The 72,089-nt window shown below is 35.0% G+C and overlaps 1 protein-coding gene across 1 annotated transcript; it reads left to right on the top strand.

Annotated features, from left to right (window-relative positions):
• The first annotated feature begins 20,432 nt into the window (after nt 1–20,432).
• LOC148949499 (small ribosomal subunit protein uS7m-like) lies at nt 20,433–51,818 on the top strand. Its single transcript, XM_089092992.1, has 5 exons — nt 20,433–20,515; nt 36,997–37,264; nt 40,081–40,251; nt 41,405–41,542; nt 51,696–51,818. The coding sequence occupies exons 1-5, from the start codon at nt 20,484–20,486 to the stop codon at nt 51,774–51,776; spliced, it is 690 nt and encodes a 229-aa protein (XP_088949118.1). The 5' UTR covers nt 20,433–20,483; the 3' UTR covers nt 51,777–51,818.
• Nucleotides 51,819–72,089: the final 20,271 nt, after the last annotated feature.

Below are 72,089 nucleotides of genomic sequence, written 5' to 3'. Positions count from 1 at the left end.
TTGTTCATACAACTGAGTTCTTCGTATGGTAATACAAAATATGGATATTCAAATGAATTGATCTTTTGTATTTTATGTTTTATGTCGAGTGGCGGCCAATCGTATGGCCTAATTTGTGTATCATATACGTGATCTTTTCTCGGGATGTCAAATGTATTTTTGGAGAATACTGTCGACAAGAGCAATTTCATAAGCACCATCAAATTTGATGATGGGAGAGAGTCTTGTCCATAAATCTCTTTTTTTATTAAAATCATTGCACAGTAAATCAGATACATTAGACATGAATGTCACATATAAATCATTGGGCTTTGTTAATGTCTTCAACTGCAACCCAAGAATCAAAATTAGAGTTGTATCCTAGCCAACGAACAAGCAACTGTTTCTTCCCCCTGCGAGTACGACTCTTTAATATTTTTTAAATTCGATAGATTTCACTACTGTTTCTCACTTTTCGTTGTTCATAATCATAAAAACCACCGAGAATCCCATCATCTTTGGTGTCTCACAGACGATATGTTATGGATTTGGTGTCTAGGATTTTTGACACTTTGAAAGTTTTAGTGGACCATTTATAATTCCCCTTTTCAAAAATATTAGCAGTTCTATTAATTTCGAACAGTATCGCCAACATTGAATTTTTTCTTCACATTTTTTTTTTACTGGAATAATTTTTAAGAAAAGTGTCAAATGTATTTTCACTGTGATGAACTTCCTGATGGCTAACGTTGGACAGAGATCGATGGGGTCGATGGTTATATATTTGCAAGATTTTGTCTGAATCACGAATAAAAGCAGCAGTATTTTTCAGTGTTTAATATCTCGAAATTAATAGACGAATCGTTTTTATCAATCGCTAAGCCAGTGCAGCCTTTATCGGACTGTAAATATGATAGAGCTTTGTATTATATTTCAATAGAACATTTTCCAGATGTGGATTAACAAATACGCTACCACGATTACTTTGAATTTTCTATAACTATCTTGTTCAAGAATACTTTCTAAAGCCTGAGCAACTTCAACACCTCTCTTTGATCGCAAAGGAACAGCATATGCATAGCAACTAAAGACACTGATTGCCACTAGAATATATTTGTAGGGTGTATTGTGTCGTCTTTGAATCTCATCTGGAGTTAAAAGATCTGCTTGCATCATATGCTGTGGGAAAAAGGCTTTAGTTTGTCGATAATGTTTGCCACTAATCCTATGATTTCGATATAGAGTGTAATTCAGTTCATTTTCTAGATACTCTTTTGTATTTTTAAAGTGTTGACACCGCCACTGACAACGACTTTAGAAAGTGTTGTGGGGGATCTTAGACTTCCCACTTCACCAATATTTTCATAAACATGTTTTAAAACTTCATCCATATTGAACGCAAACATGTAGTGTAATGCCCGTTACCCTTTTGCACATTTGAGGGCGGTGCTTGTGACGGTGAGTTGATATCAATACGTTTTCGCTTTTGTCTAGCCATCGTTGGTGTTATCAAATCATTGCTGCTACTACTACTGCTAGGAGTGCTAGTATTTTCCAAGATTAATTTAAAGTCTCCATCTCTTTTTTAAATGGTGTTACTTCCAACAAAAAGTCTAACTAAAAGAAAGAGAACATTTTCGATTTTGAAACAATTTTATTGTGTGTGAGTACAATTACAACAATAATATATGACACATACAATTACTGATATAACGTATTCTCCTCAATATGTTTCACTATTGCATTTAAAGCACTTTGAAGTCTATGTATATGTACTATATCAACTTTCGCAGCAAAGCATAATTGTTCCTCCAATTTAAATTTACACAAAGATATCACGTTTCTTGCATACACTTCATCGCATTGAAGACAAAATCGAGATCCTCTTGTAATTTCAACTGCAATGTTTGGTACTCTTGTATAATTGCTGCTGCTGCCACTATCAACTTCTAATAGTGTAAACATTTCACTCATTATTGCAAATATATATTTTGACAAATAAATAAACGAGTATAGTCAAACTGTTTTCACTCCTTGAATTCAAGTCACGCACTAATAACACAATACTGAAAATCCTTCCTTATATTAGTTGTGGTTGCAATGAGTGGCTGCTAAGACCTCTTGGGGTTATTGCGTAACTTCATGCTAAAATTCCTGGAAGTACAGGTCTGATATCAATCCCGCTAGTATGCATTATGCTTAGAAACATCTCTGATTGGCCTAGAAATGGGCGTCTGGTCTTGTACTGGTAGTATCTCAGTGTCGACCTCTACTATTAGAAAAATAAGTAACTTTTTTTAAAGTACCGTCAAACTGTAGCGTGAAGAGCGAGGTATTGAGGAGGGGGACAACCCTCCTCGTATACGTAATAGTTTCTGTTTGTTTTAAGGTTTATTGTTGCTCCTTATTTTCGGTCGAAAAAACTTTTTTTTATTTAATGAAGCTTAGAGACAACCATTTTTCTAAAGGCAATGAAAAAAGTATATCAATTAAAGTAAAAGTATATAAAAATCGAAAAAGTAATTAATTAAAAAAAAATATAGAAAACAATAGCCTACTTACAAAAACTAAGATATAAACTCCCAGCATTCAGATATGTTGAGCAATGTCGAAGCGTTGGAGGGATATTTTTTAAAAATATCGACAGTTTTGAACTTGGTTATCAAACACCGAAAGATTTAATACCTTTAGACTCAATTGTTTATAAAAAGTAACGAATAATCAGAGTAGTTTTGTACAAAGTAAAACATTAAAACTAAGATCAACAAAATCAAATATAAGTTTTTCATTCAATATTTGTAATTTAATATTGAATACCGAAAACCAATATATTTGACACCTTTATACTTCATATTTGTAAAAATTAAATCTTTTTCTAAGTGACAACTGATGAAAAATATGAATGAAAATATAATACTTTATTAAAAGAAAATTATGGAAATTACAGCAGAAAATTATAGAAAGCAGGCCGCCCAGAACGCATTATATTAAATACCTAACCTAACCCCAATACCAAATCTATATATTAAATGTTTAATTAAAATATACCTAAAATGTAGTTTATCTCATTCAGCCAAAGCTAATTATCTCCAAATGCAAACGGAGAAACCGGTTTTAACAGACCAAACTTCTTCAGTGTGGTCGGGATATGTAACAAGTACCTTTGTCAAGATTTTGTTTTTAGACTTCATTTTCAAACTTCTGTAATTATTCCAAATTAAGGGCTCCTCAGAAGAAGACATCTTCATAAAATAAAAGTAAGCCAGCCATAGTATTCTACATTTTATGCTCTTTTTTGGATATCATATTTACGTTTCTGATATCGCATCTCCTCCCTTGATGGCCCCATTTATAGCCATAGGATATATATGAAACTAAAACAAAACAGCAAAACCAAATTTTTGCTTTATAATATTCAGCATGTTATTATTAGTGAGATTAATATTTCTATTAGTAGGCTACCAATTTTATTAATATTATCTATTAATAGAATCCCATTGATATTACCTGACAATTAATTTCTGTTAATCAATATTCCTTCAATTTTTATCCACATCCCTATATCCTTTCAAATAATATTCTATGCAAAATTCCATTGCAGCAGCTAAAACAAAATTAGATTTCAAAGAGTAAAGGGCTAGAGCTGCCTATTATGCGACGGATCATGAGATGATAAACAACGAACAAATTTATTAAGGCTATATATGAGATGACCAGGGGGAGGATAAATTGTCGGAAATGTGGATATAATATTCGAAAAAGGCACAAAATGTGAATTCTGATGGTACCATTTTATTTTATGAAGATTTTCCCCTCTGGGGAGCCCCTAATCTAGAACCTTACCGCAAATTGCTTTTTATGACACTCGCTTATTATTTTGAACATTAATTTATTCAGAAAATTTACTTAATTTATAGTACGAATTAGTATTATAATTTCCTGAAAGTAATTAAATTAAAAAACAAGTATTTTTCAAATAAAAGCAAAGAAGAACATTTAAACTTACAACAAAAAAAAGCTATTCCGTACATGAAGGGGACTATCCTCTCCTCAACCTTAACCCCTCCCCCTTCTTTTCTTACATTAAAGTCTTATAGTGCTTTTAAAATTTTTCTCACGCAATTTTCACGGTCCTTTTGTTTGACCTCCTGAATACCCTCGTCCTTCCGGTTGGACAAACGGTTTTGAATTTTTGGCTGGGCATCAGTTTGCACTGGAGCCATCTAACTGCCACAGTTCGATTCAACGTACTTTGTTTGCCATCTATGAATTCTATTGGTCTTGTATGAGCAGATTAAAGTTTGATAACAGGACTTGGAAACTGATCAAAGCTCAGAAGTCAAGAAGAGACGAAGACAGAAAAGTAAGAAAATTTCTTTGAAGTAATCCAGTAAAAGTAGGAGTGTGGAGAGCTGTATTTCAGACGAGGCTTTGTAACAAAAGGCAGTAATGTCATCTGGTCGGAGAGAACTGAAGTTCCTTGTCCACCCCAGTAGATATTGGTTCTCAATCCAGAATGTCCCAGGACTATGCCATAGCCAAAGGACCAATATATTTCATGTCATTAGTTTACTTTCTCTTTATTTGAATTAACTGCGTAATTTATTAATTCATCATAAATTAGCTTAATAATCCTGTCACCCATTCCGATGCTTAATTTCTCTTTTGGTGTTACTTATTATCTGGTGTGAGTGAACTACAAGTTTCAATTAATTTTACTAGAAATGAACAGTTGCTTTTTAGCCATTTTTTGAAGGTAGATTTTTAAAATGTTTGCGTTTGCGTTTCATTTGGAGTAAAGTTTTTTTTTGGAATGTGGGAGTACTTTTTTAAGGATTAATGTGAGAAAACAATCGTTTTGAAATTGTAATAATTGGCTTAACCATGTGGCATGACTTTGGCGTATAAGCTATAATACAAGGATGTGTCTACTAGTTTGTGCTGCAAAAAAAACAACACAGTTTCACAGTTCTCTCTCTCTCTTTCTCTCTCTCTCTCTCTCTCTCTCTCTCTCTCTCTTTCTCTCTCTCTCTCTCTCTCTTTCTATCTCTCTCTCTTTTTCACTCTTTCTCTCTCTCTCTCTCTCTCTCTCTCTCTCTCTCTCTCTCTCTCTCTCTCTCTCTCTCTCTCTCTCTCTCTCTCTCTCTCTCTCTCTCTCTCTCTCTCTCTCTGTCTCTCTTTCTTACTTTCTTTCTTTCTTTCAAATCTCTCTTTTGAAAAGAAAGCAGTTATTGGGCATGAATTGGTGTTTTATTTCTTTTCCATGATTACTTACGGTTGGTAGAGACGGCCAGAACTTTAGACTTTCAGAACATATTTTGAGGATGGGGGCTGATTCTTTGACTTTTTAAATAGGGCTCGGCACCGTTTCTGTTTTTGGTTAAAATAGAAACTGTAAAAAAGCGGCAATTAAAAAACGGAACAGAAACCGATTCTAAGAGAAACGAGGGAAAAAATAGAATTGTGTTTTTTTACGTTTTTTTTTACAGAAAAAAAGAAACGGCCCGTTTTTTTCTTTTTAACGGTCGTTTTAACAGATATTTCCTTTTTTCAATTTTTTAGGCTTATGAGAATAAAATAAACATTGACAAGCATTGATTAATAAAAGAGACAAAATATAAAAAAGACCAAATATTAAAAATGGCCACATAATCAAAACTTATCACTTAGAAAAATTCGAACTTCAAGTGACTTTGCAATCAATCGTTAGCACTGTTTTCGAGTAAACTACCCAGCAACACTAAATGCACTCTCACTTTGTACTGAAGTTGCAGGCACTGTGAGATGCATACAAGCAATTTCACTTGACTCTGGGTAAGTGTAGAGATAGTCAGTCCAAAATTCTAGCGGATCAGAATTATTTCCCCTGATCTACGTCTCTCACTCATGAACACTGGAACTCTCTTCATATGCCCTAATAATAGGGGCGTTTTTTCACTCATCAATGTGCTAAGATCTTACATCTTTTGTCAGAAAGCGCTTAAAAGTGAAATCTTTGAACAAAGATCTTACATCTTTGGTCGTTTTTGTGCAAATGTCTTTCATCATTCTGCTCTGATCAGTGGTCTGAGAACAATGATGAGTAGATCATCAATGTTGTCTCATCGTTGTTCAATATGGCAGAACAGTGGCGGTCTTCACACTTTTTTCTAACATCAGTGAGCTGTAAGATCTTAGAACAAAGATGAGTTAAAAAATGATAATCTTTGCAGAAAGATGTAAGATCTTAGATGTAAGGTCTTAGTGCTAAAAAACGAGCCTAATATTTGCTGCTGCGCGGGCAGTGCTTATATTGTTAGCATTTCGATTTGAAGAGTTCTTCTGAAGCCCAGTCGTGTCGAGAAACTTAGCAACCAAGCTGTCTTCTTGATGTGGAGTCGGTGATGCATTTTCGTTAGTCTTTGTCTGATAGGAGTGACGTCAATTGGGAAAAATGCAGAGTTCAATTAGATTTGAAGGGGTTCTTCTGTATCCCTCTTCTCGGAAATGAACTGCTGGAGAAGTGAAAAGACAGACTGACGAGCTGAATTTCTGTCTATATCGTTCATTTTGTCGTAGATTGCAGGGTAAAAAAACAGCTCTTATGAAGAGTAGCATATCAAAGCTAGGACTGTTAAAAAAATATCTCCTGGGTTGGACAGCTAATAATTTCTTCAGGCCATTGGCTGACTCGGGAATAGCACTACTATCTGGCGTCTCACAAAATAACTGAAGTCCTTTAATCATCAGCACAGCTTTGCTTGCCGAAATATAATTATACCCACTAGCTATCACCGTTGCCTGTTTGAACGGGCGAAGAACCTCAATGACAGCATCCACAATAAACCAAGTTCGATCTCTCTGATTTTAGCGGGCACAATACATTTCTATCATAGTAAGGGTGCTGTTCCATCGAACATTCATGTCTTTTGTGATGGATGGACAAAGATTATGTCTCTTTATATGACAAATATCCAAATCCAGTAAAAGTCGCAAGAATGAGATATGATTCTTTCGCAACCAAATCACGTAAAATGAATAAAAATGGGTTTCAGAATATCATAAACGGTAAAAACAATAACGAAAAAAACGGAACAGAAACAAAAAGGATAATTAAAAAACGGCTAGCTGTTTTCTGTTATTTCGGTTTTCTAAAATAAAAATTTAACAGAAAATGGAGAAAATGGTGGAAGAAAAACAGGAACAGAAACAGAAACGGTGCCGATCCCTATTTTTAAAACCGACTCTAGCGTTGTCTTAGGCAGCACAAAAATGCAACCTAAGTAAAGAAAGATGTCGGCACATTGTATTTTTTTTTTCCTTTAGACCAGGGCACTTCGTATCGAAGGAGTTGTCGTAGAAACTTCGAAAAGGGCTAATAGAAATTGTGAAAAACACAATAGAAATTATGTTTTTTAGAAGGACACTCCCCTCACAGCCCTCAGGGCAATTGTTGCAAGTTATGCTCTGGGGGCATATAAGGTTTTTATAGAAAGCTTTGTCGTAGAAACTTCAAAAAAACTCTTCAAAGAAACTTCAAACATCAAAAAATTGAACTTAGTCGAAAGTGATTAGAGGGCTACTAATTCCCCTCTCACTCCCCCTTTTCCCCAAACACATCCTATCAAAATTTTTAGATAGCCATTTTGTTCAACGTAGTTGAAAGTTTTGGAAATTAGGTCTTTGACGATGACAGCCCCCTCAGGGCAAGGGTTGTAAGTTATGCCCTGGGGGCGTATAAGGTTCTTATAGAAAGCGCTGTCGTAGAAATTGAAATGGTCAGTGCTCTTTTTAATAGTTGAAAATTATAGGAGGGCAACTAACCCCCTCCATTTTTTTTCAACGTAGTTGAAAGTTCTGGAAATTATGATTTTGAGTATGACACCCCCCCCCACAGCCCTCAGGGCAAGGGTTGTCAGTTATAACCTGGGGGCATATAAGGTTTTTATAGAAAGCAATGTTGTAGAAACTTCAAAAAGGGCTCATTTGATTGGAAATTGAAAGGGCTAGTGCTCTTTTTAATAGTCAAAAGTGATTGTAGGGCAACTATCCCCCCTCACCCCCACCAGTTCCCACAACACATTCAAACAAAATTTTGATATATCCATGTTGTTCAACTTAATTTAAAATTCTGGAAATTGGGTCATTGAGGATGATAACCCCCCTCAGAGCCCCCCAGGGCAAGGGTTGTAAGTTATGCCCTGGGAGCATATAAGGTTTTTGTAGAAAGTTTTGTCATAGAAACTTCAAAAAGGGCTTATTTGACTGGAAATTGAAAGGGCTAGTGTCCTTTTTCATAGTCAAAAGTGAATGGAGAGCTACTAATCCCCCTCTCACGCCCATCATTTCCCCAAACACATTCAATCAAGGTTTAGAGAGAGCCATTATGTTCAACGTAGTTGAAAGTTCTGGAAATTATGCATTTGAGGATGAAAGACCCCCCAGAGCCCCCAGGACGAAGGTTGTAAGTTATGCCCTGGGGGCATATAGGGTTTTGATCGTTAGTGTTGTCGTAGAAACTTCAAAAGGGGCTCAATCAATTGGAAATTGAGAGGGCTAGTGCCCTTTTTAATAGTCGAAAGTGATTGGAGGGTAACTAACCCGCTTCTCACGCCCACCATTTCCCCAAACACATCTATTCAAAATTTTCAGATAGCCATTTTGTTCAACGTACTTGAAAGTTCCGGAAATTAGGTCTTTGAGGATGACACTCCACCCAGAGCGCTCAGGGCCAAGGTTGTAATTTATACCCTGGGGGCATATAAGGTTTTTATTGAAAGCTTTGTCGCAGAAACTAGAAAAAGGGCTCATTCGAATCGAAATTCAAAGGGTTAGAGCCCTTTTTAATAGTCAAAAGTGATTGGACGGCAACTATCCCCCCTCTCACGCCCACCTTTTCCACAAACACATCCAATCAATATATGTAGATAGCCATTTTGTTCAACGCAGTTGAAAGTTCTGGAAATTATGTCTTTGAGCAGGAATCTCCCCCACAGTCTTCAGGGCAAGGGTTATAAGTTATGCCCTGGGGGCATATAAAGTTTTTATTGAAAGCTTTTTCATAGAAACTTGAAAAGGGGCTCATTTGATTGGAAATGCAAAGGCCTAATGCCCTTTTTAGTAGTGGAAAGTGATTAGAGGGCAACTAAGCCCCCTCTCACCCCCACCTTTTCCCCAACACATCGAATCAAAACTTTTAGACAGCCATTTTGTTCAACGTAGTTCAAAGTTTTGGAAATTCGGTCTTTGAGGATGATGACCCCCCACAGCCCTTAAGGCAAGGGTTATAAATTATGCCCTGGGGGCATATACGGTTCTTATAGAAAGCGTTGTCGTAGAAACTTCAAAAAGGACTAATTTGATTCGAAACTGAAATGGCTAGTGCCCTTTTTATAGTTGAAAATGATTGGAGGGCAACTAACCCCCTCTCACGCTCATCATTTTCCCCAACACATACAATCAAAATTTTGAGATAGCCATTCTTTCAACGTAGTTTTCAGTTCTGGAAATTATGTCTTTGAGGATGACAACCCCCACCCCACAGTGCAGTAAGTTATGCCCTGGGGGCATATAAGGTTTTTATAGAAAGCGATGCTGTAGAATTTCAAAAGGGCTTATTCAATTGGAGATTGAAAGGGCTAGTGCTCTTTTTAAAAGTCGAAAGGGATTGCAGGGCAACTAACCCCCCTCTCACGTCCACCATTTCCCCAAACACATCCAATCAAATTTTTGAGATGGCGATTTTGTTCAACAGGTTGTAAGTTATGCCCTGGGGGCACATATTGTTTTTATAGAAAGAATTGTCTAAAAAATTTCAAAAAGGGCTCATTCGATTGGAAATTGAAAGGGCTATTGCCCTTTTTAATATTCGAAAGTATTCAGAGGGAGAATCCTCCCTCCCACGCCCATGCTTTCCCCAAACATTTCCGATCAGTATTTTGACATGGCCATTTTGTTAAATGTAGTTTAAATGTCTGGAAATTATGTCATTGAGGATAACAATCCTCCCCCCATACCCTTAGGACAAGGGTCGTAAGTTATGCCCTTGGGACATAGGTTATAATGTTTTTATTGAAAGTTTTGTCGTAGAAGCTTCAAAAAGGGTTCATTTGATTGGAAATTGAGAAAACTGGGGCCTTTTTATTAGTAGAAAGTGGTCAAAGGCTACACCCCCCACGCCCATAATTTACTCAAACACTTCTAATCAAAATTTTGAGATAGGCCTAGCCATTTTGTTCAGCGTATCAGAACGATCTGGAAATTATTTCTTTGAGGATAACAAAACCCCAAGCCCTCAGGGTAAGGGTTGAAAGTTATGCCCTGGGACATATAAGGTTTTTTATGGAAAGCATGTTCTTATAAACTTCGGAGGGGGCTAATTGGATCGGTAATTAGACGCTCTAGTGTTCTTGTTAAGAGTCAAAGTGATTGGAGGGCAGCTACCCCCCCCCCTCCCCGACACGGTATTGTCCCGAAATGTATCTAATAGAAATTTTGAGATAGATATTATATTCTAAATGGACTAAATGTCATATAACAAGTCCTTTGGGGTTGAAAGAATCCCCAGAGATTAGGGGTAAGGGTTGTAAGCTATGCCCAAGGGGTATTCAAGGTTTTTATGGAAGGAATGGTTGTTTAACTTTAGAAGAAGCTCAGTCCTTCTACCTGAAAAAGACTATGTCGATATAAAACGAACAGTAATTAATTAAAAAAAAAACTTTTCAAAAAAATATGTTTTTTTTTAAGTAAAGAACTCCATTAGACCAAAATGAAAAAAAATAGAATCAAATAATCTACCAAGGATACAGCTACCACAAATCAGTATCAATAAACAAATGAAACCCAAAGCAAACAGAAATTAAAATAAATAATAGAGAATCAAATTCAAAATGAGCAGAAATTAATATGAGTAGGGTTCTAAACCCCAAGCTTTCTAAAAGCCGGAATATAATTTGTACTTTACTCAAATAATTCTTTTAAATGTTTCCACTTATCTAACTTTAAGAAATCAATTAAGATTTTAAGGAATAATGTATATTAAACCGACATTTCAGATTTTTTCTCAGTAATTTCATTTGATTTTTTTTCAGGAATGAGACTTTACAACATCTTGTCATCTAAAACTAATATTTATTCGAACCTTTTTCACTTTATTTTGTGTGATACTCGAGACGACATTTTTTCCTTGTTGTAGCACAGAAAAACACTTGAAGATCGACAATAACTGTTTGGACAAGAGCCCTTCTTTTACTTTCGCAGTCTTCACCACGAGATCTGGATCGTTCAGATGACCAAAGACGTAAATCTGTTCCCATATTCGCTAGCAAAACATCTTCCACTACAGTGAAAGTTCCCTTCCTCCTTTTCAGCTTCTTATTTTTATCAGCCACTACCTGAGCTTTGGAACGGGGTATCCCTTGTCGTCTCCATTGGTAGCTTCACAGATATCTGAATTGTACCTCTGGGTAACCTTCTTCTAAATTATATCAGTAGGAATCGTGACCCCCCCCCCTGGCTTCATTTCTTGATAAGAAGCATAAGTGTTTGTGATGGCCATATTTAAAAGACGAATGAACAGCCTACGGCACACTTATAGTACTGGATTGTACACGCTAATTCCATGCAACATGTCAGCATGATCGACTCCTCCCATATATGCGTTATATTCACTAACCAGTTTTGGACGATAAAAGGTCAATTTACTTCCGTCCTTGTTCTTCCTAACAATTACCGTCAGCTCAGTCGAGTGCCAATTTGACGCCAAAAAGACACTTTTAGTGTCTTTCCACCTTCTTGCCCTCGATATGCTCAGGGCCATAAGGTCTTGTATCCCTTATTGTCTCACACGAATACTGGAACAAACTTTGAATAATACCATACTCTTGCCAATTGGGAGAGCCTCTGTCTCATTCCAAGCACTTGATAACTGTATGTTCAGCTTTTCAATCAATAGTTGAATCTTGAATAGTTTGTCCTTACACCTTTCTGGTATTGCGCGGCTGTCATTGAGATGGATAAATCGTTACATTTGGCACAAACTGTCCTTAGTCATTTTCTTACAGAAATTTGGGGTCTGCATGTTTTCAGAGCTCTCCCAGTACTTTCTCGCATCTTGGAGTAAATGGTATGACATAATTATGTTGATGCTTAAGAAACCCAGGAGTTCAGTCAAGATTAGGGACTTGAAGGTCTTGGCGCAAACTAACTTATCCATCGTTTTCTGGAAATACGGGTTAGTTTTCTCAACAGTCAGTTTCAGTATCTTCCTGTCCCGTAACCGAAGAAAGAAGTCAGTTGGGGTGTTACAATCATCAAAAAGGTCAATTTTTGGTCCACTTTCTTCCAAAAATGCTACCATTGCTGGGGTACATCCATTTGGGTACAATTCGTACAAACATATTGAAAGAAGCATTTCCATTTGGAGCTTTTGTGACAATAGAAGAGGCAAAAGGGCCAGTTGAAGATCTAAGAGCTCTTTTTATAAGGTTTGCAGGGCTATTGTCAAACTTGAAACCAACTGGAATGGCCATTGGTATGGTTTGAGTTCAACTGTTTGTGAGTAAATTTTAGTTAGATGACCCTATATCACTTTCTTGTTTTATCTCAAACAATTTTACTATTTGAAGAAGATTCATCACTTCAATGCTGAAGCCAGAATGAGATACGACATCACATCATTGGAGAGGTCGCAATCTGACTCTAAGCTGATGTCGGAGTCACCAGATTGTAATTCGTTTAGTAAAGTTGAAAGATTTCCTGGAGCTATCTTTTTTTATGTTCTGAAAAACAACCATTCTGTAACAAAACACGAGTAATAAGCATAAAAAGTAATAAAAAAAATAATAAAAATAATATTGAGATATAATAATTCAGACAAAAAGTATTAATAACATCATTGAATTAGATAACCAATAAATAATAAAATAGAAATAAGACTGTCCAAACAAAAGACTCTCATAAACAGTGGCAGATTCGTAAATATTTAGAAGGGGAGGGGGTAAAATTCATTTTCAAAATCTAGGGAAGGTATTTTGTTGGTTTTTCTCATTTTTTAAAAAAAATGCCAAAGAAAGGCATTTTTCCAAGGTTATACAAAAAAGTTATATTTAAAAATTTAAGGAAGTAAACAAATAATATAGGGGGTGTTCCCCCTTGCCCCTCTCCGCCACTGCTCAGGCATCTTGCTGTAAATTAGCTAGTTTTAAAGATAGTATTTTGCTAATTTTTCAAAAACACATCTAAAACACACTTCACTCAGCAAGCACTGTTAATGACTGACAGAACATCAGGGTCCCTGAGAAAAATAGTCCTGTCATTCCTAGTCTAAGAGGTTTGCCCCAATTTTATGTAATCTGAGCTACAATTGACTGTTTGCTACCTTCGGAAAAAAAATTATTTTTACCTACCTATATAAGAACAGCCAAAACACCTAATTGCGAATTAAGATATTTTCGTATCTAACTTTCTTATGTATGAAGAGCTTCTTGACTATGTTCTGCACTCTGCATCCAGTTTTTACAGGAAAATGGAGTTTCAGTCTAATCGTCCCTGAAGGGATTAATCAATAGCATCTATAAAGTATCGCTATTCTTACTTTGACATGTCTAACCCAGCTTATGTTCAACCGGGGCCAGTAAATCCCGCCATTCCCGAAAGGGTTAACTGCAGAAATATCGTTTTTGTGCACAGCAATAATCACTTTACGGTAATGTTTTTATTTGGTATACCATACAATGATATAACCTTTGCTAAGGCTCTTCTATCAGTTGAATCAAACAAATGATCGTGATACATAAAATTCAGGACCAAATCGTTGATGACTCGGGCACTTCTCAATTATTAGTCAAAGAGTGAAACTTGGTTGATCCATCCTCTACCCTTCCTAGGACCACACTGTTCGTCTCTTAAAACTTTGCCTACAGAATCTCTATTTTAAAAAGTATCAAAATAGTATCAAAAGTATTAAAAGTAATTTGTTTCGTAGAGGAACCAGGAGGATGCCTCTATAGTTACCACAATCACTGTGATCACCTTTATTATGGAAGGGTTTAATTAGAGTTTTCTTAAATTGCTAGGTAGGCTACTTCCCTTTTTTCAAAAATCATATTTTCTAACTTATCTCTAACCTCACAACCACCATATTTAAAAAAATATATACCACACTTTCAGCACCTGAAGTCTTATTATTTTTTGATCCTTTTAGTACTGTCACTAATTCTTCCTCAAAAAATTAATATTCCTTCACGTTCAAAGTCTAACAAACTTTTGCATTCTTTTAAGATCTTTTCCTGTAACACTATCCCGGTTTCCCACGTTCTCAAGATGTTCTGCTCATGTCTATTTAACTCTTTCCTTCTCACTAAATGTGGCCTTGGCCCTTTCTTTAACTGGGACAAATCTAGATTGTCTGTTCCCTTTAAGTTTATTAGCATGTCAATACAATATTTTACTATTATGCCGTCTGGCTGCGTGTTTCATATTTCGGCAATATTATCCAAGGCCTACACTTTACAAGTCCTTATTTCTCATTTTAATACTTTCTCCCCTTTCTTCCCATTTCTCTAAGTTACGTATGACCTATTCCTCAAACAATTCTTATACAGGCCCCTCCTCCTCTCTATTAAACATAAAGAATTTTCACTAATATAAGAGAGAGAGAGAGAAAGAAAAGCAAGCAGGGGAGAAAGAGAGGGGGAGTAAGTGAGAGAGAGAAAGGGGAGCGATAGAGAGGGGGATAGAGAGCAGTGGTGCCAATTCACGAAAATGTAGGGGCGGGCAAGGATTTTTTTAATGAAGATTAAAAAAAAACATTGAGCAAACATACCTAAGACAAGGAGTAGCGGCGACTTCACTGCTTGGCAAAATCGTCGACTAATCTATCCAAATCCAGTTTCTTTACCTCCTCCTTTTTAATGGCTATTATCAAGGGATCAATGAATGTATCGTTTGCCGTCATGAGTTACAGATAGTCCTTCACACGCCCTAATAGCGAGAAGAATTGTTCATTGCTAGCAGTGGTCACAGGCAAAGTAGCAACTAGTTTCATCAGTTTTAGCACTGCAGAATAGGCAGCTGGGAGGTTGGATAAGATTTCGATAGCTCGGAGAAGATCCATCTTTGAAATATCACTTTTTCACAGATGCAGCTTTGCAAGAGGAAGCTGAGAATCTATGCCATGGTCATCGACATCGAGGATCCCTTGATAATGACACATAAACCTTTCAAAAGTTCGAGAAAATGGGAACTTGAGGGGTCAAAGGTAGATAAAATGTCGAGCAGAGGCATATTTTGCATGAAACGTTAGTCCATCTCACTCGTCAAACAATCCATTACCTCAAAGTACAGAAGTTTACCGGAGCCTTATTGAGCTGGCTGACTAGTATTGCGTTTACCGGTTGTTGAGTTTGAAAGAAAGTCTTTGAGACGAATGGAAATGGCTCGACTTCTCTTGCTTCAAGCACTGGTTTTAGATTGTGGAGATTTGGATTCCTGGATATCGTGTAAAGCCGAGAGTTTGGATATATTTCTGCTTAAGTTGTTCCATTCGTTATCATTTATTAGCTTTTGGAGTGTCTCATATGTCCCAGAAATCAATGCAAATGCCTGATATATCAACAGACTTTCAGACTGAAGTTGCTCTGATAAACAATTTACAATGACAAATACTTTTTCCATTGTGCAAAGTTGAGACAAAAGAGGCAGAGTTGATCTTGTCTAGTAGTCCTTTTGACTCACACGCTGCCTCGCCGTTAGAGCTATCAGAGACTGTGGCAAGCACAGCAACAATACAATCAAATCTTGCCTTCACCTTCGAAATAGAGCGGACTGCGTAAAACCAGCTAGTCTGGATGGTCCTCTCAAGTCCCAAGACTTTTGCCCGCTTATACGCTGGAATTCCACAAATAGCTCGTGTCGAATATTGCTGCATGATATAAATGCGTAAAGTCATTGCACTACAGAGAAAAATTCTGAACGTTCACTGATATTTTTTAGGCAGTCTGTCAAAACCAAGTTTAATCTGTGAGCGTGACAGTCTACATAAACTGCATGAGGTACCTTCTCCCTAAACTTTGCTTGAACTCCGTTAAATTCCCCACACATAACGGATGCGCCGTCGTAACATTTGGCAATACACTTCATCAAATCTACACCATACTTTTCTATAGTTTCACAATCGAGGTGGACTAGCTCTTGGCGTCTAATTTGTGCATGTGATAGCAGCCTATTGGTCGCTCCACTACTTTTCCGTTTGAAAGGTAACTGAGTAGGATCGCTAATTGTTATTTTCTAGAAACATCTTTTGTCTCGTCGACAAGAATAGCAAAGTAAGTAGCTGATTTTACTTATGAAATAATGTCTTGGCGCAAAGCATTTCCTATTAGTTTAATTGTGTCATTTTGCTACCGATGACTGCAATAGTGACCATATCGGCGCTGTAACTGGGCCTTCAGATTTTCGTTACCTTGGTTTGCAGATGTTTCTGATTCGTCATGACCCCTCAAAGCAAGACCCTGGCAGTCAAGAAAGCAAATAGCACGAAAAATGTACTTCACATGATCTCTATTTTCTTGAACCTCTTGAGATCTGGATTGAATTAAGGCATTTGCTACAGATCTCGAGGTATTAGTACTATTTGTCTTAAGTCCTGTCCATGCTGACATACAATGCCTGTGTCTTTCAGAACCATTATGTAGCTTTAATAGAGCAGAACTTTCTTTCCACTTGCAAAATCCTGACTCAATGAAAGCCCTTTTCCAGCAGTTCCTCCAGCCCTTAGAGTCCCCATAGAAAAATGGCGGCAAGCAAAACAAAACACGGAATTCAAGTTCTTCGAGTATTCAATCCCTTCATATATCTTATAGTAATTTGCACTGAATTTCCTACCGTTAGAAGAGGAAGCCGGATATCTCTCAAGAATAGGTTGAGCTGGTTTGTCGTGACGAGTCAGAGAGATATCTGAGAGAGGTTCTTGACTGCTACAGCTACTAGAATCCGCAAGGGGTTCAGGGATGCAGACCAAACTTTCATATTGACTTGAGTCAGTTATTGTTCCACTTGTTTCTGAAGGACTGTCACAGGTGGAGGTGGGGGAATTTATCTCCGCTAACCCGACACTTTGAGCGCTGTCACTATTGCCAGTTTCTTCATTTTTCTTCCGCATTTTCACCGTAAAAAAATCCAAAGTTTGTTCTCGCTTTTTACTCATAGTTTGATTACGAATTCTTCACTTCACAAGAAACAGTAAAGAAAGACTGACCAGCTGACGTTTGGTTTTGAATAAACCCTACTCAGAAATCACGTTTCCGGTCGAAGATTGGGTAATAAAATAACGTAGAAACGCTCTTAGACATTTTAAAACAAGAGTGTCTCCTAATGGTAGAATTAGGGTGGTACAAGAGTGGGAAAGACGGGACATAGCTCTGCAAAACGATGCACCGGGGCGACAAAAAAAAACGACCAGTTATCCTGTCTCTCTGGTTTAATATAGCACATAACTAAGATAGAAAATAGTTGTTAAATATAAATGAAAGGTAATTTTCGAAGTTTAGGGGGGGCATGGCTCCCTCTGCCCCTCCTAATTGGCACCACGGAGAGAGAGAGAGAAAGAGAGAAAGAGAGAGAAAGAGAGAAAGAGAGAGAGAGAGAGAGAGAAGAAATAAAGAGGACAGTGAAACTATGCGGTTTTTTGCACACAGACTAGATGACACAACCTTGTATAATAGCTTATATGCCAAAGTGATGCCACATGGATAAGTCAATTAATAAAATTCTAAAGGATTATTTTCTCATATTAATCTTTAAAAAAGTGTTCCCCAACTCCAAAAATAAACTTTACTCTAATAAAACACGAAACTTTTTTCAAAGTTTGTGTGTAAAAAAAAAAAATTAAAATTCATGTTTCAGAGGTCTGCATGCACAAAATGGCTAAAAAGCAACAATTTATTCTTAGTAAGATGAAGTGAAACTTGTAGTTCAGTCACACCAGATAATGAATAACACCAAAAGCGAAATTAAGCATTGAAATAGATGACAGGCTTGTTAAGTTTATTTATGACGAGTTTATTAATTACGTAGTTAATTCATATAAAAAAAAGGTAAACTAATGACAGAAAATATTTTGTTCCTTTGGCTGTGGCCTTTTTCTGAGGGATTTACTGGATTGGGAACCAACAGCCAAAGGGGAGACAAGGAACTTCACTCCCTCCGATCAGATTATGTTACCTTTATTAATGACAGAGCATCATCTAAAATAAAGCTCTGACCCTTCTACAGTACCTTAATTTTCCCACACTCCCCCTTTTAACGGATTGCTTTAAAGAAATTTTCTTAATTCATTGCCTCTGTCTCTTCTTGATTTCTGAGCTTACATCAGTTTCCATGTCCTGTTACCAAAAATTTGAAGCCGCTAGACCTACCGAAAGGACGAGAGTATTGAGGAGGTCAAAAACAAGGACTGTTGAATTTGTATATGAACTATTTTAAAGGCCCTATTAGAATTTAATTTAAGGAGTGAAGGGGGAGGGGAAAGTTGAAGAGAGTACATCCCCATCACATACGGAATAATTTTGTTTGTTTTCAGCTTTAATGTTTCTCTGTACTTTCAGTTGAAAAAATACTTGTTTTTTAATAAACCTTCAAGAAATTATTATACCAGTTGCCACGAAAAAATTAAGTGAAATTACTGAATAGATTAAGATTCAAAATAAAAAGCGAGTGTCGCAAAGACAATTTGCGTTTAGGTTCTAGATTAGGGGCTCCTCACATGGGAACATCTTTATAACATGAAATGGTACCATTGCATTCCTCCTTTTTTTTAATGAATTCAATGAGGCTTCATTGAAAGCTAATTTCAAGTAACTTCTTGGGTCATGGAGTACTTTCCCATTATCGTTTGATTGTTTTAAGAACAATAGTTTTCAGTCTCGTGAAATATGGTTACTTGCTTAAGTCAAGCCAAAATTTTAGTCACTCAACTGCGATTCCAGTGGGTTTTTCCAATAGGCTAGGCCCTGTCATTTTAAAAATCTGAGCCAACCATTTACCTTCAAGTCCGCATGCCTAAAATGGCGCCCTGTGTCTAAAAAAGTAGCTCACCAGAAATCTTTTACTATTAACTGAACATTGTTGGCGTTCTTGAAAAAGTTAAACGCAGTTCAAATTTTTTACTACTGCAATGTAGTCAATGAAGTCATTTGAGGAAAACGGTTTATTAGCTTTGTGGGCAGCAATATATAACTTTAGGGGTGATTCCGCCGTCCAACAGAAAACTGTTAGCTAACATTTTTCTCAACCGTAGTTTTTCCGCCGTCCACTTAAAAACTATTAGCTTTTTCTTTATAATTTATTTGTGTTTTTCTGTTGGTTTTGTTATGTTTATGTTCTGTTTTTTTTTCCTATGGCCCGATGGCTTTTTTCGAAATACATACACACATGCATACATACATTATTAGATAATTTCTCTAACAAATCGAATATTTGTTGAAGGAAATTGTTGGCGAGTTTAATGCGAAATATTCCAAAATAAGCAGGATAGGCATTTTTTATGTTTACAATACTGATAGCGAATCGAGGAATGCTACTATTTCTTATTTTTCTTCCTTTCTCTGTCACGATTTTGAGACATATCTCTTCTGGTAATCTCATTGAAAAAAAATCAATTCTTCCATTGAAAAAAAAAGAAAAACAATGAAATTTCCACCTAGACATAACAATTTGATATGATCAACAATCCGACAATTCCGCTTATGCAATCAAAGTATAATTCTTTACTCGGTTAATCCACTTCCTCCATACATAGAGTAATTAATGTAAATGTGCTTAACAGTCACTTTATGAAAGCTCATGCACTCAAGGCCGTACCCCGGGGGGGGCGGAGTAAGGGGGTTTGAACCCCCCCTCCGAAATGTTTATCTGATTCGTAAAAACGTAACCAAAATGGATATAAACAAATTTTGAATGCGTTCTCTGAGTTTTTTTTGTGTACCCCCCCCCCCCCCACCTACCGAAAAAAATCTTTGAGTAAAACCCATCCCAAAAAAAAATCCCGTGTACGACCTTGCATGCACTGGTGTTTTAATTTTCGCCTAAATTCAATATTCTTTGCCAATTAATAAAATTCTTCGTGCCCTTTATTTCACTTGCTGGCATTAATGGTTAAATATTATTTTCTATAACATGTGAATACTTTGAAATATTGTATAATTTGAATTTCAAAACTTTGGCGTCAGTTGGGTATTATCAAGCTGAGATAAACTCACTAAAGACTATCTCGGTCAGAAGTTTTGCTTGAATATCCCACACAATATCATGTTTCTGCGAATTGTTAGCTAATAATTTCTGTTAGCTAACAATTCTGTTTCCACCATCCAAACAAATATATGTTAGCTAACAATTGGACGGCGGAAAAACCGTTGACGCGTTGGGAGGCGTCCATAGAAAACCATCTGAACCTGAAGTCGGTGTCATCTATGGATTTTAAATCAAAGAAATCTCGAAAATCCCGCAAAATTTAAACGTGTTCAGGCATGTCTGTATATTTCAAGGTTTTAGGAAATGGGTAAGTAATTTGATGACTCCTTTTTATAATTGTTTGAAATTCATCTTTTTTTTACTGGGAATTTTAAAGAAGAAGGGAATTAGGTAAAATTCTACTTTTGGCTATCTTGAAAAGGGGTCAGGTTAGGAAAATGAAACTTTCAGTGATGGGTATACAGGCTAAAGTATGTCCCAGGAAGGTATTTTGAAGTACCTATATCGGTAAAATTCTACTTTAGTTACTTTTGGCTATCTTGGAAAGGAGCTGGGTTAGGAAAATGAAACTTTCAGGGATGGATGTACATGCTAAGGTTTGTCCCGGGAAGGTCCTTTGAAGTCTCCTCCTCCACTCCTCCCCCCCTGTATATAGTGGCAAATTACTGCACATTACTAGTTGTTTTTAAATCATATTTTATCCCATATTACTGTCATAAACATGAATCACTGCTTACCTTACACAACTTCTGCTTTTAACCTTGTTCATTAAAATATATTCCAAAATCCTATTTAAATCCTAAGCCATTTAATTTTCAACCCATGCTGACTTTCTTTATGGTATATCAAACCAGGTTTGTTGTGATGTCACACTTGCCTTATCAGGCACCCTTACCCTTAACGGTAGCAGGCACATGCCAAACAACTCTGTTGATAAGACCATTTAAACTGTATTAATTAGGGAAAGGATTTCACAAGAGAGATCAGTAAAAATAACTAATCCTTTTTAGAGGACAAATTATGTCATGGGAAGATGTTTTTGAAATTCCCCTTCCACCTGAACTTGAAATTTTCTAGAATTCTACTTTAGAAGCTTTTAAAATATTTCTAAAGTACTAAAAGATAGAGTGCTAAAAACGTCAGAATCTTCTTCAGAAGACACCTTATACCACGGGAAGAGGTTTTTGAAATCACCCAAGAGCGCTACAGACATCAGAATCAACTTTAGAGGAAATTAATGTCATGGGAAGATCTTTTTGAAGTCTCCCTTTCCCCCAAACTCAAAATTTTCAAAAATTCTACTTTAGAAGCTTTTTAAATATTTATAAGCGCTAAGACCTATAGTGCTAAAAACATCAGAATTGACTTCAGAGGATACTTTATATCACGGGAAGAGGTTTTTCAAATCACCCTTCCCCCCAATCTCAAAATTTTCTAAAATTATCCTTTAGTAGCTTTTAAATATTTCTAAAGCACTAATACATTGAGTGCTAAAAACATCAGAATCGACTTCAGAGGACACGTTATATCACGGGAAGAGGTTTTTGAAATCACCCTTCCCCCCATACTCAAAATTTTCTAAAATTCTACTTTAGAAGCTTTTAATATATTTCTAAAGTACTAAATGATACAGTGCTAAAAACATCAGAATCGACTTCAGAGGACACATTATATCACGGGAAGATGTTTTTGAAATCCCCCTCCCCCCAAACTCAAATTTTTCAAAATTCTACTTTAGAAGCTTTTAAAATATTTTTAATATTTCTAAAGTTCTACGACATAGAGAACTACAGACATCAGGATCAACTTGAGAAGACAATTTATGTCATGGGAAGATGTTTTTGAAATCTCCCTTCCCCCCAAACTCAAAATTTTCCAAAATTCTACTTTAGAAGATTTTTAAATATGTCTAAAGCGCTAAGACAGAGAGTGCTAAACACATCAGCATCGACTTCAGAGGACACTTTATATCACGGGAAGTTGATTTTTAAATCCCCCTTCCCCCCAAACACAAAATTTTCTAAAATTATTCTTTAGTAGCTTTTTAAATTATTTATAAATCTCTAAGACAGAGAGTGCTAAAAAGATCAGAATCGACTTCAGAGGACACGTTATATCACGGGAAGAGGCTTTTAAAATCCCCTTTCCCCACAATCTCAAAATTTTCTAAAATTCTACTTTAGAAGGTTTTTTAAATATTTCTAAAGCGCTAAGACAGAGAGCGCTCCGAATATCTGAACTGACTTCAGAGTTAACTTTATTTTATTGTAATATTTGTTTTAACTCCCCCGTCCCCCAAACTCAAAATTTTCCGAAATTATATTTTAAAAGATTTTAAAATATTTCTAAATCACGAATATATAGAGTGAGCAACACGTCAGAATCGACTTAAGAGGACACGTTATATGAATGGAAGAGTTTTTGAAAATCCCCCTTCCCCCCAAACTCAAAATTTTCCAAAATTCTAATTCAGACGCTTTTTTAAATATTTCTAAAGCGCTAAGACATAGAACGCTACAAATATCAGAATCAAATTTATAGGACAATTTATGTAATGGTAAGATGTTTTTGAAATCCCCCTTCCCCCCAAACTCAAAATTTTCCAAAATTCTATTTTAGAAGCTTTTAAAATATTTCTAAAGCACTAATAGATAGAGTGCTAAAAACATCAGAATCGACTTCAGAGGACACGTTTTATCATGGGAAGATTGTTTTTAAATCCCCCGTCCACCCAAAATCAAAATTTTCAAAAATTCTAATTTAGAAGCTTTTTTAAATATTTCTAAAGCGCTAACACATAGAGCGCTACAAACATCAGAATCAACTTCAGAGGATAAATTATATAGATGTTTTTGAAATCCCCCTTCCTCCAAACTCAAAATTTTCCAAAATTCTAGTTTAGAAGCTTTTAAAATATTTCTAAAGCACTAATAGATAGAGTGATAAAACATCAGAATCGACTTCAGAGGACAAGTTATCGCACGGGAAGAGGTTTTGAAAATCCCCCTTCCCCCCAAACTCAAAATTTTCCAAAATTCTACTTTAGAAGCTTTTTTAAATATTTCTAAAGCGCTAAGACATAGAGCACTACAAACATCAGAATCAACTTGAGAGGATAAATTATGTTATGGTAGGATGTTTTTGAAATCCCCCTTCCCCCAAAACTCAAAATTTTCCAAAATTCTACCTTAAAAGCTTTTAAAATATTTCTAAAGCACTAAGACATAGAGCGCTACAAACATCAGAATCGACTTTAGAGGACAATTTATGTCATGGGAAGATGTGTTTGAAATCCTCCTTTGCCCCAAACTCAAAATTTTACAAAATTTTACTTTAGAAGCTTTTTTAAATATTTCTAAAGCGCTAACACATAGAGCGCTAAAAATATCAGACTCGACTTAAGAGTAAAAATTATAAAATTTTTCTTGCGAGGGTGAAATTGTTAGCTGAACAGTGTTTTTATAGGAGGAGGTAGATGAGGGGAGGGGCGGTGGTCAGCAACCTGGTCGCGGTGCCCCTGCTTATAATAATCTAAGCTGAACATTTTGTTGCAACGTGTTGCACCAGAATAATACTCTAAATTTGGTTGATAAATTGCCTGTCTAACAAATTTGTGTGAGTTAGGTTACATATTTAATATATGCTATGATTTACCCCCCTCCCCCGAATGTGCAAATATATAGCCCAAATTTGTTTTCCGTTGCTATAACTCACAAATTTTTAAAGGTCATTAAAAGTTTTAGAAAGCCCCCTTACCATCCATCCCATTCCCCCTTCATACTCTAAAATCGGGTTTATAATTTGAAAAGCCTTATTTTCCACGGGGTTATTTTTGGGGGGGGTGGGGGGATTTTCCGTGAGGGTATTTCCCGTGGGGGGGCATTTTCCGCGGGGAGGTATTTTTCGGGGGGATTTTCCGGCGGGTATTCGCCAAGTACCACAAATTTGATGGTATGAGTTTTATTAAAATCTTTTACTTTTAGGGGTTGTTTCCCCCTTTTACGAAACTCAGACAAATTTTTTAGACAGGCAATTTATCAACCAGATTTTAGAGTACTATTCTGGTGAAACCCGTTGTAACAAAATGGTCAGTTTAAATTAGTAGAAGCAGGGGCACCGTAAGCAGGGTACTGAAGACCGCCTCCACCCTCTCACTCCTTCCGCGATAAAAACTCCTTTCAGCTAACCTTTGCACTCATACAAGAATAATTATATATAAGTTACAACATTTTTTACATATTTTAAATTGCGGATGTAAAAAAGAAAAGCAAAATTTTTAAACATTATAGAATTAAGCTATTTGAATATGTTTTATGTGGTTACCCAACTCAAAATGTTAAGGGGTTTCCAAAAAAAAATAATCAAAACCAATATTGATTATTTGGTACTTGTGCATTATAAATAACCCACCGCTATAGACTGTACAAGGAAACCAGACGTGATTTCTTATTGCATTTACAATATTTAAACTGTTGTTTTTTTGGGTTTAGGGAGGGAAAAAGGTACCTGGGTTAGGTTACATATTTAATATATGCTATGATTTACCCCCCACCCCCTAATGTGCAAATATATAGCCCGAATTTGTTTCTAAACTGTTATATTTTCATCCTATTTTATTTTATTTCATTAGCAGTAACAAAACTTAACTTCTTTCGTCCATAGTGGTGGGTTGTTTATAATTCACAAGTACCAAATAATCTATAGTCAAATATGTACTTCTACCCCCTCTCTCCCCCTCCCTATTTACACTTTAATAACGTCTCGTAGCTTCAAGAATGAAGATTGCTACACTAAACTATTTGGACAAAAACAATTGAATTGCTTTAAGAACACATGGGGTTAGATACCGTAAATTGCCAAATTTTCTGTTACAACGTTTTAAACATTAATTAGTAAATAATACCCATAAAAAAAAAATTAGTTGGGGTTATAAAGCTCCTATATATATTTCATGAAATGGTGCATTCTCGAGGAGATTGAATGTTTTTTTTTAAATAGTGCTCTGCCAGATATCCTTCCATATGTTCTTCTTTTCTGCCATATCTGGGTATATTGTCTCGAACGTCACGCCAGTGTCTTTTGATGTTTTGTGTGTGAGCACCTGTTGCAGGCTCAACAAAATTTATACTGTGGTTGAAGCGTAAATGCTGATAGCCCTGGCTAGCAAGGCAATCGTAGGCCCTCCAACAGTTGCTGATAATTGTTGTCCCTGGCAGGATTTGGTTTTGGATAATTCCCAACAACGTGGCACTACTTCTATCCAGCACAGAAACCATGAATGAATTACCAACTTGTCTGTTGGTAATTAAAATGAAAACGAGCTTGTCTCACTGAAAGATATCTGTATATATTTAGTGTCATTATGTAAGATTGAATAATAAATGAACCTGAACCTGAAAAAAAATGAACCTGAACCAGTTCCTCGCTCTATTCCACCAAATACCCATTTACCCTTGATGCAAATATCCTAGTGTTGAGCCTACATGGTTGACCCAACAATTCCGCTTGTTTAGTCACAGGTTGCATAAATTTAACTTTGGCAGAAATTTTGAGTTTGGGGGGAAGGGGGATTTCAAAAATATCTTCCTATAACATAATTTATCCTCTTAAGTTGATTCTGTTGTTGTAGCGCTCTATGTCTTAGTGCTTTATAAATGTTGAAAAAAAATTCTAAAGTAAAATTTTGGAAAATTTTGAGTTTGGGGGGAAGGGGTATTTACAAAACCTCGTCCCGTGATATAGCATGTCCTCTGAAGTCGATTCTGATGTTTTTAGCACTGTATCTATTAGTGCTTTAGAAATATTTTAAAAGCTTCTAAAGTAGAATTTTGGAAATTTTTGAGTTTGGGGGGAAAAGGGATTTCAAAAACATCTTCCCATAACATAATTTATCCTCTAAATTTGATTCTCATGTTTGTAGCGCTCTATATCTTAGCGCTTTTGAAATATTTAAAAAAGCTTCGAAAGTAAAATTTAGGAAAATTTTGAGTTTGGGGGAAGGGGGATTTCAAAAATATCTACCCATAACATAATTTTTCCTCTGAAGTCGATTCCGATATTTGTAGCGCTCTATCTATTAGTGCTTTGGAAATATTTAAAAAGCTTCTAGAGTAGAATTTTAGAAAATTTGAGTTTGGCAGAAGGGGGATTTCAAAAACATCTTCCCATGACATAAATTGTCCTCTGAAGTCGATTCTGATGTTTTTAGCACTCTATGTCTTAGCGCTTTACAAATATTTAAAAAAGCTTCTAAAGTAAAATTTTGGAAATTTTTGAGTTTTGGGGGAAGGGGGATTTTAAAAACATCTTCCCGTGATATAACGTGTCCTCTGAAGTCGATTCTGATGTTTTTAGCACTCTATGTCTTATCACTATAGAAATATTTAAAAAGCTTCTAAAGTAGAATTTTGGAAAATTTTGAGTTTTGGGGGAAGGGAGATTTCAAAAACATCTTTCCATGACATAAATTGTCTTCTAAAGTGGATTCTGATGTCTGTAGCGCTCTATGACGTAGCGCTTTAGAAATATTTAAAATATTTTAAAAGCTTCTAAATTAGAATTTTGAAAAATTTTGAGTTTGGGGGGAGGGGCGATTTCAAAAACATCGTTCCATGACATAAATTGTCTTCTAAAGTTGAGTCTGAGGTCTGTAGCGCTCTATGTCGTAGCACTTTAGAAATATTTAAAAACATACTAACGCAGAATTTTAGAAAATTTTGAGATTGGGGGAAGGGAGATTTTAAAAACCTCTTCCCGTGATATGACGTGTCCTCTGAAGTAGATTCTGATGTTTTTAGCACTCTATGTCTTAGCGCTTTAGAAATATTTAAAAAGCTTCTAAATTAGAATTTAGGAAAATTTTGAGTTCTGGGGGAAGGGAGATTTCAAAAACATCTTCCCATGACATAAATTGTCTTCTACAGTTGAGTCTGATGTCTGTAGCGCTCTATGTCGTAGCGCTTTATAAAAATTAAAAATATTTTAAAAGATACTAACGGAGAATAGTGCCCAATTTTGAGTGGGGGGGGCGGGTGGATTTGAAAAACATATTCACGTGATATAATGTGTCCTCTGATGTCGATTATGATGTTTTTAGAACTTTATCTGTCATTAATTTATAAATATTTTAAAAGCTTCTAAAGTAGAATTTTAGAAAATTTTGAGTCTGGGGGAAGGGTGAATTCAAAAACCTCTTCCCGTTATATAACGTGTCCTCTGAAGTCGATTCTGTTGTTTTTAGCACTCTATGTCTTACTGCTTTAGAAATATTTAAAAAGCTCCTAAAGCAGAATTTTAGAAAATTTGAGATTGGGGGGAAGGGGGATTTTAAAAACCTCTTCCCGTGATATAACGTGTCCTTTGAAGTCGATTCTGATGTTTTTAGCACTCTATGTCTTAGCGCTTTAGAAATATTTAAAAAGCTTCTAAAGTAGTATTTTGGAAAATTTTGAGTTTGGGGGGAAGGGAGATTTCAAAAACTTCTTCCCATGACATAAATTGTCCTCTTAAGTTTATTCTGATGTCTGTAGAGCTTTATAAATATTTAAAATATTTTAAAAGCATTTAAAGTAGAATTTTGAAAAATTTTGAGTTTGGGGGGAGGGGGATTTCAAAAACATCTTCCCGTTATATAATGTGTCCTCTGGAGTCGATTCTGATGTTTTTAGCACTGTATCTTTTATTAATTTAGAAATATTTTAAAAGCTTCTAAAGTAGAATTTTATAAAATGTTGAGTTTGGCGGGAAGGGTGATTTCAAAAACCTCTTCCGGTGATATAACGTGTCCTCTGAAGTCAATTCTGATGTTTTTAGCACTCTATCTTTTAGTACTTTAGAAATATTTTAAAAGATTCTAAAGTATAATTTTAGAAAATTTTAAGTTCGGGTGGAAGGGGAATTTCAAAAACATCTTCCCATGACATAATTTGTCTTCTAAAAAGGATTAGGTTATTTTTACTGATCTCTCTTTTGAAATCCTTTGCCTCATTAATACGGTTTAAATGTTCTTATCAACAGAGTTGTTTGGCGTGCGACTGCTACCGTTAAGGGTAGCAGGTGTCTGATAAGGGTAGCAGGGTATCTGATAAGGCAAGTGTGACATCACAACAAACCTGGTTTCATATACCATAAAGAAAGTCAGCATGGGTTTAAAATTAAATGGCTTAGGATTTAAATAGGATTTTGGAATATATTTTAATGAACAAGGTTAAAAGCAGAAGTTGTGTAAGGTAAGCAGTGATTTATATTTATGATAGTAATATAGGATGAAATATGAGTTAAAAACAACTAGTAATGTGCAGTAATTTACCATTATATATAGGGGGGGGGATGAGTGGAGGTAGGTACTTCAAAGTACCTTCCCAGGACAAACCTTAGCATGTACATCCATCCCTGAAAGTTTCATTTTCCTAACCCAGCTCCTTTCCAAGATAGCCAAAAGTAACTAAAGTAGAATTTTACCCCTATATCCACTCCTTCTCCCTCTAGAGGCAGGGGCGTCGTTTGGGGTGGCAAGGGGGGCAGTTGCCCCCCCCCCCCAATAATGCGGAGAAAAATATTATTAATCCCATGGCCTTTGACTATCCAGATATGCACCATTCTTGCCCTCCCCCCACAATAAAAATGCTGGAGATTTGCTCCTGTCTAGAGGGTCCTGAAATTTGCCTATATGACAGGTCTATACCTATTGAAATTTTTACAAAACAACATTTTACGGTAATTATTTAGCCTTGGCCCCCTCATAAGGAGACATGTTAAGAAAACAATTCTTACTTTAAAATATGTATAATGATCCTAGTTCTTATATTATCCTAGGGGAGAACCTTTATCATAAAGTTTTTCCTCTAAAAATCTTCAAAAGAGATATAGTTTGCAAAAATTACCATACATTTAATTCAATTCTTAAGTCTTTTTAAATTACCGCTTTAAATTGTTACCTGATAGTTATTTTATAGGTAGTACTCATGCTGGTCTTTTTATTTTATTTTTAAATAGCAGTGGCGAAGGCCAAATAGCAGTGGTGAAGGGCAAATAGCAGTGGTGTAAATACGAAATATTAATAGTAATGGTAAAGGGCGAATCGCAGTGGCAGAGGGCGAATAGCAGTGGCATAAAAACAAATTATTAATAGCAGTGGTTAGGTTAGGTTATGACAAGAAATGAAAACGTAGATTATCATTAAAAAAAAGTTTTTCCTATTAATTATGAAAATGAAAAACAACTTTCTATAATCTCAATATACCACTACTTTTCCTTTAAATATGTTTTTTGACACATGTGTTAAACACGTGCTAAATACTATCTATAAGACAACTTATTAGGCAGCAATTTCAAGCGGCAATTTAAGAAGACTAAAGCATTGAATCAAGAACGTGCTGATATTTGAAAACTTTTTCTCTTTAGATAATTTTTAGAGGAAACACCTGATGATAATGGTTCTCCACTTGGACAATATAAGAACTAGGATCATTGTACATATTTTAAAGTAAGAATTGTTTTCTTAACATGTCTCCTGATGAGGGGGCCAAGGATAAATAAATACCAATTTTACTTTAATTTTCAGTTATCAGTTTCTTTTTCTCTGGTTTTAGTTCTGAAAATGCAATTCCTATTATTTGAGTAGAACTTTAAGTGATATCAATGTTTTTTTTTTCAAAATTTAAGAAATGTATTTGCATAGGCTATCTTTAAAACCATATAAATTGGGATTGAGCAAAGTTATGAAGCTAAAAACAATTTTGTTGTAAAGAACTGTATAGTAAGAGCAACTTGTCACAGCAGTAACCAAAACTCTACAAAAAGGAATTTTAATATCAATAGATGATTCAAAAGAATTGGATTTTTTTGCTGATTTTAAATATATAAATTTCATCAAGTTTACTCATATCCATCAAGTTACGAGCCTGAGAAAATTTGCCTTTTTTTCAAAAAAGGAGAAAACACCCCCTAAAAGTCATAGAATGTTAATGACAATCACAACACAGAAAATCAAAAAAATTTACAAAACAGAATTTTATTATCAATAGATGCACCAAAAGAATTGGATTTTTATGCTGATTTTAAATATATAAGTTTCATCAAGTTTACTCATATCTGTCAAAAGTTACAAGCCTGAGAAAATTTGCCTTACTTTCAAAAAAAGGGGTAAACACCACCTAAAAGTCATAGAATCTTAATGAACATCACCCCATCAGACTCAGCATATTAGAGAACCTTACTGTAGATGTTTTCAAACTCTTATCTGCAAAAATGTGGAATTTTGTATTTTTTGCCAGAATTAAGATCATGGATGTGTTTATTTGTTTGCTGTTTTCTTTTTACCAGGGGTGATTGTATCAACCCAGTGGTACTAGAATGTTGTGAGAGGGCTCATTCAAATGGAAATTAAAAGTTCTAGTGCCTATTTTTATTTAAAAAACCAAAAAATTTAAAGATAGAATCACTTTTTACAAAAAAACTGCATATTTCATATCTTTTCATACTGCTGTCTTTCAAAGATATTTGATTTTTGAAACAATCAAATCAAACAGTTCTTGATAACAAACTGTATAGTAAGAGCAACTTGTCCCAATACTAAGCAAAACTCTAAAAAACGGAATTTTAATATCAATAGATAGCCTACATAAAAAAATGGATTTTATATTGATTTTAAATATTTAAGTTTCATGAAGTTTAGTCTTGCTCATCAAAAGTTACAAGCCTAGAAAAATTTGCCCTATTTTTGAAAAAGGGAAAAACATCCCTCAAAAGTAATATAATCTTATTGAAAATATTCCATCAGTTTCAGCACATCAGAGAACCTTATTGTAGAAGTTTCAAGCTCCTATCTGCAAAAATTTGGAATTTGGTATTTTTTTGCCAGAAGAAAGATCACAGATGTGTGTCTATTGGTTTGCCTGTTTCTTTTTACCAGGGGTGATTGTATCAACACAGAGGTCCTAGAATTTTGCAAGAGGGCTTATTTGAACAGTTCTAGTGCCTTTTTTAAAAAAAAAAAAAAATAAAAAAAAAATAGAATCACTTTTTACAAAAAAACTGCATTTTTATAACTTTTATCCCTGGTCTTCAAGATTGATCAATGATGTCATCCTAATTGTAGGTTGTAGCCTGGTTGTCTCTTACTATTCCAATTAAGAAAAAGTCATAGGCCTTTTATAACTAAATAAACATGCATCTGTGATAATTCTTCTGGCAAAAAATACCAAATTCCACATTTTTGCAGGTAGGAGCTTGAAACTTCTACAATAAGGTTCAGCTGGCTGAGAGTTAGCTATCCTAACCACTAGGCTATATAAGATTTACTAAAATATCTGGTTAATGAAGTTTATTGTAAAGAACCCTTTGTTGCCGAGGCAATACTAACTCTGAAATAATTCTGAAAATGAAAGCAAATACTAACTCTGAAGTTGCCAAGGCTCTGGTTATGGTAAAGAGCAAATGGAAGCCCAAAGAAACCAAACCCTGTGATTCATTCAAATTTTCTTCATTATTGTAGCTAGGAGGTAACTAAAACAAGTTTCTTTTTAAAATTGTAAGTAAAACTAAGCCATTAGCAGGTACAACTAAACCATAAGCTACTGACAAATAAGCCAACAGTTGCATCTAAAACTAAGACAACAGCTGCAGAAAATTAAGTCAATAGTTACTGGTAAAACTAAGCCATTATCTGTGGGTGCAACTAAACCAAAATATGTAGACAATTAAGCCAACAGTTGTATTTAAAACCAAGCCAACAGCTGCAGACAATTAACCAGCATGAACGCTATCTATAAAACAACTTATTAGGTGGCAATTTAAAGCAGCAATTTAAAAAGACTTAAGCATTGAATTAAAAATGTGGTGATATTTGGAAACTTTTTCACTTTTGAGAATTTTTAGAGGAAAGACTTGATGATAAAGGTTCTCCCCTTGGATAATATAAGAACTAGCCTAGGATCATTATACATATGTTAAAGTAAGAATTGTTTTCTTAACATGTCTCCATTTGAGGGGGCCAAGGATAAATAAATACCCACTTTACCTTAATTTTCTGTTATCAGTTTCTTTTTCTCTGGTTTTAGTTCTGAAAATGCAATTCCTGTTATTTGAGTAGAATTTTAGGCTAAGTGATATCAATGTTTTTTTTTCAAAATTTAAGAAATGTATTTGCATAGGCTATCTTTAAAACCTTATAAATTGGGATTGAGCAAAGTTATGAAGCTAAAAACAATTTTGTTGTAAAGAACTGTATAGTAAGAGCAACTTGTCGCAGCAGTAACCAAAACTCTACAAAAAGGAATTTTAATATCAATAGATGATTCAAAAGAATTGGATTTTTTTGCTGATTTTAAATATATAAGTTTCATCATGTTTACTCATATCCATCAAGTTACGAGTCTGAGAAAATTTGCCTTTTTTTCAAAAAAGGGGAAAACATCCCCTAAAAGTCATAGAATGTTAATGACAATCACAACACAGAAAATCAAAAAAATTTACAAAACAGAATTTTATTATCAATAGATACACCAAAAGAATTGGATTTTTATGCTGATTTTAAATATATAAGTTTCATCAAGTTTACTCATATCTGTCAAAAGTTACAAGCCTGAGAAAATTTGCCTTATTTTCAAAAAAAGGGGTAAACACCACCTAAAAGTCATAGAATCTTAATGAACATCACCCCATCAGACTCAGCATATTAGAGAACCTTACTGTAGATGTTTTCAAACTCTTATCTGCAAAAATGTGGAATTTTGTATTTTTTGCCAGAATTAAGATCATGGATGTGTTTATTTGTTTGCTGTTTTCTTTTTACCAGGGGTGATTGTATCAACCCAGTGGTACTAGAATGTTGTGAGAGGGCTCATTCAAATGGAAATTAAAAGTTCTAGTGCCTATTTTTATTTAAAAAACCAAAAAATTTAAAGATAGAATCACTTTTTACAAAAAAACTGCATATTTCATATCTTTTCATACTGCTGTCTTTCAAAGATATTTGATTTTTGAAACAATCAAATCAAACAGTTCTTGATAACAAATCGTCTCTTACTAGGTTGCTAGCTACTGCTGCAACCCGGAACTGTATAGTAAGAGCAACTTGTCCCAATACTAACCAAAACTCTAAAAAACGGAATTTTAATATCAATAGATACATAAAAAAATAGATTTTATATTGATTTTAAATATTTAAGTTTCATGAAGTTTAGTCTTGCTCATCAAAAGTTACAAGCCTAGAAAAATTTGCCCTATTTTTGAAAAAGGGAAAAACATCCCTCAAAAGTAATAGAATCTTATTGAAAATATTCCATCAGTTTCAGCACATCAGAGAACCTTATTGTAGAAGTTTCAAGCTCCTATCTGCAAAAATTTGGAATTTGGTATTTTTTTGCCAGAAGAAAGATCACAGATGTGTGTCTATTGGTTTGCCTGTTTCTTTTTACCAGGGGTGATTGTATCAACACAGAGGTCCTAGAATTTTGCAAGAGGGCTTATTTGAACATAAATTAAAATTTCTAGTGCCTTTTTTAATAAAAAAAAAAGATAAAAAAAAGTAGAATCACTTTTTTACAAAAAAGATGCATTTTTATCACTTTTATCCCTTGTCTTCAAGATTGATCAATGATGTCATCCTAATTGTAGGTTGTAGCCTGGTTGTCTCTTACTATTCCAATTAAGAAAAAGTCATAGGCCTTTTATAACTAAATAAACATGCATCTGTGATAATTCTTCTGGCAAAAAATACCAAATTCCACATTTTTGCAGGTAGGAGCTTGAAACTTCTACAATAAGGTTCAGCTGGCTGAGAGTTAGCTATCCTAACCACTAGGCTATATAAGATTTACTAAAATATCTGGTTAATGAAGTTTATTGTAAAGAACCCTTTGTTGCCGAGGCAATACTAACTCTGAAATAATTCTGAAAATGAAAGCAAATACTAACTCTGAAGTTGCCAAGGCTCTGGTTATGGTAAAGAGCAAATGGAAGCCCAAAGAAACCAAACCCTGTGATTCATTCAAATTTTCTTCATTATTGTAGCTAGGAGGTAACTAAAACAAGTTTCTTTTTAAAATTGTAAGTAAAACTAAGCCATTAGCAGGTACAACTAAACCATAAGCTACTGACAAATAAGCCAACAGTTGCATCTAAAACTAAGCCAACAGCTGCAGAAAATTAAGTCAATAGTTACTGGTAAAACTAAGCCATTATCTGTGGGTGCAACTAAACCAAAATATGCAGACAATTAAGCCAACAGTTGTATTTAAAACCAAGCCAACAGCTGCAGACAATTAAATCAATGGTTGCAAAGTATTTTATGTAAAATACATAATGCCATTCTATCCAAAAGTGCAATAATAGAAATAACAAACAATTTTAAGGGTTTTTTGGACATGGATACAACAGATGTTGGAAGGCAGTGTACCATTTTTAAGGCAATCTGGGAATTGATGATTTTATTATCTTAACTTTTAATTACTATGTGCTGTCGTTTGTTCTTTACTTGGTTTCAGCTATATCTGCTGAAAGTAGCATAGGCCCCATTTATCATGAACATTATCAACCCTTTATTACATTACACAAAGGGTCTATAATGTTAATGATAAATGGGGCCTATGATACTTTCAGCAGATATAGCTGAAACCTAGTAAAGAACAAACAACAGCATAGGCCCCATTTATCATGTAGCATAGGCCCCATTTATCATGAACATTATCAACCCTTTATTACATTACACAAAGGGTCGATAATGTTCATGACAAATGGGGCCTATGCTACTTTCAGCAGATATAGCTGAAACCTAGTAAAGAACAAACAACAGCATAGGCCCCATTTATCATGTAGCATAGGCCCCATTTATCATGAACATTATCAACCCTTATTACATTACACAAAGGGTCGATAATGTTCATGATAAATGGGGCCTATGCTACTTTCAGCAGATATAGCTGAAACCTAGTAAAGAACAAACAACAGCATAGGCCCCATTTATCATGTAGCATAGGCCCCATTTATCATGAACATTATCAACCCTTTATTACATTACACAAAGGGTCGATAATGTTCATGACAAATGGGGCCTATGCTACTTTCAGCAGATATAGCTGAAACCTAGTAAAGAAAAAACAACAGCATAGGCCCCATTTATCATTTAGCATAGGCCCCATTTATCATGAACATTATCAACCCTTTATTAAATTACACAAAGGGTCGATAATGTTCATGATAAATGGGGCCTATGCTACTTTCAGCAGATATAGCTGAAACCTAGTAAAGAACAAACAACAGCATAGGCCCCATTTATCATGTAGCATAGGCCCCATTTATCATGAACATTATCAACCCTTTATTACATTACACAAAGGGTCGATAATTTTCATGAAAAATGGGGCCTATGCTACTTTCAGCAGATATAGCTGAAACCTAGTAAAGAACAAACAACAGCATAGGCCCCATTTATCATGTAGCATAGGCCCCATTTATCATGAACATTATCAACCCTTTATTACATTACACAAAGGGTCGATAATGTTCATGACAAATGGGGCCTATGCTACTTTCAGCAGATATAGCTGAAACCTAGTAAAGAACAAACAACAGCATAGGCCCCATTTATCATGTAGCATAGGCCCCATTTATCATGAACATTATCAACCCTTTATTACATTACACAAAGGGTCGATAATGTTCATGACAAATGGGGCCTATGCTACTTTCAGCAGATATAGCTGAAACCTAGTAAAGAACAAACAACAGCATAGGCCCCATTTATCATGTAGCATAGGCCCCATTTATCATGAACATTATCAACCCTTTATTACATTACACAAAGGGTCGATAATGTTCATGATAAATGGGGCCTATGCTACTTTCAGCAGATATAGCTGAAACCAAGTAAAGAACAAACGACAGCACATAGTAATTAAAAGTTAAGATAATAAAATCATCAATTCCCAGATTGCCTTAAAAATGGTACACTGCCTTTCAACATCTGTTGTATCCATGTCCAAAAAACCCTTAAAATTGTTTGTTATTTCTATTATTGCACTTTTGGATAGAATGGCATTATGTATTTTACATAAAATACTTTTTTAGAAAATGAACCTCTGTTGGCCCTATAGGGTTTTCTTAGCCATTACTTGAGAACCAGTTATGGTTATTAGGCTATTGTCCAATGATGTTTAAAAGGCTATGACAGTTTAGTGGCATTTTATTCTTATCTTGGGTGTTGGCTGGCCTTTTCGACTTTTAGTTGTATGTAAAAAAAAAATTCTCAAGAATGGTAAACAGTAGTAAAAACATGATATTATATAAGAGATAGGCCATACCTATCAAATAACCATAAATGATGAAAAACCATAATATTTGATTGTCAAAAAGATTAGAGCGTAACCTTAACAACTCAAGCTTCAAAACTTCATTTCTTTATCTATTTTATTTTTACTCTAAGTATTTAGAAATAAAGTTTCTTCTCTATACAACCTTCCTATTTACTTTTATTGAAAAAAATGTTTAAAATTGACCATATCTATTATCAGGCTGTACAGAAAACAACTGAAAGGGATGTGACCATATTGGTCTCTAGCAAAAGGAGAATTGACCCATGTTTGGTAAAAGCAAACACTTTTACGTGGTTTTAGCTTCAGAATACTGATTTCGGGTAAATGAAGTCCTTGCCATTGCTTTATCTGGCGCATCTCTTCCCCCTCCCTGCTCCGTAGTGCTGGTCTGTGATCATTTCCATGTGCATTCTCCCCTGCTTTTACTTGATACTACTTTATTTTCTTCATTAAGTAATTTTTGAACTCTTTTCAGGATATATAAGTCACTAATAGCAAATGAAAGAAGTAAAATCTTAGTTTTAAGAAGTTATAGTAGATATGCTCCTTTTTATGAAGAAGCCATCACTGATCAGGAGGAGCTGGAGAAAATCAATGAAGGTCAACGTCCAAAGCCGATAGCTGTCAAAGCAGCTGAGTCTGACCAGACTACTTTACTATTCTATGATGAAACCCTCAGAAAATTCACAAATTATGTTATGAGGGAGGGGATGAAAGAAACAGCTCAGCATCTAATGAATAGGGTAAGCTGATATCTTAGACTAATTGAAGTCATTCATGTGAAAAGTAGCCTAAATGTTTTACTTGGAGGGATGATGCTTGGCCGATAGTAATGCTCTCTAAAGCTATTTTTCTGAATCTCTGAAAACAGCTGTTTTGTATACGAACTCAGCTTTCCAGCAAAAGCCATTCAAAAAGCTTTTTGAGGTACTATATGTTGTTATGTCTGTTTAATTTTCTTTTGTGATGTTTTGTAAGAAGTTTTAGTTCAAAATGTCATCCCAAAACTCCCTTTTATGCAGCAATGGAATCATGATTAAAGTTTTTTATACTCAAAAGAGGTGCCCCTCCACCTCTCTCTCTCTCTCTTTCTTTTGAAAAAAACAGTTATTGGGCATCAATTGGTGTTTTATTTCTTCTTCATGCTTGTTTACAATTGGTATACACAGCCAGAACTTTAGGGTTTCAGACGATATTTTGAGGATTGGGACTGATACTATGGCTTTTTAAAAATGATTCTAGTGGGGTTTTTTTCCTATTAAAAAAACACTCAGAAAACCTGGTATGGGCTTTTAGGATCTCCCCCCCCCTCCTAAAGGCAATTTGCAACATTTGAAACTTAGAACATGAAACAAAATAGGTGGGGGGGGGGCTTCTTTTACTATTAAGTGAACTATAAAAAAAAAATTAAAATAAAATAAAATGAACTATACAAAAAACCAGGGGATACAATCAAACACCTGTTGTTCCCAAAACACATAACACAGTAATAAGAGTAAATGGTAAAAGCAATGTCGATTTATTAGTTTCTTCTTTCCGGTGAGAAAATATTAGCTTCTTCTTTCTATATATTTACAAAATTGGGCTTTTTCTCTTGTTTGCTGCAGGCAGAATAAGTTATTTAAACCCTATAGCAATGCTTATTATAGAAGCAGTGGAAAAATTGCTATCTTGGAACCCGGGGGACCAATGAGGGTGTTTGCGAGTGTTTCAAAGTTAGACAGCTTAACTATAAAGTACCAAAAGTTTGTAACGTCATAAGTTTGCAATTTCTAGACATTTAAAAATATTTTTAGATTTTAATATCTATAAATTCCATATGATAGCTCAAATATGGTCGGTTTTTTCAGTCATTTAGGTGATTTTTCATATTTATTTGTCTTCCCGAATTTTACTCGTCGTATGTATAGGCCAACTTTGGTCGCCTTTATATGGGAATCTTAGAATTAAGTTGAACAGTGTTTCAAATAAGATTAAAAAATTTGGAACCGCTGTTGCTGTGCTCATTAATAAAGCATGAGAAATGTCACTTTCTTTTATTTTTCTGTATTGGAAGCTGAATATTGGGTGTTATTCTCCTTGTAGCCCAGTAACTTCAAACTGTAATTGCTAAAAGCTGTTATTTATTTTTTGCAAGGAATATTTTTTTATTTGGGCTGAAAAAGAACATGGATTTTTAAACATGTTTTGGGAAATATTTAATTGTGTTATTGTTTAATATTGCTTTACAAAACAATTTCATATTGTTTTTTTTGGGTTGAATAAAGAACATAGATTTCTAAGCATGCTTTGGGAAATATTTTATAGTGTTCATATAGAATTTTTACACTAGTAGCAGTAGAAATAAGTCTTCTTCTTGGCTTTCTGCTTCACTTTTTAAATTTGTCAGTGTATTCTCCAAAAATAAGAACTGGCACCAATATAGACAAACCGATTTTTTGTCATCAAGTGGTAAACAGTTTGTAAAGACCAATTCGAGTAAGTTTGTATCAAATATTTAGAGACAAAACCATAAAATAAATTTAATAATACAAATATAAATAAGAATTTATAAATTAATGAAATCAATGTCTGAACCCATTTTATTCAGCCGTCTCTGTGTCTGACTCCGCCTCCCTTGACACTTTCTGCATAACTTCAAAATAAAGGATTGGCTTCAGAGCTAACGAATAACTGCCTAGACCAAACTTTAAAAATCTGGGAAAGTCTGCTGATTCACTTGCTCTGAATGCTATTATACAAAATATAAAACAACTTCCTCTAGGGCCGTGATTCCCAACGTGGGGCGCATGCAATATTTTGGTTGGTCACGGACAGGGCGGGTATCCTTCGGCCGACTACACTTTAGAGCCTTAGTTTTGAGAAAAAACATTTTTCATGTAAAAGACGTCACATTCAAATGCATTAAGAAAGCAAAAAAGAAATATGACAGTATTACAATGATGTAATACATTATATAAAAGATGTTGTATTCAAACAATATTTCTTCATTAGATACCAAGTTAAGGGCCTTTTCGGCTTTTTTCGGGTGAATAAATGTAGAATTCTGAATAAGAAAATTTAAATATCATAAGGGGAGCATAAGGATTTTGGAAATGCCTAGTTGGGGCATGGCCCAAAATCTGTTTAGAGCCACTGCTCTTAGTATTAATCACTATTCACAAGCATCAGCTTGTGTATCTTGCAGAGAACTGTTCATTTGTATTATTTAGTCGAGAATTTGACTTATAAAGCTCTAAATGAATATCACATAAAATCATAAAGACTTTCTCACAGCAAGAGCTAGATTCATAAATAGAATATACGCATAAATATAACACGAATAGATAAAAATAGAGATCATAATTGTATGTAAGCTTATTTTGTGCTCAATAAGATAGAGATACACAAAAATACACATTTGTTTCACCTTTTTATTGTTAAGTTATTCACAAAAAAAAGCGATTTGTCTTGCATCTAAATTTTATTTATTTTATGACTCAATCTGTTTTATTTATGAGCAGGTTGAAAAAATATTAAATAGTATTTTCAACTATTTGTATTTTCTGCATTTTTCTAGACATTTATGAAAATCAAGCAGATTCAATTGACCAAATTTTTGGATGCACAAACACAAGAGGAAAGGCAAGCAATTGAGTTGAATCCATTGACCGTTTTTCACAGGGCTGTCCGAAATTGTACGCCTATTCTGGAACTGACTCCTATCAAAAGAGGTGGACAAACGTATCAGGTAAAAAGTTGACAAACGTATCAGGTAAAAAGCCGAAAAAAACTGGAAATAAATGTTATATTCATTTTTGATTTGGTTTCAAATCATTTTTTTTATTGAATTTTTTCATTTAAGCTATTTAACAAAACATAGTTTGACATATTTTGACATACTGTCTACACTTAAGATCTAAAAGCAGATACAAAAAGGTGTGTCTCCAAACGCGTTTCCAAGGCACAACTGATTTGAAAAAAAAAATAGAGAGTGAAACTTTTCATTGAAGCTGTTCTTAAGTTGATCCTTGAGTGATTGTTAAAATTCAAAAATTTGTTCCAAACTTACATAATAGTGGATGTTTAGCAATCAAGAAATATATGTGAACAATAATTGAATATGTATGTATGTATGTTCTCGAAAACGGCTCCATATTTTTTCGGAAAAATTGGTATCTTGGGACATTTTCGTAAAAAAAAACGATCTAAATAGGTCAGAAGTCTGAGAAAAATTGTCAAGAGCCTTAATTTTGGTTTTTGCGAATGACGTCATGTAGTACAAATTACAATGACGTTATACAAGTAAAACAATACAATGACGTCATGTATGTCATGGCATCAAAAGTTACAATGAGGGTATGCACGTAAAAAAAATACATTGACGTGATATAGGTCAAGACATTTTATGAGGTAATTCCTCTTATATAAGCCACCTAAGTTTCCAAATGTATTCGGCTATTTATCTAACACAATCAGTTATTTATCCAGTACAATGTCTAAAGGAAGATCCCAAAAACGAAAATTTGCAGTTGTAGTTATTACAAATGATGATTCTGTGGAACCAACGCCTAAACATATATAAGACCTGGTTCAAGCAGAGGTTTAGAAGTAGCTCAAGTACATGTTTTCCTACTTGACGAAGCACCCATGCTTCCCAAGTATGATTTCAGTTTCAGCGGGAGTTTTTCTGCTTTCGTTGAGAAAGCACCAAAGAGTTTTTCTTGGGGAGGTAGAGGTTAAATAAGCAGGGATAACATTCAGTCATGTGTCGATGTTAATGTCTTTAAAAGAGAAGTATTGACTATTTCCAATAAGCCACTGGCTTCTACTTACTCGTGGATATCTGTTTAAAAACGGAAATAAGGCATTATCAGCATACTTAAAATTATCTTCTATTTTAGGTCCCAGTGGCTGTTACTGAGAGAAAGGCAAATTTCATAGCGATGAATTGGCTCATTGATGCTGGTAAAGACAAAGACAGAACCAAAAGATTTTATGATCAATTGGCTACCGAATTAGTTAACGCTTATAATGGAGAGGTAATATGCTTTGGTTAGCATTTAGTTCAGGGTTCTAGTTTGTAATCTCCTACTAACAAACCATGACAAAAAGAAAACCTAAAGCCTGTAAAGTTGAACATGATAAAAGCCCCCTTTTTCTGGCTCAAAAAATGATAGCGTTCTTGGGGATCTTAAAATAATAGTGATGCGCTGAGTACCCTTTAAAATTAACATGATTGGCTAGGTCAAACATGTAAATACAATTTTAACATTCTAAGCGTTCAAAGATTTTCATTAAAATATCGAGGCTCAATATGAAAGAGTTTAATTAAAATTTATAACTTGGAATATCAACATTTTTATTTTCGTTTTCGCGAAACGTTTGTGTTACCAGTAGTTACGATGACAATGTCACTAGTGTTGGTAATCGACCTTTCAAAAAAAATCTAATTTTTGATTGAAATTGGTTGTGCCTTGAAGAAAACAGAGGGAATGGAAAATTATTTTGAAATTAGCAAACTATGATAAGAGAAAATCTAATTTTTGATTGAAATTGATTGTGACTTATGGCCTTTAAGAAGACACAGGGAATGGAAAATTATTTTGAAATTAGCAAACTATGATAAGAAAAAATCTAATATTTGATTGAAATTGATTGTGACTTATGGCCTTGAAGAAGACATAGGGAATGGAAAATTATTTTGAAATTAGCAAACTATGATAAGAAAAAATCTAATTTTTGATTGAAATTGATTGTAACTTATGGCCTTGAAGAAGACACAGGGAAAGGAAAATTATTTTGAAATTAGCAAACTATTATAAGAAAAAATCTAATTTTTGATTGAAATTGATTGTGACTTATGGCCTTGAAGAAGACACAGGGAATGGAAAATTATTTTGAAATTAGCAAACTATGATAAGAAAAAATCTAATTTTGGATTGAAATTGATTGTGACTTATGGCCTTGAAGAAGACACAGCGAATGGAAAATAATTTTGAAATTAGCAAACTATGATAAGAAAAAATGTTTGTATTTTGTTCGATCATTCAGGCGATTGTTTTGTATGAATGATTGAATTGGTCTTCCGTGCGATTTTTCCATGGCATCCGATGGTTCAAACTCTTCTTAATAATGTCACAGAAAATGGTCTACAGAAGATTCATTTGGCTGAGAGGTTATCCCACAACCCACCGTGCAAAAAAGTGGGGTAGCAAAGTAGCAATGCTACTTGGCAGTTTTCCATGCTACTTTGACATTGTTGGCAGATTTTGTCTGAAAATACCAGTGCTTCCACTATCCCTGAATTTTCGGAGGTTTCCCCAAAAAATCTGTCTTCTCTCGAAAAAAATCGGTTCCCCAAAAATCTCCTTTCAAACAGGGTTGCCACCCCTAGTGATTTATCATTAATGACAATCCACCGCTAGTAACTATCATTTTCACTTAACTTGACATAATTTTTTCACTACTTTCCAAAGTTTTGTCTCAACTATTTATTACACATCAAAAACCCGACATCAATCATTGAATTACTGACCTTTCTTCCTACGCTAATAAAAGCATAATGTTTATAAGACTATACCATTTCATCAAACATTCTCTTGTGACTCGTAGTGAAGAATTTCATTTGAACACGTTTAAATTCAGTGTAATTCTGAGCATCGATGCAAAGAGGGCTATTTCATACATCTGGACAGTGAGTTTAAATTTTGTTTTCTTTTGCTGTTGTGTTTAATTTTCAAATGTCTGAAAATGTAAGAGATTTAGATTGAAAAATTATTCCAAAATGAAAAAGGGAAAGCAGGGTACCTATACAAAGAGGGGGGAGGGGATTTCGTGATAAATTTGGAGATATTTTTATTATCGAGCTATAAATTAGATGAACATACCACTCGAGACTTTTTTTATGCCCTTTAACTCAGAAGTTAAATGGACCATTTAAGATCATACCCTTCTCTCCTATTTTCTGCAATTTAGTTTGAGTACTTTTATAATATACTGCCAACACTCAAGTTTACGCTGTGTAAAACTTGAGAACAAACCGGTTATATCTGTTTATTAAGAAACAATTAGCTTACGCTCAGTGGAAAACAAGTTGCTGGTTACAGAATACATTGGAATTATGTAATTTGGGTTATATATTCGCACATTAATTAGGGGGGTAGGTTAGCTTTGGTTTGGTCAGCCCCGATTGATGTGAAAATTTATAGCCCAAATTTGTTTCTAAAGTATTATATTTTCATCATGTTTTGGTATTTTTCATTAGAATTAACATAACTTCACTTCTTGAGTGTTGGCGGTATAATACATAAGTGTCGATTAAAGGAATTTATCTTTTTGCCAGGAATCTTCACCATTTAAAAATTTGTTGAAATCTGTTTTATTTGGTATGTAAAAATTAAGTACTTTTCTTTTTTCATTGAGAATTCTATTTTCCATATAACCTTTTATCCTCAAATGTATTCTCCTCCTCCTCCTCCCCTGACCATTGCTATTCTGGTACCCTCCCCTGCAATGTTTTTGGCGAGCATCCATGCTTGATTGAGTGGTTCAACGACAGTTTGGGATCTTTTTATGGTCTAGGATAGTTGTTCAGTAAGTGAAGGAAATTTTATAGAATGGCTATTCTGTTCATATTAGGGCATTGGAATTTTTTTAATACCTAGGTCTACCTCCACAACTTCTAATGCTTGAGCAATTTCTAATCCTGAATGGAAACTAATCCTGAGATACAAATAATAGAATTAAAAAAAATGTGGCAGAATTAGATTTGCCATTAAAACTTTTCCTATAATCTTCTTACCGTAATATTTGCGGCCCCTCCCCTCTTCCCCTCTTAATGATACAAAATTAAGCTACATATTATATTTAAATTTGGGTAATAGTTTATTAAAACGGAAGCGACCCCAGAACATTATTCATAAAAAATTGTATATTATAGCCGAAAGTGAAAATTCGGTTATTATTTCAAGATTGTTCTCTTGTAAAGCTTTATATTATTTTCAGACTTATTTTTTTTACAAACGGTTGGTCTTAATTTCTTACTCTGCTACCTGATATCTGTGTTTGAAGATTGACCAAACAGTTCGTGGTAATGAACTGTAAGTAACTCGAAACAACAGGAACTAAAACACTAAAAAAGAGCAACTACAAAACAAAAAAGAGCTGTTTTCATTTTTGATATTCTTTTTTTTACCACGTGATGTATCTCTTTTGAAATATCTCTTCTCAGGAGATGCATGTATCTCTTCTGCAAGAAGAGATGTATCTCTTCTCACGCTGCTGCTTTTTAAAACTTATTTCAAACTAAAAGCTCATAGAGTTTTAATGTCGCTGTGTGAGAATTTACTATGTGAAGTTCTTATTTACTCCACTTCTCTTTAGCCGGAAGTGAATATTTGTCCAAATCTCGCACAGATAGACAAATTCTCTCAAAACTAATTTCCGTCATTTAAAGGATCTTAAAAGGGCTGGTAGCTGTCAAGGTGTACATACAGTTAAAGCAGGTAAAGGGGAAGCTAGAATGTGTAAGATTATTAGCCTAAAACAGCCACACTACAATGTAGCAGCAATTTCCTGTTTATTTTTGGGATTAGATTAGGCAAAACTAATATCACAGCTTCAGAATGCATATGATCTGCCAGGCTGCCAATCAATATTGTTCTCCCAGAAAAGCAAGTGGTGGTTTTTCTAGTTGTAGTATAGTGGTCAATGAGTATCAAGTATGCAGCTGGGGATGCATGATTTTTATAATACCAATAGAATTGGAGTATATAACTCCATTCATAAAGTAACAACAGTAAGCTATATACAGTATACTTCAGACTTTGAATACTGTACCTCCACTAGCATTGTTAGAGTAAATATGATGTAATACTTTTGATAAAATGGTACATACAAAATTATGGGGTATGATCTTTATGGCTAGTATATGGCTTGCCACTGAATTAGATTACATTTTTAATTGTGGTTCAGAAAATCATTGATATTTCTAACTGCAAGCTATGCCAAGTTACATTTGGTACTCTTCTGCAAATTTTACGTATAAAAGTATTTTTTACTCAAAGCAAAACTGTCAAAACACAAGTTGTGCTGCTAAAGTATCGGCAGCTTTTGGAATTCTACTACTGGCAGCTTTGGAACTTTTTGCACACCTGCGCACAACTGACATTAGATAATACCACAAAAAAACTTACGGTATCGTCGAATACCGGTAATTTTAAATAACTGGTTGTTATATACGTTATCACGACCTTGTTGAAATTGCAAACGGTGCATATGACTAATAAAAAAGTAAGAAAAATTGTCCAGTAGTTATTCGCCTTGTGGGAATAACAATAACTTCTATTGTTTGGTGGTAATCTAAAATGGTCATCAGACCAGACCTGCCTGATCTGATATGGTATGAACCAAACTAAGCTCTTTCGTGAGATAATAATAACCTGGATCTGACGGAACTTTTGGGTTTTAAAGCTAGTGATAGTTGAACGTCTCTTCCGTAGGTACAGATATTCGTAATTTAAGGTGCTTTATGGCCATTACACATTTCAGTGACATTCAAAACTTAAAATTTATTGGCCGTGGAGAGATAGCTTACTACAGGATAATATTTAAGAGACTTGAGTACTTTCTTCATTAGGTTGTAGGGGTATATAATAAGTTTCAGGATGTTAAGAATTTTGCTGGTTTGGGTTCTAAAATGAAGCAGCTTTATTTATTAAAAGGCTTAGAAAGATATTCCAGGTTACAACTTAGATGCTGCTCAGTCTGTACTCCTCTTGTGCATTTTTATGCATTTATGAAGTAAAATATAATTATTATTTTTACGTTTGACAAAGAAAACATTTAGACTTACTTTTCCGAAGACTCCAGATATGTGATATTTTGGTACTTAAAATTTTGGAGGTGTCTCCAGTTTACCTTGAGGCTCGTATTTCTAATCGTAGCCCAAAGGCCAGTGACTGTTTCATCAAAAGATATAAAAATAAGCTCGGAGACTACCTTGGCTAGAAAATATAGCCAAAAACAGAAATGAAAAGAATCTGGGTAATATTTTCAATCCTGACAAATCACAGGCAGTGCAATAGTGCTTCCTAAATAAAGGCTTCAATGCACTATTTATTTATTTTTTCTTTTGACAGGCTACTTTGTATGGGAATAAAAAAAAAAATTTTTTTTTGGGGGGGGGCTCATACGATTGGAAGTTAAACGTTTGTAATGCCTTTTTAAGAGTCAAATTTGATCCTCCTCTCACGTATTTTTAGCTGCCCTCTCCCCAAAGACTTCGAATAAAAATTTCTATGTAGCCATTTTGTACATTATAATTCAAATGTCCAATAATCATGCCTCCAGGCATGACAGCCCCTGGGGCAAGGGTTGTAATTTATGCAATTTTTCAATTGTTTACATATAGGATTTATTATTGGGAAAGGGGGGAAATCCTGGGTGTGTCCGAAAAGGCTTATGGTATTAAAGCAAAATTTCAGGACATATTGAGGGAGATGTTGGAGATGTACGTTGTACAAAATGTTGGGAGATGTACGTTGAACAAAATGGATATCTCAAAATTTTAATTCGATGTGTTTGGGAAAATGGTGGGCGGGAGAGGGGCGTTAGTCGCTATCCAATCACTTTCAACTATTAAAAAAGGCATTAGCCCTTTCAATTTCAAATTGAATGAGCACTTTTGAAGTTTCTACGACAACACTTTCAATAAAAATTTTATATGCCCCCTGGGCAAAATTTACAACCCTTACCCTGCTGGCTGTGGGGGGGGTGTTGTCATCCTCAAAGACCTAATTTCCAAATTTTCAACTACGTTGAATAAAAATGGCTATCTATAAATTTTGATTGGATGTGTTTGGGGAAAAGGTGGGCGTGAGAGGGGGTTTAGGTGTCCTCAAATCACTGTCGACTATTAAAAAGGGTACTAGCCCTTTGAATTTCAAATCGAATGAGCCCTTTTTCAAGTTTCTACGACGAAGATTTCAATAAAACCTTATATACCCCTGGGCATACCTTATAATCCTTGCCATGATGGTTGTGGGGGAGTGTCCTCCTCAAAAATATTTTGTCTATCTAAATTTTTAGATTGGGTGTGTTTGGGGAAAAGGTGGGCGTGAGAGGGGGGTTAGTTGCCCTCAAATCACTTTCGACTATTAAAAAGGGTACTATCCCTTTGAATTTCAAATCGAATGAACCCTTTTTTAAGTTTCTACGACAAAGATTTCAATAAAAACCTTTATGTCCCCCAGGGCATAACTTGTAATCCTTGCCCTGTGGGTTGTGGGGGAGTGTCCTCCTCAAAAATATATTTTCTATCTGGAAAACAACTACGCTGAACAAAATGGCTATTTCAAAATTTTAATTGGATGTGTTTGGGGGAATGATGGGTGTGGGGGCGGGGGGGGGGGGCTAATTGTCCTCCAATGACTTTCGACTATTAAAAAGGGCACTAGCCCTTTGAATTTCCAATAGAATGAGCTTTTTTTGAAGTTTTTACGACAACGCCTTCTTTAAAAACTATATGCCCCCAGGGTATAAATTAAAACCCTTGCCCCGAGGGTTGTGGGGGAGTGTCCTCCTCAAAAACATATTTTCTATCTAGAAATCAACTACGCTGAGCAGAATGGCTATCTCAAAATTTTCATTGGATGCGTTTGGGGAATGATGGCAAAATTTTGATTGGATGTGTTTGGGGGAATGATGGGCGTGGGGGGGCTAGTTGCCCTACAATCACTTTCGACTATTAAAAAGGGTACTAGCCCTTCGAATTTCCAATCGAATGAGCCCTTTTTGAAGTCTCTACGACAACGCCTTCTATAAAAACCTTATATGCCCCCAGGGCATAACTTAAAACCCTTGCCCTGAGGGTTCTGGGGGAGTTTCCTCCTCAAAAACACATTTTCTATCTTGAAATCAACTACGCTGAACAAAATGGCTATCTCAAAATTTTGATTGGATGTGTTTGGGGGAATAATATGCGTGGGGGGGGGGACTAGTTGCCCTCCAATCACTTGCCCTGAAGACTGTGGGGGGAGTGTCCTGCTCAAAGGTATAATTTCCTGAACTTTGAACTGTGTGGAAAAAAATGGCTATCTCAAAATATTTATTGGATGTGCTTGGGGAAATGGTGGGCGTAGAAGGGGCGCCAGCTGCTTTCCAATCACTTTTGCCTATTAAAAAAGGCACCTTCAATATCCAATCGAATGAGCCCTTTTTGAAGTTTCTATGACAATGCGTTATATAAAAATCTTATATGCCCCCTGGGCATATATTTACAACCCTTGCCCTGAGGGCTGTGGGAGGGGGGGGGTGTCATCCTCAACGACCTAATTTCCAGAACTTAAAACTATGTTGAATAAAATTGCTATCTCAAAGTTTTGATTAGATGTGTCTGGGGAAAAGGTAGGCGTGAGAGGCGGGTTAGTTGCTCCTAATCACTTTCGACTATTAAAAAGGGCACTAGCCCTTGGAATTTCAAATCCAATGAGCCTTTTTTAAATTTTCTACGACAACGTCTTCTATAAAAACCTTATATGCCCCCAGGGCATAACTTAAAACACTTACCCTGAGGGTAGTGGGGGAGTGTCCTCCTCAAAAATATATTTTCTATCTGGAAATCAACTAAGCTGAACACAATGGCTATCTCAAAATTTTTATTGGATATGTTTGGGGGAATAATGGGCATGGGGGAGGGGCCATTTGCCCTCCAATCACTTTCAACTATTAAAAAGGGCACTAGCCCTTAGAATTTCCAATCAAATGAGCCTTTTTTGAAGTTTCTACGACAACGCCTTATATAAAAACCTTATATGCTCCCAGGTCATAACTTAAAACCCTTGCCCTGAGGGTTGTGGGGGAATCTCAAAGTTTTGATTAGATGTGTCGTGGGAAAAGGTAGGCGTGAGAGGCGGGTTAGTTGCCCCCTAATCACTTTCGACTATTAAAAAGGGCACTAGCCTTTTGAATTTCAAATCGAATGAGCCTTTTTTAAGGTTTCTACGACAACGCCTTCTATAAAAAACCTTATTATCTCAAAATTTTGATTGGATGTGTTTCGGGAAATAGTGGGCGTGGAAGGGCGTTTAGTCGCCCTCCAATCACTTTCGACTCTTAAAAAGGGCACTAGCCCTTTGAATTTGCAATCGAATGAGCCTTTTTTTAAGTTTCTACGACAACGCCTTCTATAAAACCCTTATATGCCCCCAGGGCATAACTTAAAACCCTTGCCCTGAGGGTAGTGTCTTCCTCAGAAACATATTTTCTATCTGGAAATCAACGACACTGAACAAAATGGCTACCTCAAAATTTTGATTGGATGTGTTTGGGGGAATGATGGGCGTGGGGGGGATAGTTGCCCTCCAATAATTTTTGACTATTAAAAAGCGGCCTAGAACTCTCGATTTCCAATCGAATAAGCCCCTTTTGAAGTCTCTACGACGACCCCTTTCAGATGAAGTGCCTTGCTCTAAAGTAAAAAAATAATATATGGTACATTGTGCCAACATTGTGCTTATATGCCCTCAGGGCATAACTTAACACCCTTGCCCCGAGGGTTGTAGGGGAGTGTCCACCTCAAAAAGATATTTTCTATCTGGAAATCAACTACGCTGAACAAAATGGCTATCTCAAAACTTTGATTGGATGTGTTTGGGGGAATGATGGGCGTGGGGGGCTACTTGCCCTCCAATCACTTTCGACCATTAAAAAGGGCACTAGCCACCCCAATTTCCAATCGAATGAGCCCTTTTCAAAGTTTCTACGACAACTCCTTCGATATGAAGTGCCTGTCAAAGAAAGAAGAAAAAAACACATTTTGGCCACATCGTTCTTTACTTAGGCAGCGCTAGCGTGCTGTATATGATAAAGAAAACCTGTCAATTAAAAACGAACAGAAATTTAAAGATACTTTTCCAAAAAAGAAGCTTCTAAAAAAAAAGTATAGAGCTTGATTAAACCAAAGACAACACAAATAAGGTAAAAAAATTTATTCTAGCGTAAAACAAATATAAAATCACTATAAAAAATAAGTGAACCCAAAACGAACAGAAATTACAATAAAGAATCAAGTCAAACTTAAAACGAACAGAAATCATCCCAGGCAAGAGTATAGCTAATGCCTCCCATGCGTTCTAAAAATCAAAATGTCGTTTGCGCTTTACTGAAAACAAAATACGTTTTGAGCGTTTTTTCTTTCATAACGTTAATGAATCCAAAATTTCTGAGACTTTCAGGAATGAACACTAGCATGATTTTCTTTCTTTTTTTGTAAATGACATGACAAATAAAAACACAAAGTTTGAATTAAAAATTGTTTTCAATAAAGTGCAAATGACGTCGCCTCCCAAGAAGTCCTTGTTTCCCTTAAACACTTCCTTACGACCTCTCCCCACCCAGTTGGGTACAATCTGCTTTTTGTTTGACCATATAGTTGACCGAAAAGAACCAATTTCGGTGATCTGTCATCTTTCTTCCACAGAATGTGTCCTAGCCATCTAGCGGGATAGAACAACTTTTTTCGTACAGGCTACTGTCTAAAGTACTGTCAGTCAGGCGGGTACCCAAAACAATCCGTAGACAATTCCTCTGAAAAACATCTAATACGCTGGCTGTTCTACTTTTAGCATCTTCACAGCACCCAGCATCTTTACTAATAATACTACCTACCTAAACGAAGCCAACCACTTGATCGATCGTCTTGTTATCAATACCACCTCTTCACCTTCACTTTTTCCCAGTCCAGGAATGAGCCGAGTACTTTGACTGTGTTATATGTGTTTTTATTTGTTAATAAACCTATTAGACTTGAAAACTTGATCTACGTCTCATCCAAGACAAGATAACAAATGCTAAAGACCCTTAAAAGTGCTTGGACCCCTACTCAAAAGTGTTTGAATTGGACCAGCTTATTCGTCAGGTACATATACAGGCATTTATTCCTATATATTATGTGTATTGGGGCCTGTTTCATCGCTTGACCGGAGGATTATAGAAACTGAAAATATTTTAGTTTACCTGATTTGGGGCTCGGGAAGCTTTCTTCTTACATACCTGGGCGTATTAGATAATAAATAGAGTTTTCTTCGTTTGATATTTTCCTTTGGTGGATTTCAATTTATCAGCGATGATATATTTATTCCTGATTTATTGTTACTTTTGTTTGTATCCTTTATGTCGTTTATTCTTTTACAGGGACGTGTTGTCCGCAGAAAGATAGATCTACATAAACAGTGTGAAGCAAATAAAGCCTATGCTCACTACAGATGGGGCTAATTACTAATTTGTCTTTATTTTTTAATAAATGTTTTATTTAAGTTTCTTATCATTTTCGTTATTTCAGATTAAAGCTTGGTAAAGACAATAATCTATGGACATGATATGTACCATGTGATTCGTCTAATAATATTGCTAATACACAGTACAAATAAAAATTAAGTCAGGTGTAGGTTTCTATGTTGTCTTTTCTTTTTTTTGGGGGGGGGGGATTTGGAGTAAAATAAAATCTTTTTTTTTTACGTTTCCCTTCTGCAAATTTTTATCCTGGGCTCAACGCTGTAATTCCTCTTTATCCGTGTTTTTATTGCAGTGGTAAATCCACCAGAAGAAGAATTATTACACAAAATTGTGGGTGACCAATTTAGATTAAAAATCTAATAATGAAGCTGCTAATGAAAAAAAAACATAACTACTACTACTAACAACTCACCGCAGCACCAAGCCGCCTGAGGCCAACACAGCTACGCACGCTCCTCCTTCATCCCAATCTATTCGAAGCCTACCTTTTTACACCCGCCCATGAAGTTCCCATTTCCTTTAAATCTTTCTTTGTGACGTCCTCCCACCCCAGACGAGGACGACCTGCTTTCCGTTTAGCCCTAGACGGTTTGCTAAAAAAAAAAAGCTTCGGCAATCTGTCTTCTTTCGTCGATGTAATATACCCTGGCCATCTAAAATATTCTTTCATTCTATTCCTAGAGAGTGGTATTGAGTCACATTTTTCGTATAGCCTATTGTTTGAAATACTCTCAGTCAGCCCGGTACCTAGAATAATCCTTAAGTATTTTTTATGGAAAACATCTAGCAAATCTTCATCCGCTTTTCGGAGCCCGCATGCTTCAGAGCCATATTTGACCACTGTCATCACTGTAGCTTCTAACATTCTAATCTCGGTTTGCAGACTTATCTTCCTATTCTTCCAAAAAAAATTTAACTGTGAAAAAACACCTTGAGCCTTGGCTGTTCTACTTTTGACATCTTCACCGCTCCCACCATCTTTACTAATAATACTACCAAGGTAAGTGAAGCTGTCTACCTGATCAATATTTTCATTTCCAAACATCGCCGTTTCTCCTTCACTATTTCCTAGCCTTAGCGACTTAGTCCTCTTAACATCAATTTTCCAACCTATTCTAGTGCCTTGAGCTCGCAAAACCTCTAAAACTTCATTCATTTTGCTCATACTTTCATCTAGGATGCTTAAATCATCAGCATAATCTAAGTCCAGGAGATTTTTTCCTCTTCATTTGATTCCGTGGTCTCCCATTGCCTTTCCTATGATCCTTAAGACAAAGTCCATCAAAATAATCCATATAAAGGGGGATAGAACACAATCCTGCTTAACTCCTGATTTAATACAAAACCAGCTGCTAACCTCATTTCCTACCTTAACCGCAGCAGTGTTATTCTCGTACATATCACTAATCACTTTAATGTATTTTTCTGGTAAACCATACAAGGATAACACCTTTACTAAAGCTCTTTTATCAACGAAATCGAATATTTGTTCGTAATATATAAAAATAAAACTGAGGACCAAAGGTGTTTGAAAACTCAGGCACTTCTCAATTATTAACCTAAGAGTGAAAATTCGGTCGACACATCCTCTGCCTTTTCTAAGACTGCACTGTTCTTCTCTTAAAGCTTTTTGTACGGCATCTCTCAGTCTAAAAAGTATCATATTACTAAGTAATTTACTACCTACAGAGACCAGACTAATCCCTTGATAATTCCCCCACTGACTTTTATAACCTTTCTTACAAAGTGGCTTAGTTAAGGTTTTCCTAAAATCGTTAGGTACTTCCCCTTTTTCAAAAATCATATTCAAAATCTTCAGTAACTTATTTCTAGCCTCAGAGCCACCATATTTAAGAAACTCAATTACCACCCTATCAGCACCTGGAGCCTTATTATTTTTTTGTCCTTTTAGTACTGTCGCTAAAAGGCAGGTAAAAAAACATTGTCACTGCATTTACAACGTTTAAACTTTTGGGTAAATTTTTACCAAATCATATTATTGACTTACAAATAAAGTGAATATACCACTTGATGCCTTTTTTATGCTCTTTCCAAATATAATAATCATTTCTGTCGAAAATGAATTTTACCCCACCCTTATATATACCACTTCAGGGTATATATTTGCACATTAGGGGGGGGGTAAAGTTTAAAAATACCTCCCATTTACATCAGAAATAAAATTTGCCCCCACCCAGGTTAAAATCCTGGCAAGTTAAGTAGGTCTGTTGATTTTAAGGCTTGTCCTCTATGTTTTTTAGGCTTGTTCTCTATATTGTGAATGTCCAAAAAGACAGGCATGCTGTAGTTTATGGCTCGTCGGTTGCTTTGCCCACAACGATTAGGGTGTGCTTAATTTATATTATTCACAGTTATATGTTATTTTATTATCTTTTTGGTTCTGTTCAGGGATATTGCGAAAATTTGTTTTTGGATGTCGCACATCAAGTGATTAATCTGCTCATTATTAATAATGCCTGGTTAATATTAATAATTTCTGTTGAGACTAATCTGTTCGGTAAATGCATTGCCTGGCCTTAAGATACGAGGCTTAATGTATGACGTTTGGTCCATAGAAAACAGAGATGCCAAGGGATGGACTTCAAGCCAGGCAGAGTTTTTCTTTAATTGAATATCTGGCAATCTGTTTATGCTGTCCTTCAGTGTCCGTGCTTATAGGCTTGTTTGACATCATGACTAGTCCTGTGCTTTCGTCAGTCCAAGTAGCTGAATAATATAAAGGCAGATTAAGGCAGCCCATGCTAATGATTGGTGTAATCTTACGTATAGCAAGGGGATCTTTGCAGCCCATACAAAATCTTACAAGGTATCTCTTAGTTAAAAGTTCGAACATAAATTTGTTTGCCTTCGTAGAGAGTAGTATAGACAAGAATAAGTGTGAAATATCTGAATTATTGACGTTGAATACCTTTTGTTCAAATTCATGAGAGCACTAGTTTCTGAATGGGAAAAATAGACAGACAGGAGGCAGGACAACTGGACAAGTAGCCTTAACAATGATCTATTTAGTAGGTGGGGAAGTTTCTCAAAGCCCTTAAGTGAATTACATGAAAAGTAGAAAAAATTATGAAAATATTAATAATTCAGTGGGGGTAGAGACTAGACGCAAAGACCCCCTAACTTCACGAACGCGCTGATAATAATTCATCAAGTATTTTAAAAAAAAATTACTTTCACGTTTTCTTGAAACGAGATTATTGTTTTAAAATAGGTTTAATTGTAAAACTCTGGCTCCTGTAAATAAGTATTTAATATTACAAATGTGTTGTGAGGAATATAGCATCATTCAGGGTATTTTCTGACAACTGGTCACCGTGAACATAATTAATGTGGTTAAGGCAAGAAGTGCCCACCAAAAAAAGTCGCTGCCTTGCTGCATCCTCACAAGCTTGTATAAATCAAAAGTTTGCCAGAAGATGGTAAATTTCTCCTTCTCCCCTAACCATATTAAACTTGAGATCAGCAGAAATGAATTTATATAATAATTCAAACTCAAAACGACCAGAAATTACTATTCCGGAGGGGCTGGCAGCCCTCCGACCACTTTTCAAGATCCGCTTCAAAATATTCTGGAAGTTTCAACTTAATGCTCTCAGCCGTTCTTAAAATATTACAGATTTTTTTTCTTTTTGATAACTGAATGCACATACTGCCTTTTGATTTAGTATAACACAGCCTTTCATTTTCCAAAGTTATTAACCCATAGTCTTTTGAACGGAAGACTGACTTATCACAAGTCAGTCCAATTTTTCCAACTTAACATTTCCATGCTTCTCAGCATCATCAAAATAGTGCGGGCTTCAGAAGTTACGGTACGCTTTTTAGATGTTGGAAAAGTCATTAATAGCATGAACTAGGCAAGTAAGCCATTGGCGCTACCTATATGATCGCAGGTGTGCTTTAAACGCTATCTAATATTGGTTGCTTGGAATAAAATTTAAAAATGTTTACTGCTCACTGCAATTCTTAACGTAGGGAGAATTGAAAGAAAAGATTAACTGTAGGATATAAAATCTTTTGCTTCAAGTTTTCAGTGTTTCTGTGAGGCAGGTGACTAGAATGACATTTCATAAGTTTTGAAGGATAAATTTTGAAAATAGATTTTGTGCTCTAGAAAAAATGAACATTCAACCTGGCCCCCGAGGGGGTCACGGTGCAGGTGGAAGTGGTACAGGTCAAGGACAATCATTTTTGCAAATGACCCCACAATTTTATGGAGCTAATAATAATGCAAGTCAGAACCAAATGATAGTTCCATGGTCCCATGATGTGCCAGTAAGCTGGCAACCAGGTTCATATAACCCAAATGCATTTTATGGTCAACAACAAATTGTCCAGTAGGTGCAAAGAGCACCAGTTCAGTTAGTGGGAAGTGGTTTTTATCCACAAAAGTATAATGTGCCTGGGATACAGCCCATTCCTTTAGCTAATAGGTACTATGTGTTAAGTGAGGAAGGAAGTTACCCACTATTACCATCTGAGAGTGATGAAGATATGAGACCTGTCAACCCTTGTGTAGTAGAAGGGTTGATTCAAGAAGATCTGCAAATGCCAAAACTAGGACTGAACCCCAGCCTAGGACGCAAAAGGAGAGACATTTCTCCAAATAGTGAAATTGCCCCACAACAAGCTAAGAGTCAAAATCCACACCAAAACCAATCAATACCATCTCAGAAAGTGTCCTTTAAAAATCAAACCATTGAGATACCACAGACCGAATTATTATCTTCAATGATTGATGTTACAGTAAGTGATGAAAATAAACAACTGCCTGATGACTACCAAATAGTGAAATCTCTGAAAGAAGTACTGAAATCCAGGAAATTTGAAGTAAACAGAGTAAGAGACAAAATTAAAGAATACCTCATGGATGAAGAATCATTAAAAATTGCCCAACAAATTAACATTGTTGCTGGAGTGAATGTTACTGGAAGTGTTAAGCAAAGATTAAGCCAAGGGATCATAAAAGGAGTCCAACTAAGCATGACAGATAAAGAGATTTTAGTGTGTATAGAGTCACCTATTAAAATAAAAAAAGTTCACCGGCAAAAATGGTACAACAAAGAAAAGAAAAAGCTATCTGACAGTTACGCAATAATGGTGGTTTTTGAAGATAATTGTCTTCCCCCAAGTATGTTGTTTTGTGGAAGAAAAAGAGAAGTCCAGGTGTATAACAGGAGATTATTGCAGTGCCATAAGTGTCAAAAATATGGCCATAAACAGGATGTTTGTAGAGCTCAAGCTCATACATGCCTAAGATATTCAGGAAATCATTCATCTGATATGTGCCATCTCAAAAACCCTGATAGTACCTCAAGGCCCAAATCATATAAATGTGCCAATTGCAAAGGCAATCATTCTTCTACGTCATTTGCTTGCCCTGTTAGAATCCAGAACAGAGAAATCCTGCAAGTGGCAGAGAAATATCACATGGGTTTTAAGAGAGCCCAAGTAACCTATAGAAGCGATGCAGATGTGGCAAACAAAAACCAACAAAAATAAAAATATCAAAAAAAAAAAAAAAAAAAAAACAAACAAACGAGACTGTGGCTCGATTTACAGAAAACCAACGCACAATGATAGGTATTTGAATTTTCATTCTTGCCACCCTATGTCTGTGAAACGGGGGGTTGTAATTTCACTAGTGAATAGAGCCTTTAGAATTTGTTCCCAGGAATTTCTGGATTCGGAATTGTTATATTTGAGGGATATTTTGTTTTGTAATAATTATCCAATTAAGTTCATTGATAAAATAATTGAAAATAGACGGGTTAAACATGGTAGTAGGGTTATCGGTGTTTCTCAGTCTTTAGATTTTTTTGTATCAAAAAGTTTCATTTCATTACCATATAAACCTGGTTTGGGTGAGAAACTTTCACAGGTTATACGTAAATTTGGTTTTTATACATGTTTCGAATCGTTTAGGCAAATGGGTAGTTTCTTTAGTTCTGGTAAGGATTTAACTCGGAGAAATTTAGTAAGTGGGGTGTATAAAATTCCGTGTTCTTGTGGGAAGCTCTATATTGGTAGGACTCACCAACAATTAGTTGAAAGGTTTATTGAACACCGAGACTCAATAGAAAAAACCCTACAATTAAGCAAGCCTCCAGAAACTTTTGTTCCAGCTTTAGCAGAGCATATTTGGTTTCAACCAGATCATTTTGTAAAATTTGATGAAGCCTGAGCTATTTTCAAATGATAAGGGTTACACTCAATGGGCAAGGGAAGCCATAGAAATTAAAAAACATATGTTTGCTAACCTTTCAATAAATAGGGACACGGGTAATTTAAATATTGACCCAATTTATGATAACCTTCTAAAGAGTGAATCTATAGTCAATAAGGGAGTTATGATGTTAAATAATCACCAGGGGATTATTTTACCTGCTAGACCAAAACGATTTGCTTCAGTACTAGCTAACAAAAGGATTATTTCGCAACAAAGTAATTAAAGTAATTTACAGTTTTTTTATTTTTCCTCAGTTACTCTGGTTTCCTCACTGAAGTAACTCTATAATAACATCTTTTCCCTACGTGAATCAGTTTGCGCCAATTGTACAATTTTGTTTTCGTTTTTTCTTTGGTGGTGGTTTTATTGGTTTTTAGTTTTATCTTGTTTTTGTTTTTATCCTGTTCTTCTTGCTTTTATGTAGTGCCTAATGCGCCTTGTTTTGATACAGGCGAGATATACACATTGTTTTGCATTTGTTTGTTTTCTTTTCTCTCCACTGGCCAATAGTAGCATCTTTTCCCTACGTGGATCAGTTTGCGCCAATTGTACGTTTTTTTTTTTTTGGTGGTGGTTTTATTGGTTTTTAGTTTTATCTTGTTTTTTTTTTATCCTGTTCTCCTTGTGTTTCTTCGTGCTGAAGACGCCTTGTCTGGATACAGGCGAAATATCCGCGTTGTTTTGCATTTGTTGTTATCTTTTCTCTCCACTGGCCACAGTCTTTTTTGTTTGTTTTTTTGTTTTTTTTTTTAGATTTTTCTCTTTGTTGGTTTTTGTCATGGCTGGCCAGTTCGGCTTAAGATCTTTCATGTGGCAAACAAAAAACTTACTGTGAGTACCCCTTATTTCAATCAACGTCATAATGAAATTACAATAAATATGAAGCAAGAAATTGAAGAGAAGGAAGCAAAATCCCTAATAATTGGATTACTTCTTAGACCAGAAATGCTTAAATTAAGAACTATCATTAATAGAACGTATAAATAAATTATGTACCCTTGTGCATGAATTGCAGCTTGGACAGCTAAACAAAGATGAAATTAGAAGTGTTTGTTTAATTTATGAGACAGCAGCACAACAATATGGACCCTAAAATATTATCATGGAACTCACAATCAGTGAGGAATAACAAGAAAGATCTTGTTGTTGAATTTTGCCATAAAAACAGTATTGATGTTTTATGACTCCATGAAACCAGGCTAAAATCCTATATAAAGATGAGTTGCCAGGGCTACAATATTTTGAGGAAAGACAAACCCCGCGTTCAGTTAAGCTTATTGTAGTTATTGCAATAACTTATTGGAATTAGCAATAACTTATTGTATTATTGTATTAAAATGAACGCTGTTTATTCATTTGAGGGAGGAATTTAAAAGTTAAAAAAAATGGAAATGAACAACTTCATTATTCAGGCTGCCCTTGATGTTTTTCAAAATATAATGAGTTGTGAGGAATCTTCTGAAAATGAAAGTTATCCAGAGTCAATAGTACTTCGTTTAGGGTTTGTATTTACAACCTGAAGGTTAACTATAGCCTAGTTGTGGTTTGATCTTTGTCTAGGGCTAGCTTGGAATACCACCAGATGGCTAATTTGACAGTGTATATATATACAAATCTTTAAATTAGTCAACCAGTATTTTAAGCCTAGGAGTCCAGCTGGACAAAAGGAAACTCATTAAGGAAACAATTCTTACTCCATAATATGTAGAATAACCCTAGTTAGGCTAACACATTTTGCAAGGGGAGAACCTTTATCTTCATTTCTTTGCTTATTTGTCCAGTTTTCCTAAGAAATCCACGATTTTCCTAGAGCCTATATATTTGAGCCTATACAGGTGCATTAGAAGGACACCAACAAGAGTACAGCTTTAGGCATTCATCTACACGCATGACAATAGAAAGGTTTGTAACTATTTGCACTTGTTCATTTCAAGGTTTTTGTGAGTGCAAACAAACACTTGCGTCTTTTATAATGATAGCGTATTTCTCATCAAATATACTCAAAAATTAAAAAAAAACAGGGTGGTTGCCAGGAAAAGATTGTAATTCAGGCTCAAAGAATCCACCTGTTTTTTTTTCTATTCCGCTCAAAGAATTCGAAAATACCTTAGGTAATATGCAATCAAACAAGAAATAAATGTAAATTACCATGATTTGCTGTTATATATTAACCTAAGGAAAAAAAAATTACAACCTTGTAGATTAAGTATAATTACTATTCAAGGGAGCTTAAATAAATCAAAACTTGTTAATTTGTTTGAAGTTAACAACAAGTGACAATAATTTCCAGTTATTTTTAGTAGAACATACAGGTTATCTTGTCAATGTTCTAAAAATGACTCACAAACAAACACAAAGGTTAGGTTAGTCTAAAGGTTAGGTTAGGTAACAAAAATATATATCTCTTAGAATGCCTCCTTGGCCATGCTGCTTCTGAGAATTGTTTAAGATGATAAAACTATTCTATATTTGGACAACTGAAGAGAATCATAAACTTTAATTTTCTCCTGAATCTCATGTTGCTTGATTAAATAGTAGTTATAATAATAGTAGACTAAAAAGGTGCCCCCCTGACCAAACCTAAAGCTTTTAAATGTTCAAGGAAAAAAAATTGGATGGGAATGGAGCTTTCAGTCTGAGCTTTCATAAATGTTGCAATGAATTTGTAAGCTGAAATATTACCCACTTTGAAATAAAAGAGTATAAAATTCATAGTAACCTGCTGTGTCACTAGATAAAGATGCAGATGCACATTGCACATCCATCTCTGTAGTTGCAGAACTTCCAGGTTGGCATATTTCAATAATGGTCGCCAAAGAAATATCAGCATCAGAAAAGCCCCATTGGGATTTGGCTTCCTCAGCCGACACGAGTAATACTGCCTAAAAACAATAAAAGAACATCCAATTCAAAATACTACCTTCAATAAAGTCATAAGCTGTTATAGAACTATCCTAGTTTAACAGGTTATTTATCTGACTACAGCTCAATGAACTTATTCAATGAAACTTTTTTCCACATTTCTGTTTGTTCAATATAAGTCACAAACAATTAAGCAAAATGAAAAATAATGACTTGCATGATCTTGAGACATGGTTCAACCCCCTCCCCCTACCTGGATACAGCCTTGTTCATGAGTATTAGTCTGTTGAAGTACCTTCTTGAGTATTTTCTTACCCAGTCATTGAAAATGTTTATTTAAGTTTTTCACTAATAATAATTTTTTTTTTAGATCTGTTGGTGTGATAGTGGGGTCAAGAAGATGGAGGTAGCCGACAATAACTGAAGGTTAAAAGTGATAAAAAAGCAGGTGTCGTTTTTTGTGATTATTTAAATTTTGTCAATTTGTATGGCATATATTATTAGTTAAATCTGTATTTGACTCAAGTGTATATTTGTTGAGGATTGACAGTGGTCGTGCCTCTTTCCCGACGGCTGAAAAAGATGATAAAAGGTAGTGAATTTAGGAATTCAGAATTTGTTTAATAGACGCGGGACTTTCATTTATGTCAAAAATGCGTTGTATAGTTAATTGTTTCTTTTTCTGAGTCTCGCTTTGTGATCTGCCTTGCTTTTCTTAGTTCTTTTTAGTATTTGCAGTTCCCAATTTGTTACGTATTTTCAATAAATTATAATCATGTTCTTTTTTCATTTTTAAAAAACAAATATGAAGAGTAATTGAGCTATGAAAATTTTGTACAAGCGCTAAACTTCTGAAGCCAAATTGAAAAAAGTCCATGCAAGAAAACATAGTGTGAATTAAAACATTTACTTTTTCCTGGTTTTGACTTTAATGTACTGATGATCTAGTGGGTAAATTGGCCTGGGCCTTCCAGCTTTCGAATTTCAAAGATGGAGTCAAGTGAATTTTAACAATAAGTAATATTGTCCATTTTGATTTGTGTCCTTTTTTTTCTTTTTGCATTGATCCTTGTTTTTGGAAACGTAGTCAATTTGGCTGGAAATGGAAAACCAAAATTTTTATAAATATCTTTATTAGTCGTTAATTACGAATATAATGCTTCGTGTTAGGTATGAGAAGAATTTTAAATCCAAAATTGAATATAGTTGATATGAGATAATTTCATTGATATATTTATTTTCTTTTAGATCTATGTTAGGTTCGCCGTTTGTTCGGCGAGCCCAATGGGATTTTATGTTTTGCCCTTCCTTAGTGTTTGCTATTTTATTTTTGTTCTTCATACAAAATAATGATAATTATCCTAATAGAGTAATTGGCATAAAGTTAAGTGGAACGTTGGTTTCATTCTAAATGATTTGAACTCTGATTAATTAGAAAAACTGATTAATCCAGAACCAAATTGATGGAAGATAAACCGATTTTTCATTACCCTCATTATTTATTTCCGCACACTGTCACGTTTTTTTTTCATTTTAAGTACATGTATAAGTTAACGAAAAAAAATTATGGATTTATTGAAATCAAATAAATCATTTTAACGATGTGTTCAGCTTTTCATGCTTAGGTCCTCTTGTTTAATCATTCGTGATATGTACCCTTGGCTAACCCTATATATTCCATGTATTTGACGTTTCCTTTTTTATCAGTGTTATACTTTGTCATTGTAAATATTATCAGGTAGGTGTTTCCAGTACAAAAAAAGAATTCGTGCTTTTTTTCTTAAAAATGTAGTTGGATTTTCCATCTTCTGCTGATATAGCCATAATAAACTATTAAAAGGTTAAAAAAAATATTTACCTTTCAATGACCAGGCTTTCTATTCATTTTTATATATAATATATATATATATATCTACTAAATCCACCGTTCAGGTGTTGTGTTGGTTGGAGTTTGGAAACAGCCACTTCAGTTTTGTCTTATAATTCTATGTTGGTTCTGGTAGTTGATATGAAAATTAAACGTAGTAATGCTAACATTATTTGGGAGGCATTGTCCCATCCAAGGACTAAACAGTAGGTCTTTATGCTCAAAGGAAACTTTGGAAAAGAAATCCTAGGCTGTATTAAAAATCTTTGCTGAAAGGTCCTGCTCACTATGTCAGCCCACTTGTGGTTTTATTCAATAAAGTGTCGACTTCAAACTTTTCCATAAATTCTAATTCGTAATTAAAATTGAGGTTGACCTTCAAGAAGAAGCAGAAAATGAAGAAGGTCTTTTGAAATTTAATGTAAAAACAAGGACAATACCCAAAGGAGAAGCTATTAAAAAGAAGGTACAAAGAGTGTAATCTTCCAAAAGGAAAATTCCTTATAGTGCTTGCTAAGTTTCACATGAATAATACTTTTTACGCTCGAAAATAATAGCCTTCCCCTCAAACAACGTGTTACAATAAAAAAAATTTGGAATAGGTTATTCTTGCAATTGCTATGGCATAATTTGGAGTTTGCTTTTATGGAAATCAGTACTGTTTAATTCCGTCTTCTTTTGCTGTTATATTCTCTCTATGGCTGTATATTAGAGAATTAATGGTGTAGTGGCTCAACTTATTTGTATATCCCAATTTCTTTTGTTTTTTAAAATAGTTTATGAATTGTATATATACTGTTAAATAAATGGTAGCAATAACTATGTACCTTTTGTTTCATTGATGTCTCTGCGTGTAAAAAATACGTTCACACCTAATTAACAGGTCTTCTCCATAGCTGTTTCGCGAATTTTCCAAAATGTAGTATTACAATCAGGGCCATATCCAGGATTTTCTTTTCGGGGGGAGGGGGTTGTTACAAAAGAATTTGTTTTCGGGGGGGGGGTTAAAAAAAGACTTTAAAAGATACATCAAAAATCTGTTCATACTCATTTTTGCTAAGTTTTTACGAGCGGACAAACATTTTTTTTTTGGGGGGGGGGAAGGGGTAGTGTTCTCATTCTTGGTTTTAGATTTTATTTATATATAAATAAAATCAAAATAAAATAAATAAACATATAATTTTATTTATATATTACTTTTGACTCATAAGAAAAGGACTAGAAGTTCCAATTTCTGATCTAATGAGCACCCTCCGAAGTTTCTGTAGCCAAGAGGTAGAAGTGTGGATTAAGAGTGAGCAGTTCCCCTTCTATATGGAATAAATTCTGCTCATTTTTGGGTTCAATGTTAATCTTTACTTTCACAATAACATAACAACACAAATTTGGGAGGGACAGCGTTTACCCTCTCTCCCCAGTTAGTTGATCTAGAGTCGCGTTTTTATCAAAAGAAAAGGACAATATGTCTCATTTTCTTATCTAATTACCACCCTACGAAGTTCCTGTTTCCAAGAGGTGGATGTATGGATTAGGAGAGGGAAGTCCCCCTGGTATATGGAACAAATTCTGCTCATTTTTGGGATTACTGTTAATATTTATTTTCCCAATAACAATATATAACACAAATTTTGGGGGGCAGCGTGTACCCTCTCCCCCCAGCGAGTTGATTTATAGTCACTTTTTACTAATAAGAAAAGGACTAGAAGTCTCAAGTTCTGATCTAATGAGCACACTACATAGTTTCTGAAAATCTTGGGAGCCCGCCTATACCACCCCCCCTTCCCCCCTCCCCCCAGATGGTTGGTCTAGAATTGCTTTTGACTCACAAGAAAAAAACAACAAAAACTCCCCCCAAAACAAAAGTCCCAACACCCTCCTGTTGTTTCTCCCTCAGAACGAATTCTGTATTTATCTGAAGGCTTAATGAGTGTTAGGATGCTTTGGCATTAAAATCCAGTATTCAAGCCATCTCCCTCCCTCCCTAACTACAAAATAATCAGAAAACCCCATTATAGAGGTTTAAAGAGAGTTCTTGTCCTTCTTTGTAAGTCAAAAGTGATTGGAACTCAATCCTACCAGAGTCTGTGTGGTGGGGGGGGGTATTTTCTGTTGTTTTTTTTTTTTGGGGGGGGGGGGGGTGTAAGCATCTAGACTGACACACACACCTACTCTCATATGACTCCTAGGCCCCAATTCTGCATAGATGAAACAATCTATTAGCACTCTAGACACACTGAGTGCCATCATTTCATAGTTCTAGGTATTACCCCCCCCCCCTGAAAAATATCCCATGGAAAATAAGGCTTTCCAAATTTGAGAATTTTTTCTGTAGGGGGAAGGAATTTTAGTACTTGTCTATTATATGCCACTCACTCAAGTTTATGCTGAGTAAAACTTGAGAACTAACTGGTTTCTTCAATAGTTTTTTCAGCTTAGCATGATACAAAGACAAGTGACAGAATAGATAGGAAACATGTAATTTGGGCTATATATTTGCAAATAAGGGGGGGGGGGAGGGGGGTAAATTATTTGGACATTTTGAAGTCAGAAACAATTATTAGTTAATAATGTGCAGAATAATTGTTCCTAATTCATTTTGAATGCTGACTTCCTATACTTTACCCCCCCCCCCCATAATGTGCAAATATATAGCCCAAATCTGTTTCTCAGGTAACCAAGAAACTAGCAAAGAAGCGGGTTTGTTCTCGAGTTTTAAGCATTGTAAACTTGATTGACTGGCGTATAATACATAATAGCAAAATACAAAATAGCAAACACTAAGGAAGGGCAAAACATAAAATCCCATTGGGCTCGCCAAACAAACGGCGAACCTAACATAGATCTAAAAGAAAATAAATATATCAATGAAATTATCTCATATCAACAATATTCAATTTTGGATTTAAAATTCTTCTCATACCTAACACGAAGCATTATATTCGTAATTAACGAATAATAAAGATATTTATAAAAATTTTGGTTTTCCATTTCCAGCCAAATTGACTACGTTTCCAAAAACAAGGATCAATGCAAAAAGAAAAAAAAGGACACAAATCACAATGGACAATATGACTTATTGTTAAAATTCACTTGACTCCATCTTTGAAATTCGAAAGCTGGAAGGTCCAGGTCAATTTACCCACTAGACCATCAGTACATTAAAATCAAAACCAAGAAAAAGTAAATGTTTTAATTCACACTATATTTTCTTGCATGGACTTCTTTCAATTTGGCTTCAAAAGTTTAGCGCTTGTACAAAATTTTTCACAGGTCAATTAGTCTTCATATTTGTGTTTTATAAAAAGGAAAAAAGAACAGGATTATAATTTATTGAAAATACGTAACAAATTGGGAACTGCAAATACTAAAAAGAACTAAGAAAAGCAAGGCAGATCACAAAGCGAGACTCAGAAAAAAGAAACAATTAACTATACAACGCATTTTTTACATAAATGACAGTCCCGCGTCTATTAAACAAATTCTGAATTCCTAAATTCACTACATTTTATCATTTTTTCAGCCGTCGGGAAAGAGGCACGACCACTGTCAATCCTCAACAAATATTCACTTGAGTCAAATACAGATTTAACTAATAATATATGCCATACAAATTGACAAAATTTAAGTAATCACAAAAAACGACACCTGCTTTTTTATCACTTTTAACCTTCAGTTATCGTCGGGTACCTCCATCTTCTTGACCCCACTATCACATCAACAGATCTAAAAAAAATTATTATTAGTGAAAAACTTAAATAAACATTTTCAATGACTGGGTAAGAAACTACTCAAGAAGGTACTTCAACAGACTAATACTCATGAACAAGGCTGTATCCAGGTAGGGCGAGGGGGTTGAACCATGTCTCAAGATCATGCAAGTCATTATTTTTTATTTTGCTTAATTGTCTGTGACTTATATTGAACACACAGAAATGTGGAAAAACGTTTCATTGAGTAAGTTCATTGAGCTGTAGTCCGATAAATAACCTGTTAAACTAGGATAGTTCTATAACAGCTTATGACTTTATTGAAGGTAGTATTTTGAATTGGATGTTCTTGTATTGTTTTTAGGCAGTATTACTCGTGTCGGCTGAGGAAGGCATATCCCAATGGGGCTTTTCTGATGCTGATATTTCTTCGGCGACCATTATTGAAATATGCCAACCCGGAAGTTCTGCAACTACAGAGATGGATGTGCAATGTGCATCTGCATCTTTATCTAGTGACACAGCAGGTTACTATGAATTTTATACTCTTTTATTTCAAAGTGGGTAATATTTCAGCTTACAAATTCATTGCAACATTTATGAAAGCTCAGACTGAAAGCTCCATTTCCATCCAATTTTTTTTCCTTGAACATTTAAAAGCTTTAGGTTTGGTCAGGGGGGCACTTTTTTTAGTCTACTATTATTATAACTACTATTTAATCAAGCAACATGAGATTCAGGAGAAAATAAAAGTTTATGATTCTCTTCAGCTGTCCAAATATAGAATAGTTTTATCATCTTAAACAATTCTCAGAAGCAGCATGGCCAAGGAGGCATTCTAAGAGATATATATTTTTGTTACCTAACCTAACCTTTAGACTAACCTAACCTTTGTGTTTGTTTGTGAGTCATTTTTAGAACATTGACAAGATAACCTGTATGTTCTACTAAAAATAACTGGAAATTATTGTCACTTGTTGTTAACTTCAAACAAATTAACAAGTTTTGATTTATTTAAGCTCCCTTGAATAGTAATTATACTTAATCTACAAGGTTGTAATTTTTTTTTCCTTAGGTTAATATATAACAGCAAATCATGGTAATTTACATTTATTTCTTGTTTGATTGCATATTACCTAAGGTATTTTCGAATTCTTTGAGCAGAATAGAAAAAAAAAAACAGGTGGATTCTTTGAGCCTGAATTACAATCTTTTCCTGGCAACCACCCTGTTTTTTTTAATTTTTGAGTATATTTGATGAGAAATACGCCATCATTATAAAAGACGCAAGTATTTGTTTGCACTCACAAAAACCTAGAAATGAACAAATGCAAATAATTAAAAACCTTTCTATTGTCATACGTGTAGATGAATGTCTAAAGTTGTACTCTTGTTGGTGTCCTTCTAATGCACCTGTATCTCTATATGGGGTTAAGAGATAGTTGCTAATTGGATACAAATCATCTCCTATAAGGTGAGATTCATCCATAATGGCTATTCTGCCATCATTTATTCTCTGTCATAATGGAGATGTATGAAAAACACGAGCATCATGCACTGAGCCAGCCATACCAACAAAAACATCAGTAAACCTAAAGTGAGACAATCATGAAGTTTCAGAGATTTAAAACAAAAAAAAGAGGAAATTTTAATGTGTAATATAACCCAAAATACATCCTACATAAATTCAGAAACAGGAAGTGAGCAAAAACTTTTCATTTAACCATTGAAAATTCAAAAGCAGCAACAGGATATTGATTACATTTTTGTGTAATGTTTTGCTGTCGTCTTTTCTGTCTATTCTGCTAAAAGCACAAGTACTGCTAACCCCTCAACTAAACTTCGAAAACATCAACTAATGGTACTTTAAATACTTTGATTTGAATACAAGGTAGAGCTATGTATATTTTTATGTGTCAATTTAAAAATTTTCCCACAAAATAAGTTTTTAAAGAACAGTAAAGTACTAAATTAAACTAAAACTTCAATGAAAAAAGAACATCATAAATGTTTTCACTTTCTTAACTAAACCAAAAATTATTAAGACTAGGGAATAAATATCAGCATATGTATATTAAACTTACAATGCATATTCATTTTAATTTTTTTTTCAGAAAAGCGCAAATTATGTTCTGGCCTTGAGAAGGCATATCGTTTGTCAGCCCAACTCATGTTAATTTCCGTTTTTTTTTAGTTTGACTTAGTTATTTATTGTAATATATGTTTGTATTGTTTTTTATTTATTTCTTGATGGTGATTTGGGGTAGTCTTATGCTTGGTACATTATTTGATTTTATTTAAGCTCATGTTTGGCTTGCAATTTGTATGTTGGAGAAAATTTTTCAAGAATCTTTAACAATATACATCCTTTTGAAAATCTTGCACAAATACAATTGTTTAATTTAGTTTTATAACTTCTTTAGTTGACCTGAAAAATAAAACTAATACCATTCCCAAGAAATTCAATTTATGCTCTTTGACAACCTGGTTACACTTACACTCTGTAGGTTTAGTTAAATTGTAAGAGCTGAAATAGTAATAGTAGTAATGATGAAATTTTAAACTTAATACAATTATTCTTGAGATATTGCAGTGATGGAGGCATAGTTCTATGGCCCAGTAATGCCTCCCAATCATGGAGGCATTGTTATATGTTCTTTGGACTATTTTGAATCAAATGGCTAACTCACAATTTCAATCACATACATTTGGGGGGAGGAAAAAGACAATGGGAAGATAGTTGACCTCCATCACTTTTGACTCTTAAAAGGGAATTAGAAATTTCAATTTTCAATCAAATGAGCCTACTCTAAAGTTTATACACCCACCCCTTGGATAAAAACCTTATAGGCCTAGAACCTATGCCCCTAGGTGAAAACTTACAATGCTTGTCCCCAGACTCTAGGGGTTTGTTTCAATGTCAACGGCCTTGTTATATGATCTTTGGACTATTTTGGATAAAATGGCTATCTTGAAATTTCTATTGGATGCATTTAGGGTGATACAGGGGCTGTTTGCACCCCAATCACTTTTGACTAGGCTATTAAAAAGAGCACTAAAACTTTTAATTTACAATTAAATGAGCAACCATTTAGTTATAGTATCAAGTTATAACAATAAAGATCCTTCATAGGCACTGTTGGCACAATGGACATAGGAACAGCTTTTCAGTTGCTGGGCATTTTTTTTTTTTTTTTTTTTTGAAACAGTAACACACATGTTTACCAAACAAACAGCAACAGGGATTGTTTAATGAGCCCTGTATTGCCAAACAGAGCATCAATCTGATGTTCTACAATATATATTCTGTGAATATATAGGCTCAAAGAAATTAATAGATTTCTTAGAAAAACTGGAAAAACAAGCAAAGAAGTGAAGATAAAGGCTCTCCCCCTGCAAAATGTGTTAGCCTAACTAGGGTTATTCTACATATTTTGGAGTAAGAATTGTTTTCTTAATAAGTTTCCTTTAGTCCAGCTGGACTCCTAGGCTTAAAATACTGGTTGGCTAATTTAAAAATTTGTAAATATATATATACACTGTCAAATTAGCCATCTGGTGTTATCCCAAGCTAGCCCTAGACAAAGATCAAACCACAACTAGGCTATAGTTAACCTTCAGGTTGTAAATACAAACCCTAAACAAAGTAATCTCATGTACTATTGACTCTGGATCACTTTCATTTTCACAAGATTCCTCACAACTCATTATATTTTGAAAACATCAAGAGCAGCCTGAATAATGAAGTTGTTCATCAAGGGTTTTGAGTTCCCCTTTGTGTTGAACACCTTGGGAACCAAATCACTGTTTTATATATATCACTTCACATAACTTAAATGTTTTTATAGCGTCAAGTCTTTTCCAATTTCCTTAAAGAATTGTATTACAATTCTGACTATTTTCAGGTTGTCTTCTAAGTCATTCAGCCCTCCAAGAATGGAGTGCAAACTTATGGGGTCAGGCCTCCCTCTGAAGAAAGCATATATCTTGTCTCTTTGCTCCTGATACTCCTCGCAATCCAATATTAAATGTTCCACAGACTCTTCTTCCGAACAAGTCATGCAATTTCTGTCTTCATCGTAAAATCTAGCTCTGTAGTTATTCGTGCCACAGTGTCCTGACCTCAATCTGAACAGTAGGCGTCCTTCGTGTCTGCTAAGATTTTTACAAATTGACTTTTCGAACTTCCAATGCAGCTTGCTTGTAACAAATAAATTGCCAGTCTGATCTCTCACATTCTCAAAGCTTTCTCGTAATACAGCTTTACGCACACATTCCAATTGACTGATCACTATGGGGGTAGAGCAATTACGAATCATTCCTTCTGTGGCTGCATGTTTGCTTTGCTATCTGCCAATTCATTTCCTATTAATCCCATATGTGATGGAACCCACTGCAATACTATTCTCCTCGATTCCATCAACATTAACAACTTTGAATAACATTCAGCTATTTCTCCTGATTTTTACCGATCTCCCTGGATTGACTTAATGGCAGAAATCACAGCTTTAGAGTCAGAACATATCAATATACCAAAATATTCCTCGTGCACTTCTGATAATGAAAACTCAAGTGCTTCTGCAAGAGCTACTGCTTCTGCTTGGAAAACTGATGCTTTACTGTGAAGTTAAACTGTTTTGAAACATTCATTTTAGGGACAACAAATGCAGCACCAACCATCCCTTCATTTTTTGATCCATCTGTATAAATGTCTAAGTATCCTTGATACTTTTCTAACTTCCATATCCGGAAACAGGTATTCCAATCTAAGTTATTAATCTGCTTAAAATCCAAACCACATACTACAGATTTCTCTTTCCAAGGAGGTGATAATACCCCTTGAGGTACTCTTAACATCTCAGTAAACTTCAGTTCCATTCCCTGAGGTTTTGCAATACTCTCACATTGTTCAAATATATTTGCCTGGAACCTCTTATTTTTGGGGTTTGCAGTGAAGATTCTTCCTTGTTTTATAACTCTTGACTTCAAAGGGTTGGTTTTATCAGCTATCCATAATCTTTGCAGATACTTCAATACACTTATTTTCCTTCTAGTCTCAAGTTCCGGTAGACCACTTTCAGATAGTAAGAATATCACTGGTGTTGTTTTTCTTGCTCCAAAAGCAATTCGTACTGCAGAGTTTTGTATTACATCCAGTCTTTTTAATGTTGAATGTGGTCCAGACCCATATATCACTGAAGCATATTCAATTTTAGGTCGAATATACTTCACATAGAACTCCAATAACATATTTGCCTTCATCCCCCCTGAGTATGAAGTGAGCAACTTCATAATATTTAATCTCTTCATACATGCAGCACTAGCCATTTCAACATGTGGGTACCAACTCAGTTTATCAGTAATTACACACCCAAGGACCTTAGTCTGTTTCACGTACTCAATAGGATTACCATTGAGATAAAGAATGGGTACGTTCGTTATTTTCTTTCTAGTAATCACAAATCATCTTAGATTTGTGAGGGGAAAATTTCAAATCGATTCCCTTGGCCCAATGTTCAATTTGTTGTAATGTGGATTTTACAACCTCCATTGTCTCTTCTAGTGTTCTTGCTACTGCCCAAAAAGAATTATCGTCAGCAAATATC

This window comes from Artemia sp. Qi Xiang Cuo, chromosome 8, assembly GCF_049724085.1.
Source record: "Artemia sp. Qi Xiang Cuo chromosome 8, ASM4972408v1, whole genome shotgun sequence".
In the NCBI taxonomy this organism is placed as follows: Eukaryota; Metazoa; Arthropoda; class Branchiopoda; order Anostraca; family Artemiidae; genus Artemia; species Artemia sp. Qi Xiang Cuo.
The sequence above is the reverse complement of the archived record's forward strand: the minus strand, read 5'-3'. Positions and strand labels throughout refer to the sequence as shown.

Bases quoted from the DNA above. Each gene is read 5' to 3' on its own strand.
- LOC148949499 (XM_089092992.1), top strand. From the start codon at position 20,484: ATGTCTGTATATTTCAAGGTTTTAGGAAATGG. The intron at 40,252-41,404 runs GTAAAAAGTTGA...CTTCTATTTTAG, and splicing joins GAGGTGGACAAACGTATCAG to GTCCCAGTGGCTGTTACTGA. The intron at 41,543-51,695 runs GTAATATGCTTT...ATTCTTTTACAG, and splicing joins TTAACGCTTATAATGGAGAG to GGACGTGTTGTCCGCAGAAA.